Below are 69,320 nucleotides of genomic sequence, written 5' to 3' on the forward strand. Positions count from 1 at the left end.
CCAATAAAATAGTGGCTAAAGCAAATGATAAGGCATACGAGGAAATGTTCAAGAGATTAGACACCAAGGAAGGACAAAACGACATCTTCAGGCTTGCAAAATCCAGGGAGATTAGGAAAAGGGATTTAGGTAGCATTAGGTTTATTAAGGACATCAATGGCGTTCTTTTAGTGAAAGATCATGATATTAATAGGGTTTGGGGTAGTTACTTCTTTGGCTTATTTAATAACGGTGCCTCTCCCTGTAGAGATAGTAATGTTGATGGGTCAGCCGTCCATCATACTACGACCAATGACTGTCCTACTAGCAGGATTGGGATTGAGGAAGTTAAAATGACCCTTAGAAAGATGGGGTGGGACAAAGCTGTCGGTCCAGATCAAATTCCTATCACAGTGTGGCTGACCCTAGGAGAAGAGGGAGAAAAGTGGTTGACCAATATTTTAATATTATTTTAGAGACTTCCAAGATGCTAGAGGAGTCGAGATAGTCTACGGTGATACCAATCTATAAGAATAAAGGAGATCCCCAATGTTGTGGTAACTACAGAGGTATTAAACTACTCAGTCATACCATGAAGCTATGGGAAAGAGTGATAGAGGCTAGGTTGAGACATGATACTAGGGTTTCGAAAAACCAATTTGGCTTTATGCCAGATAGGTCTACTACGAAGGCGATTCATCTACTTCGAAGGCTTATATAGAAATATAGAGGGAAAATAGAGATCTTCACATGGCGTTCATTGACCTTGAGAAGGCATATGATAGCGTACCCCGTGATATAATCTGGAAGACCTTGGAAACGAGACGGATCCCAACTACTTATATCTGGGCGATTCGTTATATGTACTGTAGATCTACTACATACGTCAGGACTATAGTTGGCGACACCGAGGCATTCCCGGTAGAAATCGGACTCCACCAGGGGTCGGCTCTTAGCTCTTACATCTTCGCCTTGATTATGGACGACATCTAACCAGATGGTGTTCCATGGTGTATGCTTTTCGCTGACGACATTGTCCTAGTTGCTGAAACAAAAAATGATCTGAATAGTAGACTAGCTACCTGGAAGACTGCTTTGGAAAAAAAAGGTCTAAGGATCAATATTGAAAAGACAGAGTATTTATGTTCAAACTACAGTGAGAACCAAAATGATGAAGATGTAGAAGTATGCATCGAATGACACGTTCTCCCTTCAAAGGATTGTTTCAAGTACCTAGGGTTTATGATACATAAAGATGGGGGTCTAGATGATGACATTTCTCACCGTATAAAGGTGGGATGACTAAAGTGGAGGGCTGCTACTGGAGTTTTGTGTGACAAGAAGGTGCCTCTAAAACTTAAGGGAATTTTTTATAGAATGACAATAAGACCAGCGTTGTTGTATGGATAAGAATGTTGGGCAATCAAGAAGGATCACGTAAGGAGGATGGAGGCCGCAGAAATGAGAATGCTTCGATGGGCATGTGGTAGGACTCTGTGGTACATGACACCAAACTCGACAATTAGGATGTCCTTGGGGGTGGTGCCTGTATCCGAAAAATTGAGGGAGGGAGGGAATACTACGGTGGTTTGGGTATATCCTTAGGCGACAACAGTCGGATGCGGTCAGGAGGGTAGAGTCGATTACAGTCGACGGTGCCAGAAGGAGAGGACAACCAAGGAGGAAGTGGGTAGACTACTTGAGATCTGATTTGAAGGATTTAGCCCTTACCGAGGACATGACCTCAGATAGAAAAGTATGGAGACTTAAGACCAGGGTAGCCGAGTAGTGTGGGTCACAACCATAAGGTGTATCATCTCCGTCTTCTTTTTAATTGCCTTTGTAGTAATTTCCATGACCTCTACTTTTATACGTTTCTGTCATTGGAATTTATGAAGGCTTAGAACTAGGGTAGCAGAGTAGTGTTGCCTTAGTTTAGGTTTTAACCCATTTGACTTTATTCCTTCTCGTAGCATGCTATCGATGACTTTTGTGTTTCCTTCTTTGCATATGAAGACTGTTCAACTATGTATTTATTTATTTTATACATGCATTATATTTTATCTTTATTTTTAATTTTCTGACTGCCGGAGGTCTTCCACGGAAGCTGCTCTCAACCTGGCGTTTGGGGCAGCCTACTATCCTACCTCCCCCTTACCCCATTGTATATGGGAATAGGGTTTTGTTGTTGGTGTTGTATTGGCGATTCAGTAGCAATGCATATTATGCTATATGGTTAGATTTGGGATTTGTTCTTCATGGTCTTGATGAAAAATGTTAAATTTGGCCTGATTTTCCTTGGTTTTATTCTTGATACTTTGTGATTATGCATTGTATTTGGCATTTTGTGCTTCTAACGTAAATGATGCAAGTTTATATGGTCATTCATCTTAAAAATATGTACATTCCTAGAGCACCTACACAACGGTGGTTTGGTGGCGGAACTGATTTAACTCAACTTTACGTCTTTACAGGATGGAACGATGGAAGTGGGTGGAGCTACGCCTGTAAACGAACCGAACGCACACGAACGGAGGTATGTTCATGTTCGTTCATTTAATAAATAAACGAACATAAACGAAAACGAACATAAACGAACAATTTTTTTTTGTTCATGTTCGTTCATTAAGGAATATAGTTTGTTCATGTTCGTTCATTTAAATGATAAACGAACATAAATGAACGTAAACAAACACATGCGAACGAACATAAACGAACATAATAAATGAACATAAACGAACAACACAAACACAAAAAATAAACTTATTCGAACACAACTAATGAATGTAAAAAAAGTAAAAAAAAGAATAACAACTTAAAATTCTTTAATATAATATGCAACTTTAGAGTTAATTTGTTTGAATAAGACAAAAACATACATAAATCATAAATAAGCTATATGAACATAATAAAGTCTTAAAGTTAATTTGTTCAACAAAACAATCTTCTTGAAATCCAAACAACTTCAATAATCTTCGTAACATATTCAACTTGCCCTATGTTCAAACATAAATGAACATAAATGAACGAACATAAACAAATATATAAATGAACGTTCACGAACGTAAATGAACAAACGAACGAGCCCTTTGTTCGTGTTCGTTCATTTAATTAAACAAACGCAAAATCTTGTTCATATTCGTTCATTTAATAAATAAACGAAATAAACAAACTTCCCGCCGCGCAGTTCATGAATGGTTCGTTGAACGTTCAGTTCATTTACAGGCCTAGGCGGAGCAGTCGCCATTCTAAAAATTTAAATTTATCATATATTTTGGATTTTTATGTATTTTCTATTGAAAATATTTTATTGTCCCCTAAAATTTTATAAATTCGTCTCTTTCAAAAAATGTAAAAGTTTAAAATTTAAAAGTTTACTCCTTAATATAAAATCACACGTCTGTGATGTATCTTTAAGGAGGATGCCAAGCATTTCCATTCAGTAAGTCATATAGCTAATCTAATTTCACTGTCATTGATTGATACAAAAATATGTTGTAACATATAATACAACACTAGTGGCTATTCTAAATTGTATTACTTAAATTCAACCTATCAAGTAGCTTCAATAGTAAAAAGGAATGTTAATCTTCTTAGAGGTCTTAAGTTCAAACAGTGATATTTGTAAGATTTGTGTACATTGTTAATAAATGAAGAAAATTCTGAATAAATATTATCTTGTAATCACCTCTGACTTGATATTTTAACTAAAGTTTAGGGGTCAAATTAAAAGTAAACCTTTTCACTAACATGTACCAATGACCAAAATATTACTTTGTTAAATTTGATAGTCAAAAGTGAACATTCAATAAACGAAAGTGATAATTTCGATAGTTTACCAAAACACAGAATGCTAAGGAGAGGAGAAAAAGATATACATAAGTAACTAGTGACAACAGAACCAGCAAGCAAGCATATGATGACTTAAAACAAGACTTCTTTTTGACAAATCATGAACAGAAGCTGAGCAACTCATTGTCACTACCAACAGTTCATGCTTGAAGGAAGAGAACAAGTACTACCTTCCTAAACACAATCTATAACACAGACAAGCTGTGTTTTCTCTTAAAAAAACACTTTTTTTGTCTCTTAAGCTTTTCTAACACTGATCCAGTGTTCTTGTTACTTTTTACTTTGCTCTTATTTCACATTGAACCTCTCTTTTGTTGGGTCCTTACTCTCGGACTCTTCATTAGAGAAGGGTCTTTGGTGTTTTTCTTCTTTGCTTTCTTGTAGATTCAGCGCAAGAATTCAAGAGTATGATAACATATTTCTTACAACTATTTGATCTTTTCTTTTAATTCACTTCAATAATATGAATACTGGGTATGCCCATTTTCTCTAGAAATTTCTTTTGGCCACTTTTTTTTTTTGGCATTGGAATGGCAGTGAAATAAAGTTGCTGTTTTTCTTTAATAATTGTATTGTATATGCCTTTATCCTTGTCACTTCTCTTTTTTTCAGGGTGTTTATAGAGATCACGAGATTCCTGGTTGGCTCAAAGGTTTTAGCTTTATTTTGGTTAATTGAAAAAGATGCACAGTTTTGAGTATTTATTTTTCAAATGAGCCTTTCATATATGAATAATGAACAGAAGTTTCTTGCTTAATAAGGTCTTTCTTTGAGCTTCATTAGTGATGTTTTACTGTCTATTCATTCATTTTATATGGAATAACTTGGTTGTCATGGATCAATTTTATATGGCTTGCATTCTTGCAGGACTGGAAATGCGTCAATGGAAAACCTTAGAGAAGAACTGCTCATCTGATCTGAGTCCCAACACCGTTATTTCATGTTGTACAGGGGATTTGTTGAGGGCAAAGGAGGCTTTCTCGGATATCGGCTTTGTCGCATCCATGCTTCTTGTAACAACGTTACATGTAGATTCATTGGCAGAAACTAATGCTGAGCTGAACACAGTTTCTATAGATCATTGGGAGGAGAAAATTCGAATTAGTGTCTGGTATTGGCACCTCTTTTCCCTTCACAATTATTGATTCTCTTAGTAATTCAGAAGAAAGGAATCCAGTGATGTATGCCGGCTCGAAGCTGAACACATTATCCATTAGCAGACCTTATTCGGAGTCATGCTCATCAGATGACTTCATCGAAATCTATCTATGTTCAGACAAGAAAGAAAAACTGTTGGGGGAAACTCTAGGGGCAGATAACAAGATGGACCTTAGTTTTCCATGTGAACCGGTTGTTAGTCCTTTAGGCTATGGTATCAACCTTGTTGAAAACGATGCAGCTCATAATCCACACAGCTCTCTCTCTGCTAAGATCAAGATGCCTCATTCACAATGTACCTCTGAAAGTGACTCGATTTCCAGTGCCAGCTCAAGGACCAGGTTCACTCCTATTAGAAAAATGTTTGATCCATTCATGAAATCTAGTTTGATTGAAAGTACGAGAAGAAATAAGACTTTCCGGAAATCTTTGTTACATGACTTCTCACGTTCACCTCAAAATACTAAATTGGATTCTGACTTTGTTGAGAAAGACGGCGTTCACTCGCCGGTTCACCTACATGGTTGTCTCAAGTTGGGAGCTAAACATGGGGTGCCATATTTTAAGTTCTCAATGAATGAACCAGAAGAAGTTTTTCTGGCCAAAGCATCAAAGGCAGATAATGCTTTCAATTGGGTATATACCTTCCACTCCGTCGACAATAAAAAGAAGAGCAAAGCCAATATACCGGAACTGAGTGATCTTAGCAAAGCTGCGGCATCAATTGTTGCGCAGATGCAAGTTTCGTGCCGTTTGTGCTCAGAAATTAATGATGGTGGAGATGTCAAAAAATGCATGGTTACAGAGTTTGTTTTGTATGATACCACTCGTGCAAGACAACAAGCCACTTTCTTCAGATCAGCTGATGATCACTCTAATGTGGTGAGGCTTAAAGATCACATAAACCATACATTGGACAGTGATGAGGTTGAATTCCGGAATGGAATACCTGTCGATTTGCATCCGAACCTTGAAATTGCGTCCATAGTCATTCAAGTATCATCTATGAATAGAGAGAGCTTAAGATATAGAAGAGGGGATAAATTTGATGATAAGAGGCATTTAGATCTACTAAATGTCTCTATGATTGAGGAAAGCAAAAGCAAGATACAATACAGCAGGAGCCAAGAGAAGGTGAAAGTCATTATTCCAACTGGAAATCATGGCTTTCCTTGTGCTGAAACCCGGGGTCTTTCGTCATTACTGGATAGGTGGAGGTTCGGCGGAGGCTGCGATTGCGGTGGCTGGGACATGGCCTGTCCTCTTGTAGTTTTTGGTAATCCGAATCTAAATTGTTTTCGAAGATCAACCACTGGTGGATAGCAAGCAGCCATTTGAACTTTTTCTTCAGGTGCGATTTCAGTTCCATTCCAAAGCAATATTTTCTCAAATCTAGTCTGCATGATGAAAGTTCCACCAGATTATTGGATGAGGGTATGCAATTTTAATAACTAATTCAATGTAATTACTTTGTAGGGTGCCAAAGAGAATACACCAGCATTGACCATGACAGCCATTGAAGGAGGGTATGCAATTGATTTTCATGCAAAGTTATCCGCGTTACAAGCATTTTCCATTTGTGTTGTTGTACTGCATTGTACAGAAACCTCTGCTACTGTTGGGGAGATGGAAACCAAACGTTCGCCGCAATACAATTCATTAAAAAAGCTTATCGACGAGGAAGTGAAATTCTTAATAAAAGCAGTCACGGAGGAGAAGAATGTCAGCAAGGTGGAAGCTGTCCCAGCGTCCTATGTGATCAACCTTCCTTTCTCTCCGGTTTCTATTGTCTAGGCCTGAAACATTTGCCTTGAAAATGGGCTATTGGTATGCGTTTCAGAGTAGCTGTAATAAGGGATGGACAGTGTTTGTAGTAAAAACAAAGAGGGATCGAACATTCCGCCATTTCCCAACCAAGGGGATGTCTATGATCAACGGCATTGATTCCCAGCTTACATGGTAAATCTGAAATGTCTTATTTTGAATACTGTCAAGTGGGTTTACAGATTGATATGTGAGTTCCTGCCACGAATCCGATGGTTACACCGATCGCGCAAGGAATACGTCATTATGCCATTGATTCATTCTTCTCTTCTGTAAATTAGAATTGCAACAGAAAAACCCTAATATTCAGAATTTGTAACTTTGATAGCAAGGGGAAAATAGTCATGCAGCTATTGAGACTTTTTGGAGATGGAAATCCTTTCTTTTGTACTTGCATCATGTTTTACCTATGAGGTATAATAAATCATACAAAGTCTTGCCTATGACTCTTGTCCCTTCTACTATGTTACGTTTTGGACCCAAGCCAATAAACATTGTTCACACAAAAAAAAAGTTGCATATAATAAATAATATTAGGGTAAATTATTACTAAAATTTTCCTTTTGATCACTAATAGTATAATGATGATATGGATTGGTATAATAATATATTCAATTTTTAAAATTTATATATTTTATCAATTCAATTCTAATTCAAAATTTAATTATTTATATTTATAAATTTATCAATTTAGTCCCCATACATATCATCGTCATCCCTAATCAATCCCTCCAAATTTACAAGTTAAATAACAAATGAAATATGAATTGGGTAGTCTATATCATAAAACGATGAGCACATTCTGATTCTTCTCTTCCACTTTCTTGATGTGGATTAAGAAATGAAATCAATGTTCATATATATTGGAAGTAAGGACAAAGTGAAGATCGTGAAGTGCCAAAGTCATAATACCAATTCAAGAGAGGTAAAATATAATTAACAATAAAAATTATGAGGGATAAAATCAAACTAAAATCAAACTAGAATGTCTAAATAGATATTTTATTCATATATTTTTTCATTAAAATAAAATATTAAGAGGGCAGTGGCTTCCTTGAATGAAGCATATCTTCGTCCCTGCTTCTTATAAGACCCAATAACAAAATCAAAGTAAAACAATTCAAGTTCATATTGAACATGTTGGTACCTAATTACAAGCTTACAAATTTATTTGGAGGATAAAGAATATCACGAAATTCAGCCATGACTAAATTTGTTCCAAGATGAAAATAAGAATATTTTTTGATAAAATATAAGTATTATATCCAAAGATCAACAACAATAAGATGCTATAAGGACTGAAGTATCTCACAATCAGTCAAATAAACCCTAATCCATACAAAGTCAAGCATTTATAGCATTGATCTTGTCAAACTTCCTTCTATAGAGACTACATCCAACAATATCTAATATAGAATAAAAAAACATCCAGGGCATCCAGAGTAAGATTGTGCAAAAAAATATTTTTAGTGTCTTTTGTTTCATTTCTCTTCACTACAGTAAAACTGTACATTTGCGGCGTTTTTTTGACCTATAGCGGTGTTTTTAAGCTCCGTAAAAAACGCTTGCGGCGATATAAAAAACGCCGTAATAGGTGTTGAGATTTAGCGGCGTTTGTCCCACAAATGTCGCAAAATGCGTATGTTTATAGCGGCGTTTTTATAAACGCCTCAAAAGATTAAGATATTTAGCGGCGTTTTTTGGATACAAACGCCGTAATAGGTCTGGTATATAGCAGCATTTTTTTATACAAATGCCTCAAAAGGTCTCGTATATAGCGGCGTTTGTCGGATATAAATGCCGCTAAAGAACTTGTGTATAGCGGCGCTTGTCGTATATAAACGCCACTAAAGGACTTGTATATAGCGGCGTTTTTTGTATATAGCGGCGTTTGTTGGATATAAACACCGCTAAAGGACTTGTATATAGTGGCTTTTTTTACAAACGCCGCTAATGAACACAAAAATGTCAACAATTTTTTTTTTCTTCGATTACCCCATGTACGTTTTTCCAACCTGTTCCATTATCCAACAAACATATAATCAATAACACGAAACTCAATTTCCATAACAACCAACATCAAATACATTATAATAAATAAAAGTTTACATTAACGTAATAGTAATGCAGTTAAACATTGTATGATAACATTAAAAAACTAATAACATAAAGAAGACTAAGCTGGTGGATTATGAGGTTACGATTTTTGTAACATTTGCATCATAGATTCTAGTCGCTTTTCAAATTCTTGACATTTCTACTGATATGCTGCTTCTCTCTGTGCTTCCGTGCTGCTCTCTCTGTTTCCCTTGCTTCATTTTCGGCTTTCATGTTAGCCATTTGTTGATCCATTTTAGCAAACTTTTGTTTTAACCGATTAACTTCTAATTGGGAAGACTGAGACTGGGATAACATGTACTGAGATGAATTGGATCCAAAATATTTGGTGGGAGTAACAAATGATCCTTGACATCGCATCGCACCTGGCCATATCTTTCAGGACCCAAAACATCATTAATAGCTTGGTTTTCAATGTCATCCTCATTAATAAGACCTTGACTCGAAGCCGAAGCTTGATACTCCTCCATTTTCTCCCTCAATTTTTCCTAATAATAAAGTAAATAATTAATTCAACTAAAAATGTCATGCTACATATATAAATAAAACATAATTCAAATCCTCTATCCAATAAACATACTATAATTTATGCAGCTTCAGCAGTCATAGGAGTGTCATCCTTCTTTGTATGTGTCATGTCGAAGAGTTTGATTCGGCCAACTTTAGAACCAGATGTATTTTCCTATAATGTACCATAATATAATTAGTTTGAGTTAATATGTACATGAAATACAAATAACTGTGTGAATAATCTATAATGCCTCCTCATTAGCTATACAACCAAAGCTCTTCGATCCAGCCGTGTGCGTAAACTTTTATTATTGTCTGCTAGCAACACCAACATGCTATCGCTCCTACAATTTCAAACAACCACTTTTAATGATGATTTATAATTTGTTAAAATTATTTTTGAAAAATAAATCATACATGTCCTTTTTGTGAACTCCAAAATTTGACTGCATCTTCCCATTGGTACCTGAGCATTCCAAGTGGGACAGTTTGTAGCTTCTCTTCAAGGCTGAGATCATTCTTGAAGTATTTCTTTTTTAAGGAGCTCTTGTGGTCTCTCCATCTCTTCCCTAACTCTTGCTTCACATAATCGTCAGAGACCTCTAAAGAAAATTTCTCCTATACAACAAATAAGTGTTCAACGTAAGTATAAATTAGTATTAAATTGTTATAGAGTATTTATTATAATGACGTTATTACCTTAACAAAATTCAACACCTGATTTTTGTTACTATTAGGCATTTCGCGCCATGACTCATAATTGATCAGTAAAAGATTAGCATTACGTCCAACTATTCCTAAGTAACCGGATAGAAGACGTGCTTCTAAGCCAATAGGTTGACCGACATCTTTTCTTGAAACTTTGACACGGTGCCCAGGAGGAAGTTGATATATTTCCTTCAACGTTGTATGTCCTCTACTCTTGCGTGTTCCAATATTTTCAACTATATAAGAAATTATTAAATGTATGTTTTGAAAATGAACAAACTATTAAATAAAGTTTCGAAGATTACATTGAATTTCTACAGTTTCTTCAACAATTATAGGAACTTCGGAAGAGTCAGCAATATTCGATTCCTCGTTATTTGTTTTTTCATGGTCTTTAAAAGCTCGAACAACCCGCAAATCACTTATTTTTCTCTTCGGCATGATATATGTAATAAACAAACATTTGTAATAAGAAAACGATTTAATTAATGAATATATTGAAAGATAACATGTTAAAAGTTATAATATTATAAATAAATAAATTAAGATATAAAATCTTATGAGATTCTTATGTAATGTCAATTGTCATAAATATCTTCATCAACGTCCTCCCGAACCCATTGAAATTGTGTTGTATTAGTGATAGATTCATCTAAGTTTTGTGGTACTAGAGGTAAACATTCTGATCTTGTTTCAATGTCATCTCTACTTCTATCCCCGATGTCTATCAAGTCTCTGGGAGTATTACAGATCACAACATACCAACCGTCATCCATTGGATCGTGACAATAAAATACTTGTTTCACTTGAGAAGAAAATACATATGGTTCATCAATCAATCGTTGACCAGTGTGAATTAATCGAGCGAAATTCACCATTGTAAACTCGAATTTATCTCTTTTTATACCTTTATTTACATCAACTCAGTCACACCAAAACAACACAACCTTTTGTTTTCCATAATAATCTAACTCAATAATTTCCGTAAGAATTCCATAATAATCAACATCTCCCTCATGCGGATTATTGTCCCTAACACTAGTATAACTTATAGTTGACGAAGTAACTACGACTCCACAATTTTGTGTCCTCCTTAATCTTTCACGAGATTTCGTATGGAACCTGAACCCATTAATGAGAAAGGCGTTATATCTTTTAACTATTCTATTCTGGCCTTGAGAAAGCCATTTAACATCTTCACTAACTTCTCTCCCACTCCAAACCTATTACACATGAATGGTGAATTAATTTGCATTGATTTCGATATAAAAAGCAAGACATATATTATTTATAAGTATGTGGAATGATTTAGTTGCTTACCTACTGGCCTAACCATTCATGAAAAGTTATTGTAAATAACTTATGTATCTCTCGCTGATGTAATCTTCGGGAGCGTGCACGAGATCTCAAGACTTCTTTAAACTCACTATAAAGTATATTATGTCGTTAAAAATGATATATATAAAATATTAAGAGATTTCATTAGTATTGGGTCCGAAAGACTTACGTGCGAAAGGGATCTATTGAATCGTGATGGAAAAGAACATATCAGTGTGCTTGTACCCAAGACGTGTCATCTAAGTATGCAATTTCAACTTTCCCTAATGGTTGACCATAACTTCCAAACAAATAATGTTTAGGTAAGTCATTAGTACTGAACACATCATTTCGATTTGGTCTATTCTATCATGTTTCAACATCTTCCAAATATCTAGAGCAAAATGTCATACATTCCTCTGCCAAATACCCTTAAGCAATTGATCCTTCAGGATAACGCTTATTACGATAGTAAGACTTCAACTTGCCCAAGAACATATACACAAAACAACATAATACGTAAATAAATTTTATTAAAAGGTATAATCAGTAGTATACATAAAACATATAATTCAATTAACACATCTCTTTAGGGTACATCCATCGATAGAAAACTGGTCCACCAACTCTTTCTTCGTGAGGAAGATGAATTAGCAGATGCACCATAATTGTGAAGAATGAAGGCATAAATATCTTCACCAAGTTGCATAAAGTCAAGGCGACTCGATCTTGTAGTTTATCAAGTTCTTCAACCATCAGAACTTTCTCATAGATGGCTTTCATTATATTAGAAAGTTCAATGATACAAGACGTCACCTTACTCGACATGCAACCGCGTATAACTACTGGCAGTAAATCTTGCATTAATATGTGATAATCATGTGACTTTAAAGAATAAAGTCTTCAATCTTTAACACTGACACATCGAGAAATGTTTGATGCATACCCATCTGGGACCTTCATATCCTTCAACACCATGCAAAACACTTCTTTTTTTTCTTCGAAAGAGAAAAAATAGAAGGCGTTAAGAAATATTTTCCATTTGGATGTAATTACGGATGAAGATCATGCCAAATTCTCATATCGACTAAGTCAAGTCGACTCTTGAGATTATCTTTAAATTTTCTACCATCATGCAAAATTGTCCCGATAATATTCTCATAAACATTCTTCTCAAATATGCGTTACATCAAGGTTATATCTCAAAATTTGATTCTTCCAATAAGGCAACTCGAAGAATATACTCCACTTTTTCTACAAGTCTACCTCATTTGGATCATCCTCTTCATCAGACTCATCATCACTCTGTTGGTCAACTTCAAGCTCTTCATTGACTTGCTTTGCATTTTTCTTTGATTGTTTATTAGTTGGTTGATTCATCTTTCCATAAGTAAATTTGATATTTCTCAACATGGAGAATATATCAGACCCAGTTGTTTGGTCAGGAGCATTTTGAAACTCTTCATCACCATCAAACATATTCTTTTGACATCTAAATCTATGATTATCAGGTAACCACCGACGATGTCCCATATAACAAAACTTCTTTCCATTAAACAACCACTTCGAACATGTTTATGCAGCACAACAAGGACAAGCATAACGACCTTTGGTACTCCAACTAGATAAATTTTCATATGCAAGAAAATCATTAATTGCCTATAATAAAGTCGAGCGTAAATTAAAGTTCTTATTCTTAAACACATCATATGTTTCGATCCCTTCCCATAACTTTTTCAACTTTGCAATTAGCGGCTGCATGTAAATATCAATATCATTTTCGGGGACTTTCTCGCCAGGGATTATCATGGATAAGATGAAAGATGATTGTTTCTTGCAAATCCACGGAGGTAAATTGTATGGAACAAGTATAACAGGCCAAGTACTATAAGAAGTACTCATGATTTTGAATGGATTAAACCCATCAGTTGCAAGACCTAGCTTGACATTTCGAGGATCTCTCGCAAAACTTGGATACTTTTTGTCAAATGACTTCCAAGCTAAAGAATTCGTAGGATGTCGTAATAATCCATATTCGGTTCTGCCATCATGATGCCACCTCATAGACTCAGCAATCTTAGAGCACATAAACAATCTTTGTAGCCTAGGAATGAGAGGAAAATATCACAGAATTTTTACCGGTTTCTTTCTTGATCGTGCTTGAGCTTCATCCTCAGTAACATTTTCTGCATCTCTAGTCATCCATCGAGATTTTCCGTATACATGAAAAGACTCCTGATTTTCTCAATCACCCCAATACAACATACAATCATTCGGATGACTATGAATTTTGTCACATCCAATACCCAAATCTTTTATCATTTTCTTCATATCTTTGCAAGATAGAGGGATTTTTGCAAAAGGAAACACTTCTCCTAGTAACTCCAACAATTGCGTAAAGGAGTTACCAGTCCACCCTCCCAGGCATTTTAAGTGGAAAAGACGAATGTAGAAAGAAAGCTTTGAAAACTTTGATCCTTCATAAAGTTGTTCATTCATTTCATTCAGCAACTTGTATAACTTTGCCACTTCTCCATTTGGCTCTTCATCGCATCCAATTCTTCCCATCTCAGTGAAATCATTAACATTATTGTCACAATAATTTTTGTTAACATACTTCTGATGATTGTTCATATTAAATGCATCTCGTAACATCTTTTCCATGTCATCTTCTCTAATAGTTGGACGGTGAGAATGAGCAGGATAAGTCAAATAACTCGTGGAAGCAGCTTTATCTGATATAAACTCTCCATGAAAGATCCATTTTCTATACCCCCGAACAAATCCAAAAACAACTAGATGCTTGTACACAACTTCAAGAATGTGCCAATTAATGTTAACACACTTCTTACAAGGGCAAAGAATCATATTCTCTTGGCTTGCATTCAGAAAAGTTAAATTTTGAAAGTTTTCGACTCCATTTCAATATTCGACGCTAACCCTTGAGAAATCCATCCAAGTCTTATCCATTTCTTATTTCTGGAGTTTCAATTTCAAATGTTAAATGCTAATATTATACAGAAAGTTAGAACCTAAACATAAGCATTAAACTATCAGATATAGTGCATAATAATATTTCTGAATTTACAACGAAGTTGATTACCTTTCTTCTATGTGAGCAAGGATATTATTATAAGTTTATAACTCTACTCCTTCATGGTATTTTCAATATTCTAGGAGCTAGTACTTTATATTAGTCTTAGACAACTAACTCATGTCTCATTTGAAACGACGCCATTAAAGTAAATAATGAGAGTAAACAAATAATGTCAAAAAATGATTTCACCAAGTCAAAGAAACACAACCTTTAAAGTAAGCTTAAAAGAGGGAGGGGGATTGTAATCAGTGGATAGAAGCTAGATTAATGTTAGGAAGTGACTGAAGAGACTTTTTTCATATATAACAATCTAAAAATAAAGTTAATCCAACTATTAATTGTCTACTCTAAAGTCTAACCACACTTTTATAAACAGAGGTGTGTTCGGTTCATTTATGTTCACAAACAAGCTCGTGCTTATTTATGAGCTCATTTATCGACTCATAAATATGTTTTTCAGTTATAAACGGAATTCTATTGTTGTTTCTATTTGGCAAGTTGTCTCTACAAATTAAGGACAAGAAAATGAGAAAAAGAATGTTGAAATTCCTAAGGTGACTTACTGGTAGGAAGGACAGGGTTAATTGTGTCTTGAATGTTTAGTTCTGGATAAGTGAGAAGACCTCGTCCTTATTAGTAGCTATAAACAGCTTAAGAACCCTCTCAGTCAGCTTTCCAGCTCTTAATGTTCTCTGCCAGAATCATGAAAAAATTTCATACTAAATGAAATAGAAGCAAGAGAAGTTGAGATGGAAAATATAAGGTTATATAGATAAGATAGACTCATGAACCTAAATATATGCTAGTCAGAAAGAAAAAGAAAACATAGTTGAATTGTTTTTTAGTTATTCTCAGGTTCAAAGGATTTGGAAGATAAAAGACAAAAAGGAAAATAATTTAGAAACTAGATGAGGTAAATTCTATTGTATTAAATTTAAGAAAAGGGAAAAAATAAAAAATGATCATAGCAGATAAAATTAGTAAGAAAACGGCCACAATAGCAAAACATTCAACTCAAGTGATCCAAAAGAACAAAAGGAGCTATCCATTCAAGCACAACAAAGGAAAACAAAGAGGAAAAAACTCATGAGCCGCTAAGACTTAAGTTTAAAAGATAGCATGGTTTGTTGTTTTAGTTTTAAAGACCAAAAAATTAACATGCATGCAAATCTAGAACTCCTGAAATTGAACCAAAATCACCGAAACTTTAACTCTATCCACTCAATGCCACTTAAACTGTCAGACAAGTTGTTAGAATCAATCTCTCAAGAAAAGGGAAATAACTTTTTCCAGTAGAAAGAATAATTTGGATCCAGTCAACAAGACACAGCACAAGCACCTGCTTCTCCGGCCTCATGTTTTCAGCAAGAAAATTTAATTGAAAAAGCAAATCCCTACTTGTAGAGATTGCAAATAGAACTCCTATTTCTCTACCCAGCCCTTAAGATTTAGTCAGGGTACACACCTAACTTCATTAGATAATTCAAGTTTCTCCATACAAAAGAAATAACAATGTACGACCAGATTATCAATACCGCCAACTTCATTTGCCAAAACTTCAAATTCAACATTAGTTCTTTAAAATCCAAAGCTGATTATCTTACCCAATTAGAAATTGGGTATGGAAAATAAAATAAGAAAGACAGAGCAGTGGCACTAAAATGGTAACATCCTACATTTCTCATGCATTGTAATTGAACTGGATAGTACTGGAATCCATGTCACAAATGAAAAAGACAATGTAACTAAGTCAAAAGAAATACACTTTAAATGTTGAATTGGATAATCATAACAAATTTGGTATTGTGTAACATACAAACCACACCTCCATAAAATTATTAACAACTTTCTAAAGACTTAGTTAACCATATTCCAACAAAATCAATTCATTTCATCCACAAACATCATCCCATCCACGCATATACAAACCAACACATGAAGAATCCATAGTTTCACATAAAAAGAAAAAACCCAAAAATCAATCAATCAATAAAAACTGCCCACCTATCAAAAAGGAAAGAAAACTAAAAGAAATCAAGAATGGAAATGAAAGGAAAAAGAGAAAGAAAAGTTTTACCAGGAAGAATGGTTCGAGATGGATTGATGGAGGTGCGATACTCGTGACTGATGGCTTGATATTGAGACCGACGGAGATGGATCGAACAACGGAGATTGAATGACGAGAGAGTTGGACGGAAAGAGATTTGGAGTTTTGATCTAATTTTATGGGTAAAATTTTATTTAGGGTGTTAGAGTTCGTTGCTGAGAAGTAAAATGAAGAGGGAGTCTAAATTTTGGGGTTTTGATCTAAGTTTGCGATGTTTTCAAAAAAACACCTTTATAGTTCCGATATATCGTGGCGTTTACTTAAAAAACGCCACAGCGTTTGTAAAAAATGCCTCTATAGTGTAATTCTATCGCGGCGTTTACTTAAAAACGTCACTATATATTACACATATTGAGGCATTTGTAAACAAACGCCACTAAAGTATAAATAATTTACGACGTTTTTTGAAAAAACACCTTTATAGATTACACCTATTGTAACATCCCGAAATCCGGGTCAGTGATTAAAATGAGAATTTTTGAAATTTGGAGATAAAAGTATAATAGTTAAATAGTTTAATGACTTATTGGAAATATAGTTGAAGGTTGGTTGATAATTATTCAATGAATTAAAGGGTAAAATGGTCAATTGACAAGTAAGATTTTTATTTTCCTTTATAAGATAAGGGGACCACGTGGAAGAGGAGAGATTTCTTGTAACATCCCGAAATCTGGGTCAGTGATTAAAATGAGAATTTTTGAAATTTGGTGATAAAAGTAGAATAATCAAATAGTTTAATGACTTATTGGAAATATAGTTGAAGATTGTTTCGTAATTATTGAATGAATTAAAGGGTAAAATAGTCAATTGACAAGTAAGATTTTTATTTCCCTTTATAAGATAAGGGAACCGCGTGAAAGAGGAGAGATTTCTCCAGAGTTCTCTTATTCTCATTTCTTCTTCTCCTTCACGTGAAGCCATAAGCAAAGGTAAGATCTCTTGTTGGTTGATATTTAGTCAAATTTAATATGGGGTTTTGATCATTAGATGATAATTAAGCTTAAGGAAAGCTTAATTTATCTTAAAACCATAAGATAAATGAGTCAAGAGAGATTAAAGATTAGAAGTTTTTAAAGGAAATCTTGAATGAAAGATGATAAGTTAAATTTGACTTGTTAAGGGTCTAATTAAGAAGTTAGAAGCCATTGAATTGGAATTAAAACATGTTGCAAAGTTGGTATAATTCTTGAGTTACATATGAGGAATAGAATTTTGAAGTTAAAAATGGTTTATATGGATATAAAATGGTTTAAGCATGTGTATATGAGTTAAGAACATGAAAGGGGATGAAAGATGAAGTATTTGAGTTGATTTGAGTGGATTTTTGTGCACGAAATGGAATTCTGGGCTAGTGTGCATCGGTACACATTCAACCTGTACCGAAGTATCAAGGGTAAATTTCCAAAAATTGTTCAATTTGTATCGATGCACAGTAAGTGCATCGATGCACCCCTTAAAAATGGAAATATCGAATGCAATTAGTTCATCGATACACCCCCTTAAGATTAAAACATCGAAGGTGTTTTATGTATCGATGCATGGGTAGTGCATCGATGCATATGTTAAGGGATGCATCGATACACTGTAGAATGTATCAATGCACTTTAATGGGAAATGGAATAAATCGTTATTTCAGTTTATGAAAGGATATATTAAGTATATCAAATGGGATACTGATAGTATAAATACATGATTGTGTAGATATCGATCGAGAGCAAGTTCCGTAATAATTGAAAGGTTAGAATTGATCAAGAATAGAAAAAAAGCCATAGGAGTAATTGATAGCAAGTGAGGCCAAGGTGAGTGCATCTTATTTTAATATAGGATTATGTGGAAATTGGACTTGCAATAAGTCTAATTCCAATAGTTGTAGTGCATTAAGTCATGAATATAAGTATGTGAATTTCCTAATTTGTATGTATTCATGATTATATGTATTGATATGTTTTTGTATGTGCTATATGATTTATGTAAAAATACTATTATGTGATATATGAAAATGAAATGTAAACTACATATAAATGGTGAGACGTGTAAATATATGTACATAGAGAGAAATAAGAGAATAAAATATAATCCATATAATAATGAAATATGAGACTATATGAATACATGTCTATAAGATAGATTAGGTAAAAATAGGATAATATGATACAAATGAGTTTATGAGAAGCGATTTGAACTAGGTAAGCATGTATAAAAGTTATATGAACAATATAAACATGAATTGGGTAAGTACATAGTTAGGTGATCATTTATATGCATTAGTATAATAAAATTATATGATTTAATAAGAATTGAGATAAACTAAATAAGATTGACCATAAAATGAAATGAGAATAGTATATTAATTAGGAAGCCTGAACATAAGTGATAATACGAACATATAAGATAAACTATAAGGGGAAAACTCATGTACTTGAATAAAATTATGACATATAAGGTATATGAAATTGAACTAAATGAATAGATTAGATTAATATATATATATATAAGTGAAATGATAGAAGTGATACATGTTTATAAGTATGTCATAGATTACATGATATAGGTAAATATAATAGAATGAAGCTTAAGCTATATGAGATTATATAAGTAATTAAATATGATATATGTGATTATAAGAAGAAGAACATAAACCATGTGAATATAAGTATAGGTAAAATGATATATATATATATATATATATATATATATATATATATATGACTATGAGTTGGAATAATGTTATATGATTTATACTAGGATAAATTATGAGACTATATGTGAAATGAAATGAGTACATATTTATATGATGAGATGGTGAACTATATGAACATGTGAATATATGTCTATGAGAAGACATAAGAATAAGATATAAGCAAGGTGATAAGAAATGTGAAATGACGTGTAAAGTTAATATAAGTTGTGTAAAAGTGATCTACGTGATTATATGTATATGTGATCCAAGTTATGTGACCTAAGATATGTGAAAGGTGAAAGTGAATTATGTGTCTATGTGAATACGTGAAATGACAAAAATAATAATGCCCATGTTATGTGTCATGAGATCTAGGGATATAGTTGACATGCCAAGAGTCGAGGGTCTACGCGGTCCTTCGGGACATATATGTATTCTTTGGAACATGTGTGACATCATGAAGTAATATATTCATACATGTTTAAGAATTTAGAGTTTCCTTTATAAATTTAATGCCTAACTAAGTCATAGACTTAGCGTGTGATTGTTTCAAACGTAGGTTAAAGAAGCGAAGAAGAGCAAGACAGGTCAGCATCTTCCTTACAAAATTTCAGATAAGAAAATAGATGATTTAAATGTGTTTGGTTAATTTGAATATAGTTGGCATGTTCTAATTGATTGAGTTGAATATGCTCTGATCAATTTTGATTATTTTAGTCAATTTATGTAAATAAATCGCTTTTATTTTAATGAAAGTTTTAAATTTTCTTTGAATTTTGTCAAGAGTCAAAGTTTGAAAAGTCAATGTGACACCTCAGACTCGTATTCGGGTCGGGTACGGGTTAGGGGTGTTACATTTAATGGTATTAGAGCTAAGGGCCGATTCTAGGCTTAAACCGAAGTCAAATGAGTTTTAAAAATGTGTACATGCCAACATAAAGTGAATTTCTGATATGATAGTGTAAGGAGTGTGTTGTCTTACTAATAGAATTAGATTGCTAAGTTATAATAAAAGTATGATTATGATAATTTCGAAATAAAGTGAAAGGTGATATTCCTGATTGTTGTAGCTATTCACATACCCTGGCCAGGCAGGATGAAGAGCGGACACCTCAGGAAGTGCCTCATAAAATCAAAGGTTGATTTCAGAAGTCGAAATCATATTAGAATAATGATAGAAGATTTTCCTAGTTTTGAATCAGAAAAGTGATGTGAAGTATTCTTATTATTCCTTGGATAAGATAAAATATGGTGAACAAGTGTCACCATAAGAGCGTTAAAAGATCAAATGATGTAGTGAGATTTGGTAGAAGAGTTCAAGAATAAGTGTATTAGTGACAAGTGTATAAGATGTATAAAGTCAGAGCTTATGGGTTTGAAACGAAAGAATAGTATTGTGTATAAGCAAGAGTGTGTATATGATAAGGATTTGCAGTTAAGATGGAAAGAGTTAGCGATTGGCTAACCAGAGTATGTAATAAAAATGTATCGGAATTATAAGATTATAAGATATTGTCAGGTTAAGATAAAAGACATGAAGTGGATCTGGATACAAGTTAAGGATTGATCAGAAGAGTTTAAGAATGTGTATATCGATGATCAGCTTATAAGACAAAGAAAGTAAGAATGTTGAGTTTGAACAACGAAAATTATCGGATGTATGAGGATAAAGGTGAAATTGATAAATTAAGTAAACTAATTTTTAAATAATTTCGATTGGAAAGGATGTATATGATTGGTTGACTAGGGCTTGTGCCTAGATTAGACAAATGTTATTGACTAGCTTTCAGAGTAAAGGTGATAGAGTTATAAGATTGGAAGAAAGGATAAAGTTGAATTAATTAATTATGATGTGGATCTAAATATAGTTGTGTATTCTGATCGGATAACTATGATGTAGACAAGGAGAAAAGTAATTTTATGGAGCTTTAAAAAAGGAAAATACAAGTATAATAGATGGTAAAGAATGAAGTTATGTATAAGTAAATTGGGTTATCAAGGTTACGAGGATGCAATGAAGATTGGTACACAGAGATGAGTATAGGTGATAGGACAAAAGTATATGAATATGAAAGGAAATATGTGATTTATGTATAAGGAGATTTCAATTTGGAATGAATAAAGGAATAATGGAATAAATAAATGAAAATGATTGAGTTTAAGGGATTAGATATGATGAAGGTTATATGGAAGTGTAGATGATAAGTTCGATATAGAAGTACGAAAAGTGTGCAAGGTGAGGTGAAAAGATTCTTTAAAGTGTATGTTTAATCATATTTGAAGAAGATTTAAGGTTGTGTTCTTGGTCAAATGATGATGGAAAATGAGTTTGGTTATTGTTATAAGGTAATTAGAGATGGATTTGTGAGGTTAAGTGATGGAAATTGATGTTATTGTCTATGTGATTAGTGACATTATATAAAATTTTAGAAATAGTCAAAGGAAAATGCAGAATAGAAGGAGAGGAAAGACAGAAATGGATTGAAGTTATTGGTTGTTGTTTAAATGATAAGTGATAGTAAATGAATGTATAAAGGAAAAAGGTAGTTGAAAAAAATGTTAAGTAAAGGAGGCAACATGAGAACATTAGAAGATATGTTCTTATTGATATGTTCAGTGAAATTTCGAGGACGAATTTTCTTTAAAGGAGGGGAGATTTGTAACATCCTGAAATCCGGGTCAGTGATTAAAATGAGAATTTTTGAAATTTGGTGATAAAAGTAGAATAGTTAAATAATTTAATGACTTATTAGAAATATACTTGAAGGTTGTTTGGTAATTATTGAATGAATTAAAGGGTAAAATAGTCAATTGACAAGTAAGATTTTTATTTCCCTTTATAAGATAAGGGAACCACGTGGAAGAGGATAGATTTCTCCAGAGTTCTCTTCTTCTCCTTTCTTATTCTTCTTCACGTGAAGCCATAAGCAAAGGTAAGATCTCTTGTTGGTTGATATTTAGCCGAATTTAAGATGGGGTTTTGATCATTAGATGATAATTAAGCTTAAGGAAAGCTTAATTTATCTTAAAACCATAAGATAAAGGAGTCAAGAGAGATTAAAGATTAGAAGTTTTTAAAGGAAATCTTGAATGAAAGTTGATAAGTTAAATTGGAAGTTAAGTTTGAATTGTCAAGGGTCTAATTAAGAAGTTAGAAGCCATAGAATTGGAATTAAAACATGTTCCAAAGTTGGTATAATTCTTGAGTTATATATGAGGAATAGAATTTTGAAGTTAAAGATGGTTTATATGGATAAAATTGGTTTAAGCATGTGATTATGAGTTAAGAACATAAAAGGGGATGAAAGATGAAGTATTTGAGTGGATTTTCATGCACGAAATAGAGTTATGGGCTAGTGTGCATCGGTACACATTCAACCTGTACCGATGCATCAAGGGTAAATTTCCAGAAATTGTTCAGTGTGTATCGATGCACAGAAAGTGCATCGATGCACCCCTTAAAAATGAAAATATCGAATGCAATTAGTGCATCGATGTATAGGAAGTGCATCGATACACCCCCTTAAGATTAAAACATCAAAGGTACTTTGTGTATCGATGCATGGGTAGTGCATCGATGCACATGTTAAGGGATGCATCGATACACTGTAGAATGTATCGATGCACTTTAATGGGAAATGGAATAAATCGTTATTTCAGTTTATGAAAGGATAGATTAAGTATATCAAATGGGATACTGATAGTATAAATACATGATTGTGTAGATATCGATCGAGAGAAAGTTCTGTAATGATTGAAAGGTTAGAATTGATCAAGAAGAGAAAGAAAGCCATATGAGTAATTGATAGCAAGTGAGGCCAAGGTGAGTGCATCTTATTTTAATATAGGATTATGTGGAAATTGGACTTTCGATAAGTCTAATTCCTATAGTTGTAGTGCATTAAGTCATGAATATATAAGTATGTGAATTTCCTGATTTGTATGTATTCATGATTATATGTATTGATATGTTTTTTGTATGTGCTATATGATTTATGTAAAAATACTATTATGTGATATATGAAAATGTAATGTAAACTACATATAAATGGTGAGACGTGTAAATATATGTACATAGAGAGAAATAAGAGAATAAAATATAATCCATATAACAATGAAATATGAGACTATATGAATACATGTCTATAAGATAGATTAGGTAAAAATAAGAGAATATGATACAAGTGAGTTTATGACAAGCGATTTGAACTGGGTAAGCATGTATAAAAGTTATATGAACAATAGAAACATGAATTGGGTAAGTACATAGTTAGGTGATCATTTATATGCATTAGTAAAATAGAATTTTATGATTTAATAAGAATTGAGATAAACTAAATAAGATTAACCATAGAATGAAATGAGAATAGTATATTAATTAGGAAGCTTGAACATAAGTGATAATACGAACATATAAGATAAGTTATAAGGGGAAAACTCATGTACTTGAATAAAATTATGACATATAAGGTATATGAAATTGAACTAAGTAAATAGATTAGATTAATATATATATATATATATATATATATATATATATATATATATATAAGTGAAATGATAGAAGTGATACATGTTTATAAGTATGTCATAGATTACATGATATAGGTAAATATAATAGAATGAAGCTTAAGCTATATGAGATTATATAAGTAATTAAATATGATATATGTGATTATAAGAAGAAGAACATAAACCATGTGAATATAAGTATAGGTAAAATGATATATATATATATATATATATATATATATATATATATGACTATGAGTTGGAATAATGTTATATGATTTATACTAGGATAAATTATGAGACTATATGTGAAATGAAATGAGTACATATTTATATGATGAGATGGTGAACTATATGAACATGTGAATATATGTCTATGAGAAGACATAAGAATAAGATATAAGCAAGGTGATAAGAAATGTGAAATGACGTGTAAAGTTAATATAAGTTGTGTAAAAGTGATCTACGTGATTATATGTATATGTGATCCAAGTTATGTGACCTAAGATATGTGATCCAAGTTATGTGACCTAAGATATGTGAAAGGTGAAAGTGAATTATGTGTCTATGTGAATACGCGAAATGACATAAATAATAATGTCCATGTTATGTGTCATGAGAGCTAGGGATATAGTTGGCATGCCAAGAGTCGAGGGTCTACGCGGTCCTTCGGAACATATATGTATTCCTTGGAACATGTGTGACATCATGAAGTAATATGTTCATACATGTTTCAGCATTTATAGTTTTCTTTATAAATTTAATGCCTCACTAAGTCATAGACTTAGCGTGTGATTGTTTCACACGTAGGTTAAAGAAGCGAAGAAGAGCAAGACAGGTCAGCATCTCCCTTACAAAATTTCAGATAAGAAAATAGATGATTTAAATGTGTTTGGTTAATTTGAATATAGTTGGCATGTACTAATTGATTGAGTTGAATATGCTCTGATCGATTTTGATTATTTTGGTCAATTTATGTAAATAAACCGCTTTTATTTTAATGAAAGTTTTAAATTTTCTTTGAATTTTGTCAGGAGTCAAAGTTTGAAAAGTCAATGTGACACCTCAGACTCGTATTTGGGTTGGGTACGGGTTGGGGGTGTTACACCTATTGCAGCGTTTGTACAAAAACGCCGCTAAAGTATTAATATTTTGCGGCATTTGTTGAAAAAGCGCCACTATAGATTACACCTATTAAGGCATTTATATAAAAACGCCGGTAAAGGACAAATATTTTGTGACGTTTGTTGAGAAAACGCCATTATAGATCAAACCTATTGCGAAATTTTTTTATATAAACGCCACAAAAAGTCAGTATATAGCGGCGTTTTTTATACAAACGTCGCTAATTACCTTTATTTTATAAGATTACTTGATTTTAAATATTTCATTTCTGCTCTACATAAACTAAATTTACTATCATTTAGTTTTATCTAATTAACAACAACCATACATTTTAATTAAGACAGAAGTTATGCATAAAAATACTTAATAACAAAATACATTAAAATTTAGAAACATTAAAGTTATGCATAAACAGTCTTCACCATATTGTTCACTACAATTTATTCTTCATTGCTCCTTTGTGGGGAAAGGACGTAAGAAAGCTATTTTCCATCGTTAATTTTTTCCTCCATGTAAACTCTATATGGAGAAACTCTTCATCCATTTCACCAAATAAATCCCCTACATCCGGTTCACCAAGAAGACTCCTTGCGCGCTTCAGTGCTTCACTTGAAACAGATATCAACCTTCCATCTACAGTATGAAACTTGATTGGAGGTGACTTCGGAACTGAATCAAACATTAAAAAAATTAAATAGAAGATAGAAATATTTACTTGGAGTATCAATAGAGGCAACGTCGTCTTTATTGAGAATAGATAATGCTTTTGCAATTGAAGATTCTTTCAACGCCACAGAGTTACCAAATTCGGTTCTAAACATCGGGTATTTATCCACTCTTCTATCATCGTTCTCAATAAGCTTTTAACATCCTACGTGCGTACGATCTATGAAATTTGAGAGTATAAAATAAAAATATAGCGGCAGAAACTTTCAACGATTATTACCTTGAAGTATGAGATCAGCCATGGAAGGGTATGGAGCAATAAGAGTTCTTTTCGGGTCATCATCGAGTTTCGACGGCAAGTTCGGATCGATAGCCTCCCAACGATAATTTGATCCACCCACAGAGCAAAGATGCCACGTGGACATTCCAACGATAATTTTTCTTACTCAATGCAACACCTGCTCTTTGAACCGCAACCATTTGTTCACGTTTTCAAAAGCTATTATTTTTATATTCGAAAGTTATTATTTTTCTATTCGAAAGCAGAAAAACACTGCTCCCAAGCAGTAAACCAGTAAAACAATATGTATAGATATTGTTTTCCTATTCGAAAGCTATTATTTTTCTCCATTACATTAGCTTTCTGGGTTTTTCCCATTTTCAGAATACCAACAAAAAATAAATGAAAAAGTTCAGTAGTGAGAGAAGGAATCAAACCGCGGAATCGTGAGATTACTGTTCGTCGGTGAGAGGGTCGATTTGGTCGCCGGGACAGACAGAAGACGACGTCGTCTGGAATCGTGTGAGGGTCGTTGTTGTACCAGAGAAATCCCTTTTGAAGATAGCAGCGTTGAAATGATTTTAAGGATTGGGCAGGAGAAAGGGTGGAGCATATATTTACCCTTTGGCGGCGTTTTTTAAACAAACACCACTATAGTACATGTTTTTGCAGCATTTTTATGAAAATGACACTATTAATGAACCCTATTATGGCTTTTTTAGAAAAATGTCACTATAAAAACCATATTGCGGCGTTTTTTTATAAACACTGCTAAATTACTACTCTATGTCATCGTTTGTGGGATAAACACCACGATAAACAACCATTTTGCGACGCGACGTTTGTATAAAAACGCCGCTAAATTACTACTCTATTGCGGCGTTTGTTGGAAAAAATGCCACTATATATAACTCTATTTCGACGTTTTTGCTACAAACGCCACTAAATTACCACTCTATTGCAACGTTTGTTGGAAAAACGCCGCTAAAGTATCATTTTGTGGCATTTGAATTGTAAACGCCGCTATATGTTTAAATTTTGTGGCGTTTACTCTCCAAACACCTCTATATAACACTTTTGTTGTAGTGCTTCCACTAATATTTCATTGTATTTCGAATAACGGTTTATTTCATTCCGAGAGTTTTATGTTTTTACTTATTTCGGTGTTTCGTTAATTTGTTTCGTTCCTTTTTAGGTTATGGTGGTGATTGACATTAATTCAAGTGGATTCTATTATTAAGAATTTATAAGTGGAAAGTAACCAAAAGCAAGTTTAATAGAATAAAATATGTCTATGACATACTTAATGTGATTCGATATTGCTTACGTTCACGCACGAGTGAACACATCCACTATAAACTTAGAAATTAAAAAATACAAATATATGAAATTTTCTTATATTTCGAAATCCGATGTACACAAAATATTCTTCAAAAGTCTCTACAACATAAATTCAACTTCGGTTATAAAAAGTATATAAAATACATTATATATTTACAGAGAAAACCAACTCAGATGTTAAGAATCTTTATTCTATAAAACTTTTATCTAAATAAACTCATTACTAAATAATATTCCACGAATAGAATTACAATAAAAGTTAATTTAACTTATAATTAGAATTTGAGTCAAATACAACCAGGAGGAGAAATTAACATAATAAAACGGTAATTCAAAGAAGGAGAGCTATATTTTGATTATGTAGGTAATAAATGGTAATTCAGAATACATTTGTGCTCAACGTAGTTTTAAAATAGTTCAGTAATAAGTTTAATATCCACCGATGCATCATCTTATGAATATTTGGTGTTTCAAGCTGCAAATTGAATCTAACTGGTAGTAATAATTCGAGTGTCGGATAATATTCCTGCCAAATGATTATAAAAATTTCTGTCACGGAGCACAAACCAAGTGGCCTATGTGGTACAACAATTATTTGAAAATCTAGATTCGAGCACCATAGATACTAGGAGTGTGAGCGTTCAATGTTGATGGATTAAGAGTTATCTTTAAACAGTTATTATCTTTAATAAAAAAAAAATCTCTCATGGAGCTGAAACAAACGGTAACCTTATCCTTTTTGTGCTAATTTTCAAATGTTGTAGGCAGTGGTGGATGTAGCTTATTCTCAGGGTAAGCACTTGCTAATTTTCAAATGTTTATATATATTCATTTTATATTATTAATATACGTATGTATATTTCCAAAAATATTTCTGAATCTATTATTGAATGTATGTGTACTTTGAATTGTTTTTTTGTTTTTAGAGGCGGAGGACACTTGAACTGCTCATGGTTTTACAGGTATGATTGGGTGGCAAACAAGAGTCTTTGGATCTGGATACTTCTTGTGGACAATAATTGCTTATGAGTTAAGTACCAGACGATAATAAAGAAATCTACAAAAACAAAAACCTTATTTCTTTGTTACGGCAGTGTGTCCAATTCAAAGAAAAAAGGTAAAATAATGCAAGTAATTTGCATTATCTGATAAGCTTTTAAGAAATAATTCAGCCCACCAGCAGCTGCTGCATTTTGTTTTTTAGAAATGTAATCTTGCAAGGATCAGCAACAGCTCAAGTTTAACAGATGAATTAGTTCCACATGAGCTGGAGCCGAAATGATTGAATGGAGGAGAAATCTTAAAATAAATATATACATGTTCAATGATATGTATATTCTCAATGATATGTATATTCTCATCAAATATTGATACGTCATATTTATTTTGCTGGAAAAAAAAAGAAAGTTGCATGATCATGAAGGGAGTGGAAAGTTGTGGTTGATAGTAACCTTTTTTAAGCACTTGTCAGGTTTGGAATTGACACCCACTTGCTACCTTGTTCACTAAACAAACACCAAAACCAAAGAACGCTAAAAAACCGTGGGTGATTAGGCATGTAATAGTAATACAAGAAACCTGATTAGGTCTGTATAGTAAGTGAAGATCAACTTATGCTTATTTTTAATAGTTTAATAACATAAGTTCTATAACGTAGTTAGTAAAACTCAAAATTTTAAAAGAAAATAATATTTTTTTAACCACCGAAACTACTTAATAAATTCATGAATATATAATTTTTATATTAAGATGTAAATTTAAAAACATATATTAAAAAAATAAAATTATAAAATTTCAATAAATTTAAAAATAAATTATTAATAAAAAAATTAAAAATATTTAATTATATGAGTGTACTCCAATATTATCACCAGTCCATCCAGGTAATAATAGTGAATGTTACACCCATTGAGTGATTTTAATGGTTAAAGATAGTGTTGTTTTTAGGGATGATAATTTAATCCGAAATCGATAGATTTCGACTCGATCAAACTTGATAGGGTCAGATTTTTTTTAAAGGAATTCGAGTTCGGGTCAAATTTTATATAGGCGTGAGATCGGGTCGGATTTGGGTGGAGGGTGAAAAATGTTTGACTCGAGCCGGGAGTAATAGTGTAATTTTTTCATATAAATTTATAGATAATTGTTATAATATATCTCTATAATTTTTTTAATTAGATCCCTATTTTATATAGGGTCGGGTCAAATTTATTCTTTAAAAATTTAGGTCAAGTTGGAGGGAAGGAAATATACTCTTAGGTTTGGTTGGGTAGGGTCAAAAATATATATTTTTCGGGTCGGATCGGGTTCAAGTAGACAAAGGCGGTACTAGGAATTTATTATAACGGGCGTTAAAATATTTTTTATTTTCCATACATGCATTTTTTCAAATTGAGGGTTGATAAAATTTTCTTTATTTAATTTTTAAAAATATATAATTTTTAAAAATTAATTAATAATTAAAAAAATTGGCGGGTCCAAGAGAAGTGTTCCGCCAATGCAGGTGGATGTTAATTAAGAAAAAAATTAAACAAATACCGTTTACAGTGAAATTGAAGTATTTATTAGAAGGTTCCTGAAATTGAATAAACAAAAAGGGAAGGAGGGTGTGGGGGTAAGACAGCATGCGGATGTGAGTTGTAATGCATAATTTTCAAGTCATTGGTAGTTTTAAAACCATTACAATTAAGTCTTTATCCCTCTCAAATTTTTTTGTATAATTGTTTTTAGGACACTTACTATTTTAAAATTATAAGTCTTGATCCCTAATTTGTCCGAAATTACTTTTTAATATCTTTATATTTTTAAAATTATTAAAATTAAACTCTTAATTTTTTTAATTTTTATGATTTAACTACGATTTAATACTTCTATATATTTTAATTTAAATAAATTATTATTGAAGGTACGAGGGTAGCAACAGTCATTTAACTCGGTGACGACAATTACCCCACACAGAGCCGTTGAGCGTGGCTGTCACTATCCCAACGGTAACTCCTTTATCTTTTCCTTATAATATAATATTCCCCCATTTTCTTCTTTCCACCTCTCATTTTCCAACAACAAAAAAAAGAATCTCTTTAAAATTAATAAATCTCGAGTGAAGCGACACTTTTGCAGAAATCAAATCACAACCGTCCAAAGTTTGTTTATTTGATTGGATGACACCATATGTATTTCTTTAAATATTTTATTGGAATTATTATTCCGAATAGATAGATAAACAGCTAATCAATATCATTATTAAGATAAAAATGGAAACTTTATTCTCAAATACAAGAGAGGATAAGAACAAAGGCATTAACAAGAAACCTGTCACCATCCTCTCGCTCTTTCCAGAACAATCCTCCCAAACCCTAATATACCCTTCGGAATTTTTATTTAGTCGTAAAATGCAATATTATATTTGAGAATATAATTATTAAAACATAATATTATTTTAAAAATATTCTATTATCTTGTTTAATTTGTTGAATAATAAAGTAAAATTATAATATTTGATTAGAAGAATATAAAATTATTTTGATGTATATTTTATTAAATTATTTTTATGATATATTTTTTCAATGAGTTAAACTTTGATATTAAATTATAAATATTTAAATAAAAATTTATAATAATATTTTAATTAGTACACTATTTAACATTTAAAAGGAAATACATTTAACATATTATTAATATAATTAATGGATTTTTGTTACTAAGAAGGATCAAATTTATAATAATATTTCCTCCCTTGGTTCGGTAGGTGGTCTCATTCTCAACAAGGATGGAGATTGGATTGTCGGATTTAATAAATCGGTTGGTATTTCATCTCCATTGCAATGCCAAACGGACTGTGCGGAAGCTTTTACACTTGTGTCTTCTCCAACAACCAACTCCAGCCCCGTTTCACTTGTTCGCTCTATTGCAAGTCTTATTTCAAAACAATGGACGATTGAATTCATTCTCATACGTCGTGAAGCCAATGATGCAGCAGATTTCCTTGCAAAATCTACCTTCGTTACAAATGAGCAACCATGCATATACCTAGAACCTCCCCAAGAGATCATACCTCATCTTGCTCGTGACCTTCATGGTCATGCTTTTATTCACACTTAGTATTTCATTGTAATAGTCTTTTTTTAATCCAAAAAAAATCAAATGTGGGTTAAAATTCTACAGGGCAAGTACAAAATTAAAGATATCATGTTTGAGTCCCTACCTTACAAAAACGGCTCGCATATATGGAAAGGCATAGGCAAAGTATGGCAAACCTTTCGAGAAAATGTAGTATGGAACTTGGGGAACAGTGAACGTATTGAATTTTGGGAGGACAATTGGATTAAGGACTTAAGTCCTATTCGAATTCATTGTCTACAAGCGATCAACATTACTGAAACTCCTTGCAAAGTAAAAGACATCATCAACGAAAATAACAAATGGAGCAGGGAGAAAATCAGGAACATACTCCCAAAAAAAGCTATCCTAGCCCTTGAGGTAATAACTCCCCCGCTTGACCCGGCAATTGAAGATTCTGTTGGTTGGAAAGGCACAAAGAATCGTTCGTTCTAGTAAAGTCAGCATACAACCTTGTTATTAGTTTCGTAACTGAACAGTCATACAAAGCCTCGGAGATCCTAGCAAAGTACCAAAACTTCCCTAAAATCAAGGTGTGGTTAAGACTGACCATCAATGACAGGCTACTCACGAATGCCGAAAGGGTCTGGCGCTATATGACCATCGACGCAAGGTGTCAAATATGTGGAGCAGAAAAAGAAAACATCCATTATATCCTTAGATACTACCCCCAACATTCTAGATTTGGAAGAGAATGATGCCACCTGACAAATTTGAGGAGTTTATGAGTTGCCATGTTAAGACTTGGCTCGTGGAGAATCTGGAAAAATCAAGGGAAAGATTGGACATTGGCCATGTAACACCCCAATCCGTACCCGACTAGGATACGAGTCTGAGGTGTCACATTGACTTCCCAAAATATTACTTTTACAAAATACCCAAGATTCAGTTTGATATTTCTAATAAAACCATTTACTTTCTATGATATAAAACATATGATTTTACAAAACTGATCAGAGCGTATCTAATACAGATCTTTTAACTACATGCCAACTAGAATCTATATAACAAAATACATGTTATTCATTTAGGTTTTGATATGACCTTCAGTAAAGAGAAACTAACATGTCTTGCTCCTCTTAGCTCCTCTTCCTACTTTCCTGAACCTACGTGTGAAACACTCACACGCTAAGTCAAAGACTTAGTGAGACATATAAATACATATGTAAATTATCAAATGCATGTACATATCATGTAATACAACGTCATACTTGTATGCATACTTTTTCATGTAACAATTACATACACACATGAATGTCATCATTTATATTTTCTCATACTCTTATTTGATTATCCTTTCTATCTCTTATCTCTTGTTCATATGATCTCTTATTTTCATATTCTATATCTTATAACATGTTCTTACATTATCATACGAGTCATTGATATTCATTCATATATATACATTAACATATATTCATGTACATCACATAACAAATGTTATAACCCATAACACACATTCTTTCCTGTAACATATACATACATTCACATATATAACCATATAAAACATGTAACACATATCTTATTACAACTCACATTTTATTGTTATCTTTTTGGTTAGCCCATGCACACTACTGAGAACTTAAGGTATGTGAGTACATAGAGGTTGTGCACTATGCTGTCACCACAGCTCGTATAATTCCCACTAGGGGCCCGTAGAATTTATCCCTAAGGACCACTTAGATGTCCCGAAGGACCACATATAACACATATGTCCCGAAGAACCGCGTAGACCCTCGACTCTTGGCATGCCAACTATACCTATAGCTCTCATAACACATGACATAGGCATTATCTTTTACCTCATTACATTCACATATTCATATCAAATAGTTCTTTTACATAGTTCTTTATCACATTTCATATGATCACATAGTCACGTAGTTTACTTTCATGTAGCATTTTTCCATGAAATTCACATTATTCATCCTTTTTACACATGGTCACATCACATAGTTCTTTATCCCATTTCATATAATTCACATATACCTTTTTCTCATATGCATATAACATATTATTTCTTATCTTTTAACTTATATTACATATGCATGTAATCGTATGACTTATTATCAATACCTCATAGATCACTATCATACAACACATCTCATAACATGTAATGGGAATATTCACCTAGATCACAAACATAGAGAAACAATTACATCTAAACATATACATAGACTCGAATTTCTCTAAACATCATATCACTACCTGCTTACATCTGGGTACTCATATTACCTAATATCAGAATTAGACTTCTAGCAATTCATAATTCCTTAACATAACTACACTTCATATCATGTACTCACCTGATCACCAATAACACTACCAAGATTTTTCTCTTTCTTGCGTATCTTACTTTAACGACCTATTCGAACTTTGCTTTCGATCGATGTCTACACAATCATATATTAATACTTATCAGTACCCAATTGATATACTATAATCTATCAATTCTTAGACTGAAAGAAAGATTTATTCCATTCCCCATTGAAGTGCATCGGTACATTCTATAGTGTATCGATGCATCCCTTAACAGGTGCATCGATGCACTACCCATGCATCAGTACACAATTTACATTCGATGTTTCTGTTGAAAACATAAAATAAGTTAATCAAATGAAATACGAATCTGGATGTGGTTGTGTATTTTGATCATATAGATATGATATAGGCAAGGAGATAAATATTTATGTGTTTTAAAGAAAATTTTGAAGGAAGAAAATACAAGCAAGATACGATAAGAATGAGGTTATGTATAAGTGAAGTTGATTAGTAAAGTTATAAAGATATAATAAAGACTGGTAATCAGAGATAATTTTAAGTGATAGGAAAAAGTATCTGAACATGAAAGAAAGATATGATTGGTGTATAAGAAGATTTTGATTTATGAAGGAAATGAAAGGATGAAGTTTAAAGAATCAGATGTGATAAAGGTTATGTTGAGATATAGATTATAAGTTTAACAAGAAGTAAGAAAGGTATGTCAGGTAATATGAGAAATTGTTTAGTTATGCAAAGTGTATGTTTAATCAGTTATGATAGTTATGCAAAGTGTATGTTTAATCAGTTATGATGAAGATTTAAGGTTATGTTTCTTGGTCAAGTGGATGTAGTCAGAGAAATGAATAAAGATTTATATGGATTAAGGAAGTTTTGGAGTCAATCAAGTCAGGATGAAATAAAAGTTTGGTGATTCTTGAAAGACAATTGAAGATTGACAAGGAATTTGATTGATTTATGAGTTTGAGTAATAAGAATTAATGTTATTGTCTATCTGATAAGTGACATGATAGGAGATATAAAGTAAAAAGGTAATCGAATAATTGAAATGATAAGAACCAAATTATTAAAGATGATACAAAAGATTAAGTTCAGAAAGCAGCATGAGAATGTTAGAAGATATGTTCTTCTCAGGATGTGCAGTGAAAATTCGAGGATGAATTTTTAAAAGGAGGGGAGATTTGTAACATCCCAAACTATGGGTTAGTGACCAAATTGTAAAGTTTTAGAATTTGGTGACTAAAGTAGAAGAATGGATTAGTTCAGTGATTTATTTGGAAGTATTTCCTAAAAGTTGTTAGTAATTATTAAAGGAACTAAAGGGTAAAATGGTCGTTTGATCATTTAAGGAATTAAAAAAAATGTGATAGTGGGGATATATATATTTTACACGTGGGAAATGAGGGAAACAATGTTTCCAGAATTCTCTTCTCCTCCTTTCTTCTTTGTGCGTGAAGCTCCAGCTCAAAGGTGAGTTTCTTAATTAGTTGGTTATTTGTTGAATTAAAAGTTGGGTTATGATTCTTAGGTGATACTTAAGCTTAAGGAAAGCTTAAGTTATCTTAAAATCAAAAGATAAATGAGTTAGAGAAGATTAAAGATTTGGAGTTCTTGAGTGAATTTCCAGAATGGAGTTGATAAGTTAAACTTGAAGCTAAATTTGACTTGTCATCAGCTTAATTAAGAAGTATTAAGTGTTAGAATTGGATTTGAAACATGTGGAAAATAGGGTATGATTCTTGAAATTCCTAAAGATGAGAGGATATTATGGTTAAAGATGAGATAAATGAATATTAATGAGTTTAAGTATGTATATGAAAGTTAGGAATATGAAAGGGGTTGAAATATGAAGGATTTAATCCAAAAAGAATGAATTTTCAGGTTCAAAAAGAGGTTCTGGGCAGAGTGCATCGATGCACATTCATAGTGCATCGATGCATCAAGGTTAAAACCCAGAAATCGTTTGAAGGTGTATCGATGCACAGGAAGTGCATCGATGCACTCTTTTAAAATAAATACATCGAATGCAATTCGTACATCGATGCATAAGTAGTGCATCGATGCATTCCAGTAATAAACAAACATCGAATGCATGTTATGCACCGATGCATCAGTAGTGCATCGATGCATACCTTCATTAAAAGATGAAATTGCCTTTTCTCTTAGTCTAAAGAGTGAACCATTAGAGTATATTAATTATAATACTAATATAGATCTATGTATGATGATGTAGATATAGAACGTTATCCCGTTCCGGATCAATTGAAGGATTATAATTGAATTAAAGCAAAGCTAAGATGAGTGCATATTCTCTAGTATATGAGGTTCAAGGGAAAATAAGACTTGTGATAAGTCTATTTCCAATAGTGAAAAACCTGAATTCACAGAAGTATGTATTTGTTATGATTTATATGTGTGCATGAGTATATGTGTTATTGATATGAATATGGTAAGTAAAAGGGATTAATGGTGATGATAAGAATAATAATAAGGATAATGAAATGATAGGTATATGAATATAGGTATTGATGTGTTTTGTATGTATTGTAAGATGATATGTTTATGTGATAACATGATAAGATGACAATGATTTACATGTCATATGAACACATGAGAAATGTTATGAGCCGTATGAAAGAGAAAGTATATGTGATACATGAGGGTGAATCCTATGTTTATATGATTATGAACTCATATGAGAATTGACATGAACTACGTGGTTACATGTATATGTGAATAAAACCATGAGCTTATATGAATATATGGTAGGTTACATGAATATGTAAAAGGATATAAAAGATAATGCACATGTTATGTGTCATGAGAGCTAGGGGTATAGTTGGCATGCCAAGAGTCAAGGGTCTATGTGGTCCTTCGGGACATATATGTATTCTTTGGAACATGTGTGAAGTCTGGTGAGACACATACTTGATCCTTGGCATATGTATATGATTCTTAAGGAATGATATGTGGTCCTTCGGGACATATATGTATTCTTTGGAACATGTGTGAAGTCTGGTGAGACACATACTTGATCCCTAGTATATGTATATTATTCTTAAGAAATGATATGTGGTCCTTATGGACATTATTATATGGCACTACGGTGCAATTCTACGCGGCACTCCGGTGCAATTATATGTGGCACTTCGGTGCAATTATATGAGCTGTGATGACAGCATTAGTGCACAACCTCTATGTACTCGCATATCTTTAGTTCTCACATGTGTATCATGGGCAATGTGGAGCAAGACAGGTCAGTTCTCCTTACTAAAGGTCAGATCAGAAAAGATGTGAATAATATGTATTTTAGTATATAAAGTTCTATTTGGTATGTTTTCAAAAGAATCTATTGTTTAAGCTATGAACAGTTTTATAAATGTTTCGAATAGTTATATGTAAATAATAAGTGAAATATACATGCTCTGATTGGTTTTGTAATAATGAAAATGTCTTTTATGTAAATTAGTCATTTTTATGTTATAAAAGTTTTAAATTACTCACTATTTTATACAAGTACATGTTTTAAAAGGTCAATGTGACACCTCGGATTCGTATTCGGGTCAGATACGGGTTGGGGTGTTACATTTAATGGTATCAGAGCTATGGTTTAGCCGATTCTAGGCTTAAATCGAAGTCAGAAGTGTTTTAAAAAGTGTACATGCCAACTCAAAATGAAAAATTCTGATCTGATAGTGTAAGGAGTATGTTGTCTTGCTAATAAAAATAGATTATTATGTGATAATAGAAGTATGATAATAAGAGCTTCGAAAGAAGTGAAAGGTAATAAACCTGAAGGTAATAGCATTCACCTGCCTGGCCAGGCAGGGAGAAGAGCGAACACCTCAGGAAGTGCCTGTATAAAATTTGGAAAATTATTCTTCATGTTGAAGAATGTTCTGATGTGTTTTCAATTTATACTTATTTAACTCATAGAATTAATGTATCAAATTAGTTGATAAAGTTGCGAGCACCCAAGTTCAAGGGTGGATTTGAGGAAGGTTCTATTGTTATAGACCTTTGGTTGAATGATATGATAGAAGATTTTCATATCTTCAAAGTGGAGATGTTGAATTGAGTAGTTTTGTTACTACTTTGGTAAGTTAGAGTATGGTGGACAATTGTCACCATAAGAAGTTAAAAGATTAAATGATGTGATTAGAATTGTATAAGAGTTGAAGAATAAGTGCATTGATGACCAGTTTATAAGACAGATGAAACTGGAATACACGAGCTTGAAACAAGGGAATTACATCTTGTATGAGTATGATTATAAGTTTATTAAGCTAAGCAGAATTGCTGCTGAGTTAATTCCGACTGAAAATGATACGTGTGATTTGTTGTTAGGACTTGCGCCTTAAATTAAAAGAGTGTTATTGGTTTTGAATTTGTTATCGTTTCAAGAAATGGTTAATTGTGTTAAAGCTTTAAAGAGAAAAAGCTCAGAACGAAAAGTTTGGAGAAATAAAATCTCAGATGATTAAGAGAATTAGTGCTTCATAGAATTTTAACACCATCAAAGAAAGGTAGAGATTCTGGTTCAACTTTAAACCAGACATGAATTAGTTGTATTCTTCGTCAGAGAATCAAATCAGATGAGAGTTCGACACACTCCAACAGTATGTTTGATCTTGAAAGATTAAACAAAGAGTTAAGTGAGGATAAGTCAAGGTTAAAGACAACCCTTGTGAATTGGGTTAAAAGCTCTTTGAGAAGTTATGTAAATCGAAGCAGAAAAATTATTTTAAATGGATTAGATGAGTATTGAAATCTGGTGATTTGTTTTGAAACAAGTGGAGAAAACATAAGTATAAGAATGGTAAAGAATAAGGTTTTGTGTACGTAAAGTTGACTATCAAAGTAATGAAAATGTGATAAGGAGTGATAGTTAAGGATAAATATATGTGATATAAAAGAGCATGGGAGTATGAAGAACATGATATGGTTTAGTTATGTATAAGACAATGCGGATTATAAAAGGATAAATGGATAAAGACCAAGGAATGGATTAAGTGTTTTGCTAGAAATTAAATAACGTGAAGGATAAGAAGTATTTTAAATGTATCAAGTGAGGTAGATACTGTTTTTTTATTTAAGATGGAAAGAGTTAGCGTAGGCTAACAAGATTATAGGACGGAATGTATTAAAATTACAAAATTTCAAGATATGGTAGGTTATGATAACCAAATATGAAGTGAATCTGGATACAGTTGTATACTGTGATTATAGTAAAGTGATAGAGTGAAGGAAGTGAGGATTCAAATGTTTGAGTAAAACTAAGGATTGATAAGAAGAGTTTAAGTATGGGTACATCAATGATCATTTTATAAATAAAGGAAGTTAGAATGTTAAGCTTGAATAATGGAAGTGACATGGTGTATGAGATTGAATGTTTATTTGATTAGTTGAGTAAACTATTTTTGAAATAATTCCGACTGCAAAGAATGTATATGAATGGTTTGATGAAGGTTTATGTTTTAGATTGGAAGAATCGATGTTGACTAACAGAGTTATAAGATAGTAGTGTATTAAAGTTAAAGGATTAGAAGATGATTTCAGGGTAATCTAATTATGTATGGTGTGGATTGAGATATGGTTATGTATTTTAATCATTGAAATGAAAGGTAATAAAGGAGACAAGGCATAATATTGTATATGAATGAGAGTATGGGTTCAATAAGTGAATTACACTGGGTTGATTTTAACTGAAATGATGTTTATGATTAATTTGATCAGGGCTTACGCCCTAGATTGAAAAGTTGTTATTAATTAGCTGTAATGGCATGGATGTTAGAATTATCAGATTTGAAGGAAACATAAAGTAAGTTAATCAAATGAGATACGAATCTGGATGTGGTTGTGTATTTTGATCATATAAATAAGATATAGGCAAGGAGATAAATATTTATGTGTTTTAAAGAAAATTTTGAAGGAAGAAAATACAAGCAAGATACGATAAGAATGAGGTTCTGTATAAGTGAAGTTGATTAGTAAAGTTATAAAGATATAATAAAGACTAGTAATCAGAGATAAGTTTAAGTTATAGGAAAAGAGTATGTGAACATGAAAGAAAGATGTGATTGGTGTATAAGAAGATTTTGATTTATGAAGGAAATGAAAGGATGAAGTTTAAAGAATCAGATGTGATAAAGGTTATGTTGAGATATAGATTATAAGTTTAACCAGAAGTAAGAAATGTATGTCAGGTAATATGAGAAATTGTTTAGTTATGCAAAGTGTATGTTTAATCAGTTATGATGAAGATTTAAGGTTATGTTTCTTGGTCAAGTGGATGTAGTCAGAGAAATGAATAAAGATTTATATGGATTAAGGAAGTTTTGGAGTCAGTCAAGTCAGGATGAAATAAAAGTTTGGTGATTCTTGAAAGACAATTGAAGATTGACAAGGAATTTGATTGATTTATGAGCTTGAGTAATAAGAATTAATGTTATTGTCTATCTGATAAGTGACATGATAGGAGATATAAAGTAAAAAGGTAGTCGAATAATTGAAATGATAAGAACCAAGTTATTAAAGATGATACAAAAGATTAAGTTCAGAAAGCAGCAGGAGAACATTAGAAGATATGTTCTTCTCAGGATGTGCAGTGAAAATTCGAGGACGAATTTTTAAAAGGAGGGGAGATTTGTAACATCCCAAACTATGGGTTAGTGACCAAATTGTAAAGTTTTAGAATTTGGTGACTAAAGTAGAAGAATGGATTAGTTCAGTGATTTATTTGGAAGTATTTCCTAAAAGTTGTTAGTAATTATTAAAGGAACTAAAGGGTAAAATGGTCATTTGATCATTTAAGGAATTAAAAAAAATGTGATAGTGGGGATATATATATATTTTACACGTGGGAAATGAGAGAAACAATGTTTCCAGAATTCTCTTCTCCTCCTTTCTTCTTTGTGCGTGAAGCTCCAGCTCAAAGGTGAGTTTCTTAATTAGTTGGTTATTTGTTGAATTAAAAGTTGGGTTATGATTCTTAGGTGATACTTAAGCTTAAGGAAAGCTTAAGTTATCTTAAAATCAAAAGGTAAATGAGTTAGGGAAGATTAAAGATTTGGAGTTCTTGAGTGAATTTTCAGAATGGAGTTGATAAGTTGAACTTGAAGCTAAATTTGACTTGTCATCAGCTTAATTAAGAAGTATTAAGTGTTATAATTGGATTTGAAATATGTGGAAAATAGGGTATGATTCTTGAAATTTCTAAAGAGGAGAGGATATTAAGGTTTAAAATGAGATAAATGAATATTAATGAGTTTAAGTATGTATATGAAAGTTAGGAATATGAAAGGGGTTGAAATATGAAGGATTTAATCAAAAAAGAATGAATTTTTGGGTTCAAAAAGAGGTCCTGGGAAGAGTGCATCGATGCATCAAGATTAAAACCCATAAATCGTTTGAAGGTGTATCGATGCACAGGAAGTGCATCGATGCACTCTTTTAAAATAAATACATCGAATGCAATTCGTGCATCGATGCATCCCAGTAATAAACAAACATCGAATGCATTTTATGCACCGATGCATCAGTAGTGCATCGATGCATACCTTCATTAAAAGATGAAATTGTCTTTTCTCTTAGTCTAAAGAGTGAACCATTAGAGTATATTAGTTATAATACTAATATAGATCTATGTATGATGATGTAGATATAGAACGTGATCCCGTTCCGGATCAATTGAAGGATTATAATCGAATCAAAGCAAAGCTAAGGTGAGTGCACATTCTCTAGTATATGAGGTTCAAGGGAAAATAAGACTTGTGATAAGTCTATTTCCAATAGTGAAAAACCTGAATTCATAGAAGTATGTATTTGTTATGATTTATATGTGTGCATGAGTATATGTGTTATTGATATGAATATGGTAAGTAAAAGGGATTAATGGTGATGATAAGAATAATAATAAGGATAATGAAATGATAGGTATATGTGAATATAGGTATTGATGTGTTTTGTATGTATTGTAAGATGATATGTTTATGTGATAACATGATAAGATGACAATGATTTACATGTCATATGAACACATGAGAAATGTTATGAGCCATATGAAAGAGAAAGTATATGTGATACATGAGGGTGAATCCTATGTTTATATGAATATGAACTCATATGCGAATTGACATGAACTACGTGGTTACATGTATATGTGAATGAAACCATGAGCTTATATGAATATATGATATGGTTACATGAATATGTAAAAGGATATAAAAGATAATGTCCATGTTATGTGTCATGAGAGCTAGGGGTATAGTTGGCATGCCAAGAGTCGAGGGTCTATGTGGTTCTTCGGGACATATATGTATTCTTTGGAACATGTGTGAAGTCTGGTGAGACACATACTTGATCCTTGGCATATGTATATGATTCTTAAGGAATGATATGTGGTTCTTCGGGATATATATGTATTCTTTGGAACATGTGTGAAGTCTGGTGAGACACATACTTGATCCCTAGTATATGTATATGATTCTTAAGGAATGATATGTGGTCCTTATGGACATTATTATATGGCACTACGGTGCAATTCTACGCGGCACTCCGGTACAATTATATGTGGCACTTCGGTGCAATTATATGAGCTATGGTGAAAGCATTAGTGCACAACCTCTATGTACTCGCATATCTTTAGTTCTCACATGTGTATCATGGGCTATTAAATAGATAATATTAATAACGTGATATGATAATATGTTTGTTTCCTTGTGGAATTTCATGTGTGATATTGATTGTACAAATGGTAACTTATAAGACCATATGATGAAAGGAATCAATGATAGTGATAAAATAAGAAAGAAATGAAGATGATAATATAGTTGCTTGGGTTTACGCGTTTTATGATAGTATATCTATATGGTTTACATGACATTATATGTATATGTGCAATTGGTTATGATATATGTTATATGATATGGACATAAGAGATCATAGGAACATGAGATAAGAGATATGAATGATAATGACATATATGTATGCATATATTTGTTACATGTAAAAGTATGAGTGGTATGAAATGATAGTAGTAATTGTTTAGGTATGATTATTAGTTACCGTTTACCTTATATGCTTATATGTCTCACTAAGTCTTTGACTTAGCGTGTAAGTGATTTACATGTAGGTTTCGAGAAGAGTATAGAGCAATGTGGAGCAAGACAGGTCAGTTCTCCTTACTAAAGGTCAGATCAGAAAAGATGTAAATAATATGTATTTTAATATATAAAGTTCTAGTTGGCATGTTTTCAAAAGAATCTATTGTTTAAGCTATGAACAATTTTATAAATGTTTCGAATAGTTATATGTAAATAATAAGTAAAATATACATGCTCTGATTGGTTTTGTAATAATGAAAATGTCTTTTATGTAAATTAGTCATTTATATGTTATAAAAGTTTTAAATTTCTCACTATTTTATACAAGTACATGTTTTAAAAGGTCAATGTGACACCTCGGATTCGTATCCGGGTCGGATACGGGTTGGGGTGTTATAGGGTTTGTAAGGTTACTTTTTTCCTCAAAAGAAAGACAAATTAGTGAATTTGTGGAAAATCCTTAGTGTGGATAGCTAAGGTAGTGGACGTAGACTTTGGTTGAGAAAGTTGAACCACCCTAAATCACTGTGCAATTTCTTTCAATTTTCTGCAAAAGCTTCCACCAAAATTTTTATTGCCAATTCACCCCCCTCTTGGCCAATTCCGTCAATCGATTAACTCAACAGTTTCCATTTTAATGGGTGTATCGATGCACTCCCTATGCATCAATGCACTCATTGCATTCGATGTTTATTTCATTGAGAGTGCATCGGTACCCATTGAATGTGTATCGATGCACACAGCCCAGAAATTACATTTTAGTACGAAAATTACTTCATTCTAACTTAATTATGCCATACTTCAACCCCTTTCATATCCTAAACTCAAACACACATACTTAAGCCCATTTGTACTCATTAACACATCTTAAATCTCCAAATCCTATCATTTACATAAGCTTCAAGAATCATACTAAAATTTCATCATGTTTTAAATCTAATTTTAACATTTCATATCTCTTAAATAAACTACTGACAAGTCAAATTCTTCATTACAACTTTAAAAACCACTTTATATCAAAAGTTCATTTCTAAATCCATAATAGAATTTCTCTTCTTATTCTCTTTACTTGATGATTTAAGTTCATATAAGCTTTCCTTAAGCTTATATAACACTCAAATAATCAAAACCCACTTATAAATTCAAGAATTCAACACTAAAATCAAACTTACCTTTTAAAGTTGAGCTACGGGAAGGAGAAGAATAGAGTAAGAAGAAGGCTTCAAGAATTCTCACAAACCCACGTGTTTAACCCTTATTTAAAGGGGAAAAATATCCTTTAAGCATAAAAGGCCAAAATACCCCTTTAATTCATCCATTTATGCTATTTAATCCATCCTTAAAATTTCCTTACTTAAGTCCCTAAACTTTTAACTGATTTCTAAATTGAGCACAAAACTTTCAAAATTCTCACTTTAGCCACTAGCCCTGATTTGGGGATATTACTGGCCAACTTTCTTTGGAACCACCGTATGGGCATTATGGGACAGAAGAAACAAAACCATTTTCGACTAGGAGGGATGCGACAAGGAATCAACTTTTGAAAAGAAAATAAGACTGACAAAAGAATTTTTTTAACTCCATGAACCTTAAAACCACGCAGAAGGATCAAACTCAGAGAAAGAGAAAAGAAATGGAAAGCACCCTATGCCCCTTGGAAAAAACTTAACACAGATGGTACACGGAAGAACTCTTCAGGGGAAACAACATGTGGAGGTGTAACAAGAGATGATACAGGAAACTGGGTATTATGGTATGCAAAGAAAATTGGCATCTGCTTGGTATTGGAAGCCGAACTCTGGGGAATCATCGAGGGACTCCAGATGGCTTGGAAACTTAGGCAGAGACAAGTATAGCTCGAAACTGACAGCAAGGAAGCCATCAGACTAATACAAGAGAGGTTAGGTAATAGCAGGAACCTAACCATTGTCCAATATATACATCATATGCTCGAGAAGGATTAGGACGTGAGAGCTATACATATATCAAGTGAAAGTAATAAACTAGCAGATTCCCTCGCCAAACTTGCATGAAACCAATCTCATGGCCTGCATGAATTTCAGCAAACACCAGAGGACGAGGAAGTCATATTCCATAAGAAGAAATGTAGAATAGCGTAGTTCATAGTATTTCTTTTGCTAAACAAAAAAATATAATTAATGGATAAAAAAATTGATAATTTGAAAGAAACGTGTTGTAAAAGCGTGACTCTTAAAGAAGTGCTTCCTAAGACACATCTTTATTTCATTGATAAAATAATATTTTGATATTAATTATTTATAAAAGATACGATTGATTGGACAAAATATTATATAACAAAAAATGAAATTATTTTAAGGATTAATCATAAAATGTATTACATTGAGAAATGATTTTTTAAGGAAAAATTTCCGTTGAAAAGCCAATATATCCACTATAATCGCTACATTATCCCATCTATAAAAGGCACCGTATATTCTTCAGCTTTATCTTATCTTCACAACTTTGGCTTGGGTTTCTTGAGAGAGAGCGAGAGAGAAGAAGAAGAAAAAAAAGCTTCGATCTTTGGTTATTGAGTGGTGAAAGAAGATGGAGGGGAAAGAGGAGGATGTTAAGTTAGGAGCAAACAAGTTCTCAGAGAGACAACCAATTGGGACATCAGCTCAGACAGACAAGGATTACAAGGAACCACCACCGGCATCTTTGTTTGAGCCTGGTGAACTCAAGTCATGGTCTTTCTACAGAGCTGGTATTGCGGAGTTTATGGCCACCTTCTTGTTCCTTTACATCACCATCTTGACTGTAATGGGTGTTTCCCAGTCTAAGACCAAATGTACCACCGTTGGCATTCAAGGCATTGCTTGGGCCTTTGGGGGCATGATCTTTGCTCTTGTCTACTGTACTGCTGGAATTTCAGGTCACCTACCTTTAAATTTTAGTTTCTAGTTTGCTGTTAAAGATTTTGGCTTTGTTTTTTTTCTTTGGCCAAGGACAAAATTTGAACGTTTTCTTGCATGTTAAATGTGTTTAACAACCAGATCTGAGTGTGTTATTGAACTTCAGGTGGTCACATCAACCCAGCTGTGACCTTTGGGCTGTTACTAGCAAGGAAACTCTCCCTTGCAAGGGCGGTGTTCTACATAGTCATGCAGTGCCTTGGTGCCATCTGTGGAGCCGGTGTGGTGAAGGGGTTCCAAGGAGACGGTCGATATCAGATGTTGGGTGGTGGAGCTAACGTTGTGGCCCATGGCTACACCAAGGGATCAGGTCTTGGTGCTGAGATCATCGGCACTTTTGTTCTTGTCTACACTGTTTTCTCTGCTACTGATGCCAAGAGAAACGCCAGAGACTCTCATGTTCCTGTATGTGTGTTGTTTTCTTGCCTTTTAGTGCATGCTACTGTTGATGTTCAAAGTGTAGATGGAGTTATGCATTACTAATGAATTTCTTGTCACTACACTGCAGATTTTAGCTCCCCTTCCCATAGGGTTCGCAGTATTCTTGGTACATTTAGCCACCATTCCCATCACCGGAACTGGTATCAACCCAGCCAGGAGTCTTGGAGCTGCCATAATATACAACAAAGACCACGCATGGGATGACCATGTTAGTATCATTCTTCAGTCCCCAAACTTTCTTAGTTTTTGCTTTGTTAGAGATGGACTAAAATGCATGTTTGCTTGCAGTGGATCTTCTGGGTTGGCCCTTTCATTGGAGCCGCTCTTGCTGCAATTTATCACCAGATAATTATCAGGGCTATTCCTTTCAAGACCAGAGCTTGAAATGATGATTGATCTTGGATCTTCTACTTGTTCTTTGCCTTGTTTGGTTTGCATTTTGAGTTGATGTGTGTAAATTATGCTAGAGTTGTGCTGTATTTCCGTTTATTAATCAAGGATTCTTTCTCTTTTATCTATTTTCTCCCCTCGACATTGATAAGACAAAATTTACTCGACATTTAGGCTATGTTTGATGGAAGGATGGAAGTTGGGATGTCTTTGGTAGGAAAAATTTATGTTACTAAGGATAAAATTATAATTTAAATAATGATTTTAAGGAGCCAACGTTTCCTAGTGAGTTCATCACAAATTGGTATCGAGAGCCAGCGTTTCTAGCAAGCTGGATAATCCAAAAAAGAAACAATCGATGGCAGATAGCATTAATTCAGCCCCATTATGCCAGATTTTAAGGAAATGACTTTGAGTTCGAAACAATGGACAGCAAATTTCAATCCATGGCCAACAATATCCTTTAAAACAGTTTCAGAGGCTAAGATGCAAAGGATACTATAAAAGATCCTGATTTTCTAGGTGAAATTTACTTATTAGGTGGACAGAACATAAACGCTACTGTTCCACTAGAGTTGCAACCACTATCAGTGGCGGATGCACTTAGCCAGCCCTTGTTATTTTAGAAAAATAATTAAATTTGATTTAATATATTAAGGAAAAAAGAAAAAAATAAAATTTTTGTATATCCATTATTTTTAAAAACATAAAATTAAAATTTTGGATCTCATTCTTAAATTTTTATATCATTTACAAAATTTGAAAGCATCTTTGATGAACCACAAGAAATGCCACCCACAAGGGTTCATTACCATTGGATCATTCTTCAATTGGGATCTTCTTCGGTGAACCTCCGCCCTTATCGATTTTCACATCACCAAAAAGTAGAAGTTGAAAAGCAAATTTCTGATATGTTAGTTGTCTCAACTATTCAATCAAGCATCAGCCCTTTTGCATCTCCCTGCCTCTTAGTGAAAAGAAAAAGAAAGATGATACTTGGCGCTTGTGTGTCGATTATAGGAACTTGAACACTAAGACTGTCAATAATAAATATCCTATTCCGGTATTAGAAGGTCTACCGGATGAATTACATGGTGCTGCCTACTTTTTCAAGATAGATTTATGATCCGGTTATTGACAGATCCAAATTCAGGCTGAAGACACTTACAAAACTGCATTTCAAACTCACAATGGGCTTTTCGAATTGAAGGTAATGCCTTTCGGCCTTACCAATGCACCTTATACATTGTAGCCTTAAATGAATGATCTATTTAGTCTTTTTGAGAAAATTATCCTGGTGTTCTTTGACGATACCATGGCAGTCCATGCAAGACATTTGAGACTGGTTTTGCAGATCCTAAAGGACAATCAACCTTTTGCTAAGAATTGCTTCTTCAAAGGGAGTATCTACCGACCCTTGGCCTCTACCGAAGAATTTGAAGTCTCACAGGGGTTTTATTGGCCTCACGGATTATTATTGGCGATTTATTCAGGGTTATGGGCGATTTCTAGAAAGAGGGCAAAAGAATAGGGATTTCGATTAAGGGAATTGGGGAAAATGGGACATGTGAGGGGCATGAGACAGTTAATAGGGTTAATACAAAGAGCCCAGTTGTTAGTGCAACAGGCCAAGAGAACACACCTAAAGAGGAGGGCCCAGCAAGTAGAGAGGAGGTCATACCCTAGACACCTACAATCAGCTGTTGAAGTTAGTTTGGTAAGGACTATCAGCTGAAAATTTTATCTAAGATGGTACAATGTAATCATATGAAACAATCTAGTGAATATGAATTATATTATCTAAATATTGAATGAATTATCTTTTTTCTGAAACCTCTTTTCTCTCGACTAAAATTCCTAACTTTCCTAGTTAGTTCATCACATTATGTGACGCTTTAGACCCGGTTCGGCCCTATCGCTCGGGTTTGGGGGTTACATAATCCGTCTGAATTTTGGATAAATTGGACCTAAATCAAATAATGAGGAAATATATGGCAGACTAGCAAATTTCCAACACAGTTCGTATCCCAATGTTGGAATGTAAATGCAAGTCAAATTATCGTTTAACAAAACCGTGGCAGAGTGATATATAGATACATCAAAGTTTTAGGTTACTATCTTATCTTCCTTTATCCCATTACATATGGGAACAAGGGACAATATTTTTTAAAGTTTTAGGCTGAGTTGCCATATAGAAAGATAAAATTACAAAGACCAGTCTCAGCTAATTTCCACAAAGTCATCTTGACAAAGCCTAGTATTGGGTTTTTGTTCCCCCACCTTCTGTACTGTACATAACTTTAATCCCCAACCACTGTTCATCAACCTGTAAAAAATGTAGAGGGAAAAATTGCAAAAGAATAGCTCTTCTCTAACTATATGTGTTTCTTGGGTGTAATAAATGTACAGTTCAGTTTACACTAGCAGATGTTCATTGTCGGAACAGCTTCGGTCGATCTCTAGAGGAGGGTTTGGTTTTGAACTTACTTCGCCTCCATTCTGCACAGTCTACTCTCAAGTGACAATAGATTGCCTACTATGATGGTGAAATACGTACCAAAAGAGTCTTCGACACCACTGGAAATGTTTTGAATGCAGCTAAATTTGAAAAGCATGTATTATCTCCGAGGAAATTTGAAACTGTAATCCAAACTTTTAGGAAAGAAACCACCACCTAGCACTGAAAAGCATCTACAATGCCTGGAGGCCCTCCCTTGAGAGATTTCTGGAGCAAACTAGATTCCTCCATTACGACCTAGCATTGATGAATCTGGATTATAAGGTCCTGTGATGGTTCCAACTTCACATGGTCCCTCAAGAGTTGCTGAGACACATGATCAGCCAAGACTGGATGTGCATCATAGAGTTCCCTATGATCCCCATGCGCAGGCCATCCATACTGTTTTCCAAAAGCACCAGTATCTGATGAAATCATTTCTTGAGAAGCATTAGAAGCTTGTGAAATCCCTCGAAACATGTCAGGTTTGTGTTCTTGATAAGGGTTGCTAGAATTTGCATAGAAATTATTTTGGGACCTTGGGATTATTCCAATACCTTCATGCAAGTAGATCATTGGCTGTTTTTGGTGATGAAATGGAATGGCACCATTGCCACCAGTAAGAGGATTGGATGAACTAGAGAGGGCATGAGGGCTAGATATAGGAGAGGGAGACATCCTTCCGCTAAAATTTTGCGGAGACCTTGCATGTAGTAGAGGACTGCCACTGGGGAGAAACTGGGCATGACATGTTCCTTGGTGTATGAACATCACTGCAATGGAGCATAAATAATTAGACGATAAAAATCATTGTAACACAAAATGATAATGATCAGATATAGATCATAGCAGATATTGCTGACATGTCAAAATCTTGGTAGCAGTCACATTTTATCTAAAATGCAATTGTGAAAGTATATACAATTCAATACATCAAGAATAATTCATAAAAACATAATACAGCATCTAATAACAACATACATTATAATATATAAATGTAGTTAGAATCAGGTTAAAAAAACTGTTCTATATATTGATTGGATGTTGAACCATCTATGACTACTATCATGTCACTACCACGGAAGTGATAGCTGGAAAAGCGGTTTCTTATGTCAACTTTTCCCCTTATAGGCCAACATATGCAAATTTTAGGCACCCGTGTCTAAGTTGCACCTACAAGTACCAGCTGTTTGCATGTGTGAACAAGTGGATCCATGTTTTAGAGAGAGATAGACCTGGATCCTGATCCTGTTTTTAAAGCGCTGCATGGAAGGCTAGCCGTACCTATGCATGGAAAATTTCTAGCATTTCCAATTCCCTAATGAGATATTGAAAAGCAGAATGCAGCAGTCAGCAATCAGTAAAAACCTGAACAGATGATACTGATCAACAAAATCAAATATACGAAACTTTTAATTATGTCTATACCAGTGTTCTCATTGCATTTGTAACTGCATGTAATGGATCTGATGCATCAGCACTGAAACTGGGTCTCTCCAGCGATGCCGCACAAAAGGATGCTCTAGAAGCCAAGTTCCTTTAGGGCGATGTAACGGATTCCTTTGTAAACACTGCCTCACAAAGTCCTTTCCCTCACCCGAAAGACTATCTGGAATTGTTGGAAGTTCTTTACTGTTGCCAATTTTGAACATTGCAGCAACCTTGGAAGTAGTACAAAAAAAGACAGTCAAAAAGCAAAAATGCTTCGCTGTATTAATGATGACACTTTTTCACAGTATCAGGAAATTTCCAAGTTCATGCCTGTGCGTATTAATGCTTCATTCCTGTGGCCAAATCATTCTTACGTGATCACAGACCTGACATGGTTGTTTTTGTGGAACCACAAGTGGTAGTAAAGCCGACTCAGTTATTTCTGCGCTTGGCATTCCAAATTCCGACCTAGTTGAGGCTATGGGTTTCTCAGGTGGTATTTGGCTCACTTGGTATGATTCCATCTCTGTTGACATTATTATGCACCATTTCCAGTTTATTCATTGCCATGTTACTATCAATCGAGATGGTTCCTCCTTTTTAGCTACCGTCATCTATGCTAGTCCCTCTTGTACTCGTCGCAAGACTTTATGGCCGCATCTTCGTCGTCTTGCTAATTCTACCTCTTTGGTGATTTAATGCCACATTATCTATGTCTAACATGAAGAACTGTGCAAGCTCGACTAGGCCGAGTATTGCCTTCCATAATCTTATTTTTGACTATGGCTTGCGGGACATGGGTTATCATGGTCCCGACTTTACTTGGTTGAGAGGTTACTCCCAAGTGCGCTTGGATCGTTTTATCTGTAATAGTTATTGGGATGAAGCCTTTGCTGATTCTGTTGTTCATCACTTGATTCGTCTGCGTTCTGATCACCGACCTATCCTCTTACAGATTGGCAATTGTTCGAAGATCACCTCCTCTAGCCCTTTCGTTACTTCACCGGTTGGCTCGCCCATGAAGATTTTCCGCGCATGGTTGACGATAATTGGTCTCAGAATTTAGGTATGACTGAAACTATATTGCATTTTATGAAGGCTACTGATAACTGGAATAAAACAGTATTTGGTTTCATTGAGACGAAGAAGCGCATCATAATGGCTCGTCTCCGTGGCATTCAGAAAATCCTTTTAACCAAACTTCTCGGTTCCTCCATTAGAAAGTGAGCTTCTTATTGATCTTGAGCATCTTCTTGATCAAGAGGAGCTGATCTGGCGCCAAAAATCTCGTTCGGATTGGATTTCTTTAGGTGACAGGAACACTCGTTATTTTCATCGCCGTGCGATTTGTCGCAAACAAAAAAAAACAAAAACAAAATTACCACTCTCAAAATTCATAATGGCGAGTGGTGTAGCGATGAGGAGGCATTAAAGGGTGAAGCTTCTCATTTTTTTTCATTCTTTGTTTGCTCTTGATACTCCTGCCGAAGGGTCCTTCCCTATTACTGGAGCTTTCGCGGCTATTCCTATTCAAATGCTTCATTGCCTTGACACCATTCGTATATTTGTAACACCTTAAACTGATGCGGGTGACCCGATCCGATCCGGAGTGTCACATTAGGGTCATCAGAGCGACCCACTATAAAAATCTCGGAAATATTAATTTTTTTGTTAAAACATGTAAAATAATAAATTAATTTATAAACACAAAAGTAAAATTTAACAATATTCAGAAATAAAACAGATTCCAGGCTCGGATATAAAAATAAAATACAAGCTACATGCCCCTAATCACATGCACCGTACTTAACAAGTAACGTCGGTGAAACTTTACTGAAGTCGATAGTTGCACTGGTTCAATCCTTTCAACAAGGTGAGTAACAGAGTGAACTTTGGAAAACTCAGTAATACAGAACTACCATATGATGCTGAAGAATATGCAGATAACAGATAAACATATGTTTCCTTATTGGTTCAGACATCTACAAACTTTTATGCGAGCTGAGGTCCCACTGATATCTCAGATAATAAAAGATGGTAAACTTTCAGTTCAGAGGAAAATGTTTCCGATGACTGAGTTCACGAGATCATAACAGAGTGTCTAGTGTATTCCCACAAAACTAGTGAAAAGATATAGATCTTTTTAAAACAGTAGCAGTTTAAAACGTATTTTTCAAAAACCATAATAATCCCTCCAACTGAACGCCATATGTAGCTCCCCAAAACTGTATAACCTAAGGGGGCACCTTGGGGGCCTGAGAACTTACCCAAGAAAGATTCTCAAGGTCGCAGAGCCTACCCAAGGGACGCTTTAGGTCCATAAGGAATTACCAGTAGGTGCTGAACCTATACAAGGAATTACCAGCAGTAACTGAACCTACCATAGATAAGGAATTATCAATCGGTGTTGAACATATACAAGGAATTACCAGCAGCAACTGAACCTGCTAGAGTCTTTAGTCGTACCAGAGTCCCATAATACCTCGTATAACAATAATTTCAGTCAGTAAACAGATATCAGAAATCGGAGTAGAGATCAGAACAGAAAAAAGAGAAAACATACATGTGATCAGGGAACACACTAGAGGTTCCATATATTATTCGGAGGATGAACAAATATTTCAGTGGTCTTTATTTCATTTCTACAATGCAATAACATCAGGAAATGTCGACGTACTTGATTCGTGGTCCATAACCCTTAGGGACATTACATCATGTAAGTTCATCAGCGTTTCCAGACTTATCCAAGTAATCCACTTAATCCTAAGTAATTGAGGTTACTTAGGTCATTTAGTAGTTAAGTCTATCCCGGTCACTTCAGAGTTTCCAGAATAATTCTATTATTTCCGAAATTTGAATACATACAATACTTCTATTCCGTTTAACTTGGTCATAAAATATACGAGGTTGATTTGTTCATTACAGAGTTGGGGATATTTAGTTATTCTAGAGCTTGGACATGCTTCAAATCATATTACACTCTAGGGGCATTCCAACTAAAACAGGAATTTAATCGTGATCTCAATATTCAAGTGGATCATAATTTAAGTTCTCAAGCCGTCTCCATTATCATATTCATGCATAGTCATTTTTACTCTTTAAGGGTATTATCATTATTTCATTCAACTATGTCAGTGTCATCACTTCTAATAACTTAGGCTTGAAAATATTTTAGTTTCTTTAGAGTTCAGAGTACTTTGTTCAATTGATCATTGGAGGTTATTCACTACTATGAGATGTCTTGGTTCATTTATAGTACAAGGACATTTTCGTAATTTTACCATTTAGTGCTATTTTTTTGTAGTTTCTTATCCAAATATTTCCAACATTTAACCTTTAAAAAGATTAATCAGAATTTACACATCCCGAGATTGATTAATTTACTAATTAAATTAGTGAACTTAGATTTGATACCGATCAGTCTACCGATTTCTTTTACGAGCCCTCTAAGTCTTATACAGTGTTCCGTCTTATTTCCAAATTTAATTTGAGTCAAATGATAATTAATTATATCTCATGGATCAATTATTTCCATAACACATTTACCAATTATTAATGTATTTCGGAAAGCATGCAAAAGGTAGTAGAGTATTATCTCGATTTTTGTGTTCCACCGATCGAACATTTAATCTCCATTCGATCACTCTTGAACTTGAATTCAACGTCCAATAATTCCTTGGATACAAAGCAACCGAATTTACGTCAGAAACTGAACTTAATTGAGAAATCATATTGAATCCGAAGATAAATCACTGAAAAATGACTTATCGGATATGAATTTGGAAAAACAGACTTCGGATTCGGACTTAGGACTCAGGACATCGAAAAACTTAAAATAGGGCTTTTTGAAAATTTTGGCTTTTTCGGTCAAAATCAACAGTCTGACCAGTCAAAGTCTACGGTCAGACCAGTCAACGATCAACGGTTAACAATTAATAGGTTGACTCGATCAAAGTTAACGAGTTGACTCAGTGACTGGACTGGACCAGGCGGGTTGGGTCGGGTCGGATCAAGTGGGTTAGACAGGTGGATCGGGTTGATCGGTTCGGGCTGAGCTAGACCGGTTGGACCGGCCCAAAAGCTTCCAGGACAAGGGAAGAAGCCCACGCGCACTGCCGGCGCGTGCGACGGCGACAGAGGTCCGGTTGGTCATTTGATTACTCCAATCCATACATCCAAAAATAATGAAATTAATTACAAACCAAGCGAAAATCATGATTGAAATACCCATAAAAGTGACTAATGGCTTACCCACGGCGGCCGAACGGAGCAACGAGGGTGAGGCGACGATCTTTACCGGGTTTTGTTCGGAAAGATACGAGGAGCACGATAGTGTAGGCGGTGTGTTTTGCCGGTCACCGGTTCAGCTGTAATCAGTGAAAAACCAAAGCGCGCGGGGGTGGTTTCTTCGAACTCTTCGACGGCTCTCCACAACGAACGACGGGGGTTTACAACAAAATATAGGTCGGATTTTGATCGGAGCAAGATGATCGTTTTTGGGGTAGCGGCGCTAGCTAAGGTGGTCGGACGGCGGTAGAATCCGAGCGGTAAAAGGGGCCGATGGGAGAATGAATTTGGGGTTTAGGGATTTAGGGTTTAATTTAGGCAGAAATGTTACTCGGTTAGGGGTTAAATTTTCATTGAATAATAAAAATGAGCAAATTTGGGTTCAAGACCCTAAACTTTCCAAAGGTTTCAAAATAGAGGTACAACATTTAGAAATTTGTAATTTGATCCCCTAACCTTTCCTTTGTCACAACCTTAATTCGATACTTAAAATTATTAAAATTTTGGGGTGTGACACTATTCCTACTCATATGCTTCATTGCCTTGACACCATTCCTTTTAATGAGGAAATCTATAATGCTCTCATGGACACGGTCTCTTTAAAATCCCCGGGTTGGGATGGTTTACATGCAGAATTCTTTCACAAGCAGTGGCCTATTGTTGGTGCCTCTATCTATCGTATAATTCAAGGTATTTTTTTCCGGTAATCCTATTGAACCGGAGTTAAACAAGACGATTCTTGTCCTTATTCCCAAGTGTGACAAGCTTGAAACTTTTGTGGATTTCAGACCAATAAACCTCTGTACAGTTCTTTATAAACTTCTTACCAAGACAATTGTCCGTCGTTTAAAACCTATTTTCCCTTGCTCACCGCTCAAAACCAGACGAGCTTTATCTCAGTACGCAACATCACTGATAATATCATTATCAACCAGGAAGTGATTCATTCAATGAAATCTTCCAAGAGCAAAGAGGGATGGATGATTATCAAGGTTGATATTGAAAAAGTTTTTGACAGAGTAAGATGAGCCTTTATTCGAGACTCAATGATTGACGTTGGGTTTCCACCGACCATTACTCGGATCATTATGGGGTGCATCAGCACTTCCACTTTACAAGTTCAATGGAATGGTAGGCTTTCCCAACAGTCTATCCGGAGAGAGACATTTGTCAGGGGACCCTTTATCCCATTACTTATTTGTTCTGGTCATGGAAAGGCTAGGACATTTAATCAATAATGCGGTTACTGAAGGAAGGTGGTCTTCCTTTCGATTTGTGAAAAATGGCATCCCGATCTCGCACCTCTTTTTTACCGACGATCTCATTTTGTATGCCAAGACAGACAATCCCCATGCCGAGTGTATTCAAAAATATTCTAAGTATTCGGAACCTTCTCTGGTCATCATATCAGTCAGCGGAAAACACTCATTTATTTCTCGCTGAACATTGTCAACACGATGCAACTTGCCATGAGCTCTTTCCTTGGTGTCCAATCGGTTGGAACTCTTGAGAAATATTTAGATGTACCAACTCTACATGGCAGACCTAAATGCTCGGACTATGATTTCATTATTGATAAAATGCGCAATCGTCTCTGTGGTTGGACTGCGCAATCACCCTTGCTAAATCTGTTCTTGCGGCTATCCTAGTGTATTTTATGCAAACCTCTCTTCTCCCCCGCACTGTCTGCGATAAAATTGAAAGAATTCTTCGTCAATTTATTTGGGGATCCACGTTTACATCTTCGAAGCTTTCCCTCATTAACTGGGATGTTCTTTGTCAACCAATAGCAAATGGTGGTCTCGGCATTCATAAGGTCTATTACTTTAAGCTGGCTTTTGTTTTGAAACTCGGTTATGCCTTAGTCACTAAACTTGACGCCTTATGGGTTTGTCTTCTAAGGCAAAAATATAAGATGGACCTGCTTTGTGTTGAAAAGCCAGAAAAAGGGCACCGTATTTATTAAGTCAAATTCGGTGCAGATTTTATTGAAAATATGTAATGGGTAAATGTCAATTCTAGTCATTGTAATTTAGGGTATTTACAAATTAGTCCTTAATCTTCAACTATAAATACCCTAGCTCATTTATCTTCAAAATCATCCCAAAGCATTCTAGCTTTCTTTCAATACTAGAGAGAATTTAGAGAGTTTCTTGAGAGTTGTTTTCTCCTTTTTATCAAGAGAGAATTATCATTGTTTTCTCCTTGGTAGATCGAGAGAAGTTGTAATTCCTATTTTCTCATAGTGAAATTCTTCTACCGTTGCCCGTGGTTTTTACCCTATATTATTTAGGGGTATTCCACGTAAATTTTGTCTCTTTTATCTTCATTTTTATTTTCTCAAATTATCAGTTGTGATTTTGCTCTATCCAATAGCCGTCTTCCGCGACAATTGGTATCCAAGCTAGATTTGAGTGTGTAATATCTGCTTATTGTCTTTGTGGTTGCCACCAAAAGGTGGATCCTCCAACATAAGAAAGTAAGAAGTTATTACCCATTCTTTTAAGGTTCCAGAGAACTATTCACGATAGTGAAATAGTGGGAGCTATCCGTAAAAGAAGCTATGGCAACAAAATTTGATATTGAAAAATTCAATGGGAGAAATTTCTCATTGTGTAAATTGAAGATGAATGCCATCCTGAGAAAAGACTGTTGTCTAGCAGCTATCAGTGAAAGGCCGGTGGATTTCACAGATGACAACAAATGGATCAAAATGGACGGGAATGATATGGCAGACTTTCATCTAGCATTAACAGATGAAGTATTGTCAAGTATCGAGGAGAAGAAGACAACTAAGAAATATGGGATCATCTCACCAAATTGTACGAGGCCACATCGCTGCACAATAAAATTTTCCTTAAGAGGAAATTGTACACTCTCCGTATGTCAGAATCTACTTCAGTGACGGAGCACTTAAACACACTGAACACGTTATTTTCTCAGCTTACATCCTTAAGATGTACAATAGGAGAACAAGAACGTGTTGAACTTCTACTTCAAAGTCTACCTGATTCGTATGATCAACTCATCATCAAGTTGACAAACAGTAATGTCATCAGTCTAATCTTCGATGACGTTGCAGCTGCTGCTCTCCAAGAAGAAAATCGGCGCAAGAACAAGGAAGACAGACAAGTAAATCTGCAACAAGCAGAAGCGTTGACAACGATGAGAGGGAGATCAACAGAACGAGACCAAAGCAGTAGTCACAAACATGGTATATCGAAGTCGAGGAGCAAGAAGAATTTAAAGTGTTACAACTGTGGAAAGAAGGGTCACTTGAAGAATGATTGTTGGAGTCTAAATAAAAACTCCAATACACAAGGCAATACCGCAAACACTTCAGATGACGGAGATGCTCTATGTTGTGAAGCGTCAACCACCGTGGAAGGAAGAAAGAGATATGCAAATATGGCTCAATGATTCGGGAGAAACATATCACATGACCTCAAGAAGAGAATGGTTCCATCATTATGAACCTGTCTCAGGAGGATCTGTGTATAGTTGCAATGATCATGCCTTAGAGATCGTTGGCCTGGGAACCATCAAATTGAAGATGTATGATGAAACAATAAAAAATGTTCGAGATGTGCGGCACGTGAAAGGCCTGAAGAAAAATTTATTATCCTACGGATTGTTGGATAATAATGCAAGCAAGATTGAAACACATAAAGGAATCATGAAGGTGTTCCGTGGAGCGCTTGTGGTGTTGAAAGGCGAAAAGATAGCAGCAAACTTGTACATGCTGAAGGGAGAGACTTTGCTAGAAGAAGAAGCCTCTGTTGCCTCATGTAGTTCGGATTCTGCAATGCTATGGCATCAGAAACTTGGACACATGTCAGAACAAGGAATGAAAGTCCTTGTGGAGCAAAAGCTACTTCCAGGCTTAACAAAGGTATCACTGCCTTTGTGTGAGCATTGCATAACAAGTAAGCAACACCGGTTGAAATTCAGCACGTCAAATTCTAGAGGCAAAAGTGTTATAGAATTGGTTCATTCTGATGTATGGCAAGCACCAGTTACATCCCTAAGCGGGTCAAAATACTTTGTCTCATTTATTGATGACTACTCCAGGAGATGTTGGGTGTATCCTATTAAAAAGAAGTCGGACGTGTTTTCCACTTTCAAAAACTTCAAAGCGCGGGTGGAACTTGATTCTGGAAATAAGATCAAGTGTTTCAAAACAGATAATGGAGGAGAATACACAAGTAAAGAATTTGATGACTTTTGTAAGAAAGAATGTATCAAAAGACAGTTCACAGTGGCAAACACTCCTCAACAAAATGGAGTGGCAGAGCAGACGAACAGAACCTTGTTAGAAAGAACAAGAGCAATGTTGAGGGATGCAGGCCTAGAAAAATCATTCTGGGCAGAAGCAGTCAATACCGCCTGTTATTTGGTGAATCGAGCTCCATCAACTGCAATAGATCTGAAGACACCAATGGAGATGTGGACTTGTAAACTAGTTGATTATTCAAACCTCCATGTATTTGGAAGTATTGTGTACGTGATGTACAACTCCCAAGAAATCTCAAAGCTGGATTCAAAATCCAGGAATTGCAAATTCTTGGGGTATGCTGATGGTGTAAAGGGGTATCACTTGTGGGATCCAACTGCCCGCAAAGTGATCATTAGAAGGGATGTTATCTTTGTAGAAGATAAGCTGCAAAGAAAAGAAGAAGATGGTAGCGCTGAAAAGTCAGAGACTACACAGATACATGTGGAAAAGGAGTTTGAACAAGGAGATTCTTCTGAAGCAGAACCAGCACATGATGAACAAGAACCAGAGAGTTCTGAAGCTCCAACAACTCGTCCTAATAGTAATTCCTTCAGTTTATCAAACTGCACTCTTATCCATACACGTTGCAATTCTTTTTGTTTCAAATTCATAACCTCTATCTCCATATATTTTATACACTTGTTACTGATGCACTTATTCTTGAGCTCTTCTGCAAATACTCACCACATCATTTGATCTTTTAACTTTCTTATGATGACACTTGTTCACCATATTCTATCGTATCCATGAAATAATAAGAATATTTCATATCACTTTTCCGATTCGAACCTGTGAAAACTTTCTATCATTATTCTAATATGATTTCAACATTCTGAAATCAGTCTTTGATCTTATGAGGCACTTCCTGAGGTGTCCGCTCTTCCTCCTGCCTGGCCAGGGTAGGTGAATTTCTACTACCATCAGGTTCACCCCTCAATATCTTTGAAATTCTCCTAATTAGATTTCTACTATATTAAACTAATCTTATTATATTAGCAAGACAACATACTCCTTACAATGTCATATCAGAAAATTTTTCACTCTGTGTTGGCATTTACACATTTTATGACACTTTGGACTTCGGTTTACGCCGAGAATCGGCTAAACCTTATCTCTGATACCATTAAATGTAACACCCTCAACCCGTACCCGACCTGGATACGAGTCCGATGTGTCACATTGACTTTTCAAACTTTGACTCATGACAAAAACTCGAGAAAATTTAAAACTTTCATTAAAGTCATAGCGGTTTATTTAAATCAATCAATTAGTACATGCCAACTATATTCAATATACAGAATCCATCTAATTCAGGACATCTTTTCTGATCTGATCTTCAGTAAGAAGTAACTGACCTGTCTTGCTCCTCTTCACTTTTCTTCTAGCTTTCTGGAACCTACGTGTGAAATACTCACACGCTAAGTTGATGACTTAGTGAGGCATAAAAACATATAATTTCTACTAATGCATTCATAATCTATACTTATTATATCATACACAATCATACATTCTGTCATGCAACCACTATCCACTTGTACACACACACCATTCACATATTCTTATCATATATCATTATAAGTAATCCAATTTAACAATTGATCTGGTACCTATTATATTGGTTTTGTCATATAACACGCATATCATTTCTCAAGGAAGGACACATCACATCATATAATTCTTATAACATGTCTCATAGCACAAAACATGTAAATCATATGTAAGGTATTTATTATTATCTCTTTATTAGTCTTATTTTCGTTCTTTATCTTTTTGTCATATGTTCTTACATCTATTCCTCTTAACCAAGCCATATACACATCATCATATCACATATATCACTTCACACCATAAAGATTACAAACCAATCACATATTATCATGCAAGGTTCTTTTATATTATTTCCTTTATTAGTCCATGTATATATGTGAGAACCATAGATATGTGAGTCTATAGAGGTTGTGCACTAATGCTGTCACCACAGCTCATATAAATTGCGCCGAAGTGCCACGTAGAATTGCACCGTAGTGCAGCGTAGAAATGCACCGAAGTTCCATATAAGGTTGTCCCTAAGGACCACATATCATTCCTTAAGAATCATACATATGACAATGATCAATTATGTGTCTCAAAAGACCTCACACATGTTCCAAGGAATACATATATGTCCCTAAGGACCGCGTAGACCCTCGACTCTTGGCATGCCAACTATACCCCTAGCTCTCAAGACACATAACATGGGCATCTTCTTTTATACTTATCATTTCACATAACACATAATTCGCTTTCACATATCACGTAGCTTATATAACTTTTCGTGTCATTTTACATTTCTTGACACCTTGCTTACATTCTATTATTATGACTTCTCATAATTACATATACACATAATCTTATAGTTCATTCACATAGCTCATCATAAATTTTCATAAGATCACACCCATTCACGTAGTTCATTTCCATATAATTCACCTGTACCTATTTTGTTTCTCATATAATCACATAGTCTTATAATATTTCATACTACCTCATACATCACATCATCTAGATACATACTCAAATACTCATAGTTATATAGTATTTAAATTATTCCTATTCACATCATTCATGGTCATATAGCTTCCATCACAAAGTCACTTATTTTATCTCTTATTCTCATGTATTCATATTTATCATATAACACATAACCTATGTCATATTTATAAACATGTATTTTATATTCTATGTGCATATCATCACTTTATATCCAAATCTCCTAAGTGATATATTATTCTTAGTTCCTTTTATAGTTCAGTCTTATCATCTAGTTTTCCTCCATTCTCCATAAATCTTATAACTCTAATGCACAATTTCCCATAATTGATCATATCATTACTTACTTGTCTCATTTATGTTTCTATTATTTATATAACCTTTACACATATTTACCTAATTTAGTTTCACATACTTATCACATATGCAAGTCTTCTAATAAATTATCATCAAAAGCTCCTATAACATCTTCCTATAGCTTCATAGATCTTTACCATATAATTGATCTTACATATCCCCATAACCAGTTCTATCAATATCTCCTAATATATATATATCTATTAATCTCATATTGTTCTATAGGTCAATGTTATTTAACTTATCTCAGATTTTATTTAATCCCTTAAGTTGATTCCACCAATTCCCTTATATCTAAATCAGGTAATTTATATCTTGTTCCATATTTTATGTCACTTTCTCTTGTTAACACATAAGTCGTGGTTACTTTACATAATTTGTGATCCTATAACTTATATCTCATGTTCATATAGCTCATATAATAATTTTCCTATAATACATAAATCATTGTCATATAACACATATCATATAAATCCATACCACAACATATAATACGAACAAAATATATTCACACAATATCAAACATAATCATACTTCTACTCCTACAATCATATTGGAAACAGACTTGTCGCAAGTCCAATTTCCATTTACAATACGTATATTATAATAATACGAACTCACCTGGCCTCACTAGTCAATACTGATCTCTTATCTTTTCCTTGATCGATCTTACTTGCCAAATATTCTGGAATTACTTTACACTTAGAATCTACATAAATGTACATTTTAAGGCAATTATTAAATACCTACACCTTGTAATTGGATATTAGCAACTTAAACGAACCTATTAAACCAATATTCACAACTTTCCTTTAGAGGGGGAATCAGTTCCCTATTGTGGGGGAATCGGTTCCCCTATGACATTCTGGAATTTCTGGTTCGGTTGAGGGGGTATCGATTCCATTGAATGGGTACTGATTCCCATTGAATGGGTACCGATTCCCCTAGCCCAGAAATCATGTTTTGAGCTCGAAAATCACTTCATTTTCAGCTCCACACTTCTGATTTCACTTCCTTTAATATTCTTAACTCATATATACATACTTAAACTAATTTATACCTATTTATTTCATCCTGAACCTCAAAATTTTATTCTCCATATAGAAATCAATAATCACACCAAATTTTCATGTTACTCAAACTTAATTCTAACACTTCTAGCTTCTCATTCTCATAGATGACAAGTCAAATTCATCCTCTAAATTCATTTAAACCTTCTTATTCAAAATTTCACTTAAAAACTCCAATCTTTGATCCATATTATCTTTTTCATCTTATAGTTTTAAGATAACTTAAGTTTTCCTTAAGCTTAAGTATCATCTTATGATTAAAACCCAAGCTTAATTTCAACTAAAAACCAACTAATAAGAAATCTCACCTTTGCTCTTGGCTTCCATACGTGAAGAAGAAAGGAGAAGAAGAGAACTCTGGAAACTGGAACCTTGCTCCCTTCATTTCCACGTGTTATATCCTATATAAAGGAGGAAGAAAAAAATCTTTCTTGTGAAATTACATTATACCCTTCATCTAATCCAATAAGGAATTATTCATATCTAAATCATTGAACTTTCAATTATCCTACTTTTATCCCCAAATTCTAAAATTTTACCATTTAATCACTAATCCTGTATTGAGGATGTTACAAATCTCCCCTCCTTTTAAGAAAATTCGTCCCCGAATTTTCATTGCACACTTATTGATAAGAACATTTCTCCTAATGTTCTTATGTTGTCTCATCTACTTACTCTATCATTCCTTTGGTTATTCAACTAACTTTTCCTATATTCATTCATTTACTGTCGCTTATCATATAACTAGTAGCATCAATTTTTATCGCTCAAAATTCATAACTCAATCAAATTCTTGAGCAATCTTTAATTTCCTTGCAATAATAACCAACTTTTATTCCAACATCACTTAACTACTTCTTAAACTTCCTTAATACATATAAATCATTCTTTATTCCTCTGATTAAATCTGCTTGACCAAGAACCATAACCTTTATCACATCTTCTTCTTTAAACTTTATCCTTTTATTTCCTTATTTCATTATTCCTTTATTCAATAACAATCAAAATCTTCTTATATAAATCATATATTTTCTTTCATGCTCACATACTCTTTTCCTCTCACTTATGCTCATCTCAGATTACTGATCTTTATCATCTCTTCATAACTTTCATAATCAACACTCCTTGCACAGATCTTATTCTTCGTAAAGTCCTTATTCAAATCACAATACACATATCCTTGACTTCCTTCAAACATAATAAGCTTTTACTCTTTCACCACATCACCCTTACATAATCAAATCCATAACCATTTACAAATTTACGACATACTCTGTTAGCTTATCCTGTCATCATCTTTAATCTTTTAACTACATTCTTCATCACTTAACTTTATTAGTAACAGTTCTTCCAATCATATGCACTCTTTCCGGTCGAAACTAACTCAGTATTTATTTGTTTAACTTATTCAACTCACATTCTTACTCGTTCACAACACAATTTTTCCGGGGTTCAAACTCAGACATTACCTTTTCCTTTCTAAACTTAATTTCATATTCATTCTTAACTCCTTATTTAATCTTCCAGTACCAAACTCTACTATTCAAACGTATTTGTCTTTCCTCAGATTTGATCATTTGATATGGAATACAACTAATTCCAACCAAGGTTGTATTTGAAACCCAAACTACCAATTCTTTTAATCCTTCTGAACTCTCTCCTTAGAACTTTAACACTATAACACTCCTTCCATCGGAGCACAATCCATTCACAACCACTTACATATCTCATTTCCTTTACTTTAGCCTAATAGTAATTCCTTCAGTTTATCAAACTGCACTCTTATCCATACACGTTGAAATTCCCTTTGTTTCAAATTCATAACCTCTATCTCCATATATTTTATACACTTGTTACTGATGCACTTATTCTTGAGCTCTTTTGCAAATACTCACCACATCATTTGATTTTTTAACTTTCTTATGATGACACTTGTTCACCATATTCTATCGTATCCATGAAATAATAAGAATACTTCATATCACTTTTCCGATTCGAACCTGTGAAAACTTTCTATCATTATTCTAATATGATTTCAACATTCTGAAATCAGTCTTTGATCTTATGAGGCACTTCCTAAGGTGTCCGCTCTTCCTCCTGCCTGGCCAGGGCAGGTGAATTGCTACTACCATCAAGTTCACCCCTCAATATCTTTGAAATTCTCCTAATTAGATTTCTACTATATTAAGCTAATCTTATTATATTAGCAAGACAACATACTACTTACAATGTCATATCAGAAAATTTTTCACTCTGTGTTGGCATGTACACATTTTATGACACTTTGGACTTCGGTTTACGCCGAGAATAGGCTAAACCTTATCTCTGATACCATTAAATATAACACCCCCAACCCGTACCCGACCTGGATACGAGTCTGATGTGTCACATTGACTTTTCAAACTTTGACTCATGACAAAAACTCGAGAAAATTTAAAACTTTCATTAAAGTCACAGTGGTTTATTTAACTCAATCAATTAGTACATGCCAACTATATTCAATATACATAATCCATCTAATTCAGGACATCTTTTCTGATCTGATCTTCGGTAAGAATTAACTGACCTGTCTTGCTCCTCTTCACTTTTCTTCTAGCTTTCCGGAACCTACGTGTGAAATACTCACACGCTAAGTCGATGACTTAGTGAGGAATAAAAACATATAATTCCTACTAATGCATTCATAATCTATACTTATTATATCATACACAATCATACATTCTGTCATGCAACCACTATCCACTTGTACACACACACCATTCACATATTCTTATCATATATCATTATAAGTAATCCAATTTAACAATTGATCTAGTACCTATTATATTAGTTTTGTCATATAACACGCATATCATTTCTCAAGGAAGGACACATCACATCATATAATTCTTATAACAGGTTTTATAGCACAAAACATGTAAATCATATGTAAGGTATTTATTATTATCTCTTTATTAGTCTTATTTTCGTTCTTTATCTTTTTGTCATATGTTCTTGCATCTATTCCTCTTAACCAAGCTATATACACATCATCAATTCGCATATATCACTTCACACCATAAAGATTACAAACCAATCACTTACTATCATGCAAGGTTCTTTTATATTATTTCCTTTATTAGCCCATGTGCACATGTGAGAACCATAGATATGTGAGTCTATAAAGGTTGTGCACTAATGCTGTCACCACAGCTCATATAAATTGCACCGAAGTGCCACGTAGAATTGCACCGTAGAGGAAGTGCCATATATTGTCCCTAAGGACCATATATCATTTCTTAAGAATCATATACTTATGACAAGGATCAACTATGTGTCTCAAAAGACCTCACACATGTTCCAAGGAATACATATATGTCCCTAAGGACCGCGTAGACCCTCGACTCTTGGCATGCCAACTATACCCCTAGCTCTCAAGACACATAACATGGGCATCTTCTTTTATACTTATCATTTCACATAACACATAGTTCGCTTTCACATATCACGTAGCTTATATAACTTTTCGTGTCATTTACATTTCTTGATACCTTGCTTACATTCTATTATTATGACTTCTTATAATTACATATACACATAATCTTATAGCTCATCATTCACATAGTTCATTTCCATATAATTCACTACCTATTTTGTTTCTCATATAATCATCTTATCATACACTAGATACATACTAACATACATACTCATACTTATATAGTATTTAAATTATTCCTATTCACATCATTCATGGTCATATAGCTTCTATCACGAAGTCACTTATTTTATCTCTTATTCTCATGTATTCATATTTATCATATAACACATAACCTATGTCATATTTATAAACATGTATTTTATATTCTATGTGCATATCATCACTTTATATCTAAATCTCCTAAGTGATATATTATTCTCAGTTCCTTTTATAGTTCAGTCTTATCTAATTTTCCTCCATTCTCCATAAATCTTATAACTCTAATGCACAATTTCCCATAATTGATCATATCATTACTTACTTGTCTCATTTATGTTTCTATTATTTATATAACCTTTACACGTATTTGCCTAATTCAGTTTCACATACTTATCACATATGAAAGTCTTCTAATAAATTATCATCAAAAGCTCCTATAACATCTTCTTATAGCTTCATAGATCTTTACCATATAATTGATCTTACATATCCCTATAATATGTTCTATCAATATCTCCTAATATATATATATCTATTAATCTCATATTGTTCTATAGGTCAATGTTATTTAACTTATCTCACATTTTATTTAATCCCTTAAGTTGATTCCACCAATTCCCTTATATCTAAATCATGTAATTTATATCTTGTTCCATATTTTATGTCACTTTCTCTTGTTAACACATAAGTCGTGGTTACTTTACATAATTTGTGATCCTATAACTTATATCCCATGTTCATATAGCTCATATAACAATTTTCCTATAATACATAAATCATTGTCATATAACACATATCATATAAATTCATACCACATAACATATAATACGAACAAAACATATTCACACAATATCAAACATAATCATACTTCTACTCCGATAATCATATTGGAAACAGACTTGTCGCAAGTCCAATTTCCATATACAATACGTATATTATAATAATATGCACTCACCTGGCCTCACTAGTCAATACCGATCTCTTATCTTTTCCTTGATCGATCTTACTTGCCAAATATTCCGGAATTGCTTTACGCTTAGAATCTACATAAATGTACATTTTAAGGCAATTATTAGATACTACAGCTTGTAATTGGATATTAGCAACTTAAACGAACCTATTAAACCAATATTCACAACTTTCCTTTAGAGGGGGAATCGATTCCCTACTGTGGGGGAATCGGTTCCCCTATGACATTCTGGAATTTCTGGTTCGGTTGAGGGGGTATCGATTCCCATTGAATGGGTACCGATTCCCATTAAATGGGTAATGATTCCCCTAGCCCAGAAATCATGTTTTAAGCTCGAAAATCACTTCATTTTCAGCTCCACACTTCCGATTTCACTTCCTTTAATATTCTTAACTCATATATACATACTTAAACTAATTTATACCCATTTATTTCATCTTAAACCTAAAAAATTTATTCTCCATATAGAAATTAATAATCACACCAAATTTTCCATGTTACTCAAACTTAATTCTAACACTTCTAGCTTCTCATTCTCATAGATGACAAGTCAAATTCATCCTCTAAATTCATTTAAACCTTCTTATTCAAAATTTCACTTAAAAACTCCAATCTTTGATCCATATTATCTTTTTCATCTTATAGTTTTAAGATAACTTAAGTTTTCCTTAAGCTTAAGTATCATCTTATGATTAAAAGCCAAGCTTAATTTCAACTACAAACCAACTAATAAGAAATCTCACCTTTGCTCTTGGCTTCCACACGTGAAGAAGAAAGGAGAAGAAGAGAACTATGGAAACTGGAACCTTGCTCCCTTCATTTCCACGTGTTATATCCTATATAAAGGAGAAAGAAAAAAATCTTTCTTGTGAAATTACCATTATACCCTTCATCTAATCCAATAAGGAATTATTCATATCTAAATCATTTAACTTTCAACTATCCTACTTTTATCCCCAAATTCTAAAATTTTACCATTTAATCACTAACCCGATATTGAGGATGTTACACTGGTGGTCAAAGGATATGCTCAAAAAGAAGGTATTGATTTCAATGAAATATTTTCTCATGTGGTTCTACTAATAACAGTTCGAGTAGTTTTGGCAATGTGTGCTATATTGGACTTACATCTAGAGTAGCTAGATGTTAAAACAGCTTTTCTTCATGGAAATCTTGAAGAAGAAATTTATATGCTCCAGCCTGAAGGTTTTGAAGAAAAAGAAAAGAAGAACTTGGTTTGCAGATTGAACAAATCTCTATACGGTCTAAAGCGGGCGCCGAGGTGTTGGTATAAGAGATTTGATTCCTTCATTATGTGCCTTGGATATAACAGACTTAATGCAGACCCTTGTGCTTATTTCAAGAGGTCTAGTGATAACGATTTTGTTATATTGCTGTTGTATGTGGATGACATGTTGGTTGCAGGACCCAACAAAGATCATATTGAAGAATTGAAGGCACAAGTGACTTGGTAATTTGAAATGAAGGACTTGGATCAACAAACAAGATTCTAGGGATGCAAATTCACCGAGACAGAAGTAATAGGAAGATTTGGCTTTCACAAAAGAATTACTTGAAGAATATCTTGTCACGATTCAACATGCAAGATTGTAAGCCAATTTCTACCCCTCTTCCTATTAACTTCAAATTATCTTCCAGTATGAGTCCTAGCAGTGAAGAAGA

At 33.8% G+C, this 69,320-nt stretch overlaps 2 protein-coding genes and 2 long non-coding RNA genes across 4 annotated transcripts; 3 read left to right on the forward strand and 1 right to left on the reverse strand.

The window, feature by feature from the left end:
- The first annotated feature begins 4,720 nt into the window (after positions 1-4,720).
- On the forward strand, positions 4,721-7,208 carry LOC120139975. The gene is made up of 3 exons (XM_039155061.1): positions 4,721-6,311; positions 6,366-6,423; positions 6,466-7,208. Exons 1-3 carry the CDS (start codon positions 5,011-5,013, stop codon positions 6,781-6,783), a joined length of 1,677 nt encoding a protein of 558 aa, XP_039010992.1. The 5' UTR covers positions 4,721-5,010; the 3' UTR covers positions 6,784-7,208.
- A 27,007-nt stretch (positions 7,209-34,215) lies between these two features.
- LOC120139946 lies at positions 34,216-48,890 on the forward strand. The gene is made up of 3 exons (XR_005517688.1): positions 34,216-34,227; positions 34,541-34,543; positions 48,744-48,890. It is a non-coding gene; the product is annotated as an uncharacterized LOC120139946 (long non-coding RNA).
- Positions 45,343-46,670, forward strand: LOC120139945 (aquaporin PIP1-3-like). Its single transcript, XM_039155035.1, has 4 exons — positions 45,343-45,673; positions 45,820-46,118; positions 46,222-46,362; positions 46,443-46,670. Exons 1-4 carry the CDS (start codon positions 45,346-45,348, stop codon positions 46,536-46,538), a joined length of 864 nt encoding a protein of 287 aa, XP_039010966.1. The 5' UTR covers positions 45,343-45,345; the 3' UTR covers positions 46,539-46,670.
- A 267-nt stretch (positions 48,891-49,157) lies between the features above and the next one.
- LOC120139947 lies at positions 49,158-50,547 on the reverse strand. Its single transcript, XR_005517689.1, has 3 exons — positions 50,470-50,547; positions 50,277-50,359; positions 49,158-49,814 (listed from the first exon to the last, which is right to left on the reverse strand). It is a non-coding gene; the product is annotated as an uncharacterized LOC120139947 (long non-coding RNA).
- Positions 50,548-69,320: the final 18,773 nt, after the last annotated feature.

This window comes from Hibiscus syriacus, unplaced genomic scaffold, assembly GCF_006381635.1.
Source record: "Hibiscus syriacus cultivar Baekdansim isolate YM2019G1 unplaced genomic scaffold, ASM638163v2 tig00110777_pilon, whole genome shotgun sequence".
Classification (NCBI taxonomy): Eukaryota; Viridiplantae; Streptophyta; class Magnoliopsida; order Malvales; family Malvaceae; genus Hibiscus; species Hibiscus syriacus.

Excerpts from the sequence above, each read along its gene's own strand:
- LOC120139975 (XM_039155061.1), top strand. The coding sequence starts at position 5,011 with ATGTATGCCGGCTCGAAGCTGAACACATTATCCATTAGCAGACCTTAT. Across the intron at positions 6,312-6,365 it reads AGATCAACCACTGGTGGATA|CAATATTTTCTCAAATCTAG; the intron begins GCAAGCAGCCAT and ends TCCATTCCAAAG. Across the intron at positions 6,424-6,465 it reads CACCAGATTATTGGATGAGG|GGTGCCAAAGAGAATACACC; the intron begins GTATGCAATTTT and ends ATTACTTTGTAG.
- LOC120139945 (XM_039155035.1), top strand. The coding sequence starts at position 45,346 with ATGGAGGGGAAAGAGGAGGATGTTAAGTTAGGAGCAAACAAGTTCTCA. Across the intron at positions 46,119-46,221 it reads CCAGAGACTCTCATGTTCCT|ATTTTAGCTCCCCTTCCCAT; the intron begins GTATGTGTGTTG and ends ACTACACTGCAG. Across the intron at positions 46,363-46,442 it reads ACCACGCATGGGATGACCAT|TGGATCTTCTGGGTTGGCCC; the intron begins GTTAGTATCATT and ends GTTTGCTTGCAG.